General features: G+C 42.4%; 4 protein-coding genes across 7 annotated transcripts; 2 read left to right on the forward strand and 2 right to left on the reverse strand.

Annotated features, from left to right (window-relative positions):
* Nucleotides 1–25,739: 25,739 nt before the first annotated feature.
* Nucleotides 25,740–30,711, reverse strand: pcare1 (photoreceptor cilium actin regulator 1). The gene is made up of 2 exons (XM_062396673.1): nt 27,108–30,711; nt 25,740–26,470 (listed from the first exon to the last, which is right to left on the reverse strand). Exons 1-2 carry the CDS (start codon nt 30,452–30,454, stop codon nt 26,347–26,349), a joined length of 3,471 nt encoding a protein of 1,156 aa, XP_062252657.1. The 5' UTR covers nt 30,455–30,711; the 3' UTR covers nt 25,740–26,346.
* Nucleotides 30,712–32,851: 2,140 nt separating this feature from the next.
* Nucleotides 32,852–39,799, forward strand: spdya (speedy/RINGO cell cycle regulator family member A). 4 transcript variants are annotated; one of them, XM_062397937.1, is made up of 7 exons: nt 32,852–32,938; nt 34,698–34,995; nt 35,084–35,142; nt 35,235–35,320; nt 35,422–35,593; nt 35,804–36,161; nt 39,355–39,799. In XM_062397937.1, exons 2-7 carry the CDS (start codon nt 34,746–34,748, stop codon nt 39,414–39,416), a joined length of 987 nt encoding a protein of 328 aa, XP_062253921.1. In that variant the 5' UTR covers nt 32,852–32,938; nt 34,698–34,745; the 3' UTR covers nt 39,417–39,799. The 4 variants fall into 4 exon arrangements, with proteins under 4 accessions (XP_062253921.1, XP_062253922.1, XP_062253918.1 ...); XM_062397938.1 differs by having other exon boundaries at nt 32,895–32,963; nt 35,804–36,165; XM_062397934.1 differs by having other exon boundaries at nt 32,895–32,963.
* Nucleotides 39,800–39,837: 38 nt separating this feature from the next.
* On the reverse strand, nt 39,838–43,634 carry trmt61b (tRNA methyltransferase 61B). Its single transcript, XM_062397933.1, has 8 exons — nt 43,338–43,634; nt 42,428–43,260; nt 42,205–42,307; nt 41,331–41,521; nt 41,143–41,234; nt 40,238–40,446; nt 40,058–40,141; nt 39,838–39,964 (listed from the first exon to the last, which is right to left on the reverse strand). Exons 2-8 carry the CDS (start codon nt 43,190–43,192, stop codon nt 39,930–39,932), a joined length of 1,479 nt encoding a protein of 492 aa, XP_062253917.1. The 5' UTR covers nt 43,193–43,260; nt 43,338–43,634; the 3' UTR covers nt 39,838–39,929.
* Nucleotides 43,635–44,159: 525 nt separating this feature from the next.
* On the forward strand, nt 44,160–59,703 carry wdr43 (WD repeat domain 43). The gene is made up of 18 exons (XM_062397167.1): nt 44,160–44,403; nt 45,228–45,362; nt 47,459–47,580; nt 49,609–49,729; nt 49,973–50,091; nt 50,216–50,318; nt 50,582–50,646; nt 51,121–51,280; nt 52,123–52,209; nt 52,346–52,471; nt 52,760–52,906; nt 53,228–53,314; nt 53,443–53,474; nt 54,295–54,358; nt 55,392–55,505; nt 56,660–56,729; nt 58,463–58,521; nt 58,705–59,703. Exons 1-18 carry the CDS (start codon nt 44,197–44,199, stop codon nt 58,858–58,860), a joined length of 1,974 nt encoding a protein of 657 aa, XP_062253151.1. The 5' UTR covers nt 44,160–44,196; the 3' UTR covers nt 58,861–59,703.
* The last annotated feature ends 4,664 nt before the right edge of the window (nt 59,704–64,367 follow it).

Below are 64,367 nucleotides of genomic sequence, written 5' to 3' on the forward strand. Positions count from 1 at the left end.
CGTCCTTCTCATTAGTCTGCTGCCGGCCGCGAGCTGTGGCTATGTATATGCAGAAGGAACAGACACCGTCTTGACAACTGAGACTGCTCCGACAGCCGCGTGCAGAAAAAGTCGACTGTAGCTCGACTATCATATCTGCATCCTCATCATCTAGTGCAGTGCATACAATCTCACTGCTGCTGGTGGCAGTTAACTCCACTGCTCGAGTTTGTCAGTGAAGAGAAGCCACCGCTTGTCTCACTCCTCAGGGTATAGTATGTACCAGTGTGTGGGTCTGTGTGTGTATGTGTGGGAATAGATTTCGCTCTATACTGAGCTGCAGGAGAGATTACACTTTAGTAGGAGAGACGTTTACTGCAGATACTCACAACTGATGGACAGAAAAAAATACTTTTTATCTTTAGTGTTAATCTTAAACAAAGATGAGCTTTTGGAAATATTGACGACATTTACATGTACAGCAATAGTCCAACTATGAACATTATTCCAGTTATGATGTTTACAAGAGTTGCTAGTAAAATATACCATTCATATTCACATTCACATACAAGCAGTTGTCAATCTCAGAGCCCCTCGGCTATCAACTGACAGTGGATTAGCCTCTGGGGGCTAAAGCCAATACTTTAAGGCCTCCGGTGTAGACGGTGGATGTTTAGGCTCAGACTCCATCTTTCTTTTACTGTCCACCGTTTACACTCTAACGAGATCATTTTATCCCACAAGACGAATGTTTCTTCACATGAAAACAAACTGACACTTTGAAGGGTGTTTTAGTTTAGATGACATTTTGGCTAATCTCTTTTTAACAGATAGCCACGTATGAATTCAAATAAATTAATAAGCTGATGGCCGATGCATTTTGGATCAATGTGATTATACTCTTTTGCTATTCACGCTGACCTGCTCAAATGGGATTGGTCAAACTACAAACCCAAAACGTGTCCACTCTGCTGATATTCCCCCGCTTTGGTAACTGGTAAAAGGAATCATGTTTGTGTTCTCGTCAGCCTTAAAGAATCGGTCTTTTCAGACTTTTCCTCCAACCTCTACAGGAGATTTCACATGCAGAATATCAGATTAAAAAGTTAGTAACTGCCATGTATCAATGTCGCAAAAAGGCTGCAAAAACTCCAACAAGACGTTGTAGATTAAGATATGTTTAAATAATGCAACTACTATCAGAATACTACACTTGTCTAAAAAATTTTTTTGCTTATTCAGAGTAAGACTTTACTCTGGCTAATTACATGACAGTGTCTAATTTAGACTGTTGAAATATTGGTGTCCATGCAAACATAGTCATTAATGGGTAACGATCAAATACAGCGTTTGTATAAGAAGGTTGTAATATTGTATGTTTTCTATACATGGTCATGTATGAGGAAATCAGAAACATGATAAAGTCAGAAATGTTGTGATTACAAAGCCTGGTGTAAGAAACAAAGGGTTATGAAGTGTGTTAAACCAGTCAGCTCCAGGCTGGAAGGGAAACATTTAAAAATAAGTATAACGATGGATTTAATGTTTTTAGACTGATGGTTTGCTTATAAAAATGCAAAATGAATTTATTAAAAAATCTGAAAGGTGAACTGTGTGTCAAACCTTTATCCAAACTAACTGTCAAACCATACAGACCTTGACTTGAAAAGGTTGAAAAGAAATGTGTGTATAGTTTTCAAAAACATCCTAACAATATAAGAAAATATCCAGTTAACTTTCCTTCCTTTTCTTTTTTCCTTTAAAGAATGTTGTTGAAAAAAATTTGTTCGGACACAAAATGTCACAGCAATTGTTCTTGTATTGTGATTTTTAACAAACGATGGTCTGAGTGCTCATGGGAATAAAACGTACAAAGTGAATCACACAATGTCCTGTTTGAAGAAGGCTCTGTTCCAAGACTGCTCATTTAGATATGTAGTTTAAATGTCAGGAATGTGATGGAGTCTTCTTCGTTCTGGAACAGAACTTGAAAGTTTTGGTTTCAATTTCTCAGTTGAATACTCTTGAGTTCTCAGTTTAAGTGAAAAGATTGTTACTAATTTGAAGTCCAGCTTTAGTTTTTGATTGATTGTGTTGTGCTCATTACGTAACCCATGCTCAAACTGGCTTCAAATAACCATTATTCAGAAAAAGAAAAATAAATAAAAAGAAACCAGAAACGCAGCATCAACAACAAAAGGAGATAAATAAACATTCCCTTTGTTTTTTTCCAGGATTTAGAAACAACGGCAGCAATTTATCAGCATTCAAATTAAACCACAATTCTATTCTGTCATTCAGGATTTTAAACAGACATTTCATATAGATTAATCTTGACTCATTATAATAAATGATGAGGGTAATACAGATAAATATTACATAACCTGTCCTCTGGATGTTCTTAAATTGACCAACCTCGAGGTCCAGAGGATGATTCCTGTTCTCAGCTTTGCAACTTAAGATATTTGACTCATATTTGCTGTAAAATATGATTCAGGTGTTGATTTCTTTTAAACATATTTATTCAAATGTAGCAAGTAACTACATTCTGTCTATTTGACATGCTCACAGGGAAACTAAATGTGGTTCCTCTGTGCATCATAGAGCAGACATACAAGCGCCACACAAACTGTAAGAGTTGAGACCTCTGACATTAATTTCTCTCATTTTACAGCAAACTGTCTTTAAATGTTCATGATTTCAATCTTTTTGCATTAAAATTGCAGATTGTCTGTCATCACAAATGTTTGTGAGAAATATCAGTTATCTGTCTCGACCTGCTGAAAGCCCTTTTTTCGGCCCCCCTCTCATCTGAGTGAGGAGCCCACCTCTGCGTTTGGCAGCAGGCATCTGTCTGACGTGGTGCTGTCACATGGGGAGTCATTTTGGCAGCTCCTGCCCTCAGAGCTTGCCAGTCCTTTTTCGCAGCCACTGGCTCACAGTGCCAAAATGAAGCATGTTATCTGTAACTAATACAGTCCCATCTCTGCAGTGGGATTATCTGAGCTCTGAGTGGGCTCTCTGCTGCCCTGCGTCCAATGTGTGAAGTGTCGCTGGGCGACCTGGAAGGTCTGACGTGACCGGCATGAATCTGAAGCCAGAGAGCAGCTGTAAACCTGTTTGATACTTCAATCAACAGATTAAGGCACCGCGAGTCAGTCAGCTCCTCGGTGAAAAACCAGGAGATGTGTAACCACCTGGGCTCTCAGCTGAAGATCCAAGTGAAAATTCTGTTTTGCTTCAGAACTAACTAAATATTATCATAATCTATTTAGAAAAAGTTATAATATGTGGGCAATAAAGGCTCTCATTTCATAAATTAAAAAGAAAAATTGTGATTTATTGTGGAAAATATTATGAGAAAAAAAATTGTTGTAATTCAACAGTTCAAATTTAATTAGAAAAATCGTATTATTTCAAGGCAAAAATCTTTGAGTGTGAAGAGCCTGTGTGAGAGTTCCGATCTATGGATCCAAATTCTTGAACCAATGTCATTGTTTCTTGAGAAATTACAAAACTATATTGAAAATCATGCAGATGTTAAAAAGGTTATATACAGTCGACCACTGCCAAACATTTCCTCCTCAACAAAAGACACACCCGCCTCCAAGTAGGTGAAAGGATGATCTTCTGGTATTCCCCTTCTAATATAACTCATATCCTAAAATGATGTATATTTATTCTTGAGATCTCAAATCTTTTTCTTCAACATGGCTTCAATACTCCTCGTAAAAAGTGTGATCTGTGTCATATAGTCATCTAGACTAAAATATAGGCAGAATGAAGTGTTGGTCACATTTTTTCCTTGTTTAATCTTTGGTTTCATGCAGAATTCTGCACCGGCTCACTCGTGCATTTACTCAACTTTTCAAAGCAGAACGGAGACGTTCTTCTGTCCACGCAGCACCACTCTCCAAGTCGACTCCATCAACAGAAGTAATATCTCCGCAGACAGAAAACAAACTTCGAACACTGGTATCTTGCGAGCATGTGGTTGACAAAACTCCAGATCAGTGGGTGTCAATTTATTCACCAAACACATCTAAGTTAAAGCTCGGAGTCAAATGGAGGTTCAAAACTTATGGTTTGTTTTGGTGACTGTGTTTTACAGAGCGGTGCCCCGGGGAAGGCTACGCCATCCTCTGTTACTCGTGTTTGTGTGGCTGCTGTTTACCAGAGCTGAGGACACACAAGTGAAAATTCACATTTAGTCTTAAAACACACACATTTTCTCATTCTATTTTAACCACGTTTGTGTTAATTAAACACATGGGTAGGCCCAACTTTATATTAAATTGAAAGAAGAAGCCCTTTTGGCAAGTTTTTTCTCTTTTCGCTGTTTTGGTCAGAGGTCTGATATCAAGGAACTCATAGAGCCCCTACTCCAGATAGAGAGATTTCAAAGTTAGTGGCTGTTTCTCTAACAGTGAATTATCACTGTACGACCTATAATTGTCCAAATTTACTTAATCTAAATGAGTCCTTGCTGTACAATAAAACAAGTGTTCTGACTGAAGTACTGTGCTGCATGATACAAATTCTACTTTCAGAAGAATTTTAGTTTTATTGTGCTAATGCTGACTCAGGCTTTAATTACGTGATTCGTTCAATAATCCGCACTGATGTGCAAACATCCAAGTACAAACACCTTTGATCTCCATGCAATAAACTTTTCTGAGCATATTTAATATTCTTATCAGTTCCAGAATTGTGGTAGTTGCACTTTGTTCAAAATGTAATAGGAGACATTTCAAGAACATATTTATACTTTGTATTCATGTACATATGCATGTTAGTGTTGTCTTTGTTTCTTGTTCACCTGACTACAAGTTTTCTACCTGGAATTATAAACTGAATACATGGGCATGACAAATGAAGCTCGCGTAAATTCAGTCAGGTAGACTTAACCTGCAGACGATCAGCTGATCAGGGGCGTTCCTAAACATAGGAACGCCCAACGGAGGACTTAACCTGCCTAGTGATCAGCTGATTGGGGGTGTACCTAATCATCCAATCAGGTCGGGCGCGGTCTCGTCAGCCAGTCATTCAGCAGTTGTCAAACTTTAAAAGTCCCTTTCCTCTCTTCCTCAGCCTGCCATCATTCAGCGACTCGCGAAACCCCTCCTCCACCCCATTCTCCTCCCGGCTCGAAGGACATTCACCTCATCCGGATCCCGACCTCAACGGATCGCGGATTACGCCAATGGATCGAGGATCTTAGCAGCGCCTAATCAGCATTCATTGCACTTCTGTCCATCCTGGAAGAGGGATCCCTTGCATGCATCTCTTCCTGAGGTTTGCCACACTAGCAAGTTCAATAGGACTACGAGCATAAGATTTGTCTTCTAAACATACATTAGACGATAAACCGCCACCAGTGTCTAGACCCTGGGGTGTATTCCTGTTCGATGCTCTGCTACACCCCCTTCTAAATCCTGATGACATCTCACAGGGGTCTAAAAGGCCAAAGACTGTTTAACATTCTCATTTCTGTGCGTGTAAAAAGAAAATAAATAAAATCTGTTGAATTGGAAATCAAGTCTCTCCTGATTGAAATACATTCTTCATTGTGTAGTCTCAATACAATCCCTACAAAGGTGTGTTTGTATTTGAAAATGTGTAATTTCACCAAGCAAGTAAAACTTAGTCAAGACAACAGATTGTCCTTTAATATGAGGGAATATACTGCATGTGTGTGCATGACTCTGGACCCTGTCAATCTGTTGCTATCTCTGAGAGTCTTTTTTTCATATCTTTTGCCACTAATTTGTACGAGCAAAGAGAAAGAGAGAGAGAGAGAAATAGGATTTCAGTGTTCATAGTCATTATAAAAATACGTTGGCACATTTCCAGGTGATTGCTAATTAGGATGTGTCTTCGAAACTTAAAATGTTGAGTCAGAATAACTAGAAAATTGCTCAACACAGACAGAACATCTGTTCATTTACCATGTCATTAGCACAATTGTTGTTGTTTTTTTGTTTTTTTTAAACAGTTTAGCTAAAGTTTGGAAACTGGAAACTGAAGCCCTCATTCAATTCCAGTTTTTAACTACACATTAGGAAATGTTAACTAATAGGATCATCAGTTAAAGTGAGCGTGTTCCAGGAGTGTAGAGGTGAAGGAGAAGAGGGTGCACAGTTTTATTCTGTGCTCCTCTGAAAGGCTGAGGGCAAAAAAACAGCGCACAGAGAGGTATTAATGAGCATGAACAGTGGGAGACCTACTGTTGAAAGGGAGCTCCATAATGAGCTTGGCATTGAGAGTGGAGAATAGCCAGCATGTTGGTTTAGTGGAAAGAACTAATTTGTTGAAGGTATCTTGAGATACTATCTTGGGAGGCTGTCTCAAGCCGAGCAATTACAGATGGATCACAGGGCACAGGAAGTGCATGTAAAGTAAGGAGCCACAACTCTGAGTGTGTGAAATGTTACCGGACTACCACATTGCTGTTAAACCAGAAACCCCATGGAAACAGCCTAGTTCAATAAGGGCTACATACAGTAATACTATGGCAAGGATGGCAGCCATGCTAACTAACTGCTTGCCACTATACAAGCCCTCTGAGGCTACATTCATACTTCTACGTTTTAGTATGTAAAATGGTGTGGTTGTGTGTTTAGGTGTTGGGTAACAACTGAAGTCCAAATGAATGTCAAAGTTACTTTGTGTCTGCTAGACGTGTGAACAGGCCACTGTTTGTTAGCTGCATGTTTATAATCCAAACTGCTTCCCCACAAGTCCAGTAAATAAGTGATGATAAGAACAAACCGTTCTCTACAACGACCATGGCGCTGCAGCTTCCGCGACCGGCCAGCTCCGCGGAGCACGTTAAACTGCCGGAGTTTTGGCAGAACGACCCCGTGCCGTGGTTTCTGCACGTCGAGGCTCTTTTCCATCTGTGAGGAGTAACGGCAGACGACTCCAGGTATTTTTTGGTGGTCGCGGCTCAAGCAGCTTCTCCTCCGGCGCTACAGCTTGTCAGCCGCGGACAGAGCGGACAAGCTACTGTCGCTTCCCGGTTTGGGCGATGGTATGGCAGTGGACCTGATGGACGAGATGCTGTCGTTGCTGGGCTCCGAGGATGATGGTTTCCTGTTCCTGCACATCTTTCTGCGCCAGCTACCGCTGCAGCTGCGCGCAGCCCTCGCCAACTCTTCTTGTTTTTGGCGGCCGGCAACTTCCGTGGATTGGCTGAGCAGGCGGACCGGATCCTGCTGACTTCGAGGAACGTCTCCGTGCAGAGTGTGGCCGTGGAGTCCTTGCAGCCGACGTTGGAGGACGAGGTTCCGGCATTGACGGCTGCAGTTTCCACCCGCAGACAGCGCGGCCAGCTGTGTTTCTTCCATCAGCGCTTCGGCAGCAAGGCGCGCCACTGCGTTCCTCCGTGCGCGTTCGAGGCACCGGGAAATGGAAGAGCCGGCGCTCGGTAGCTGCCGTGGGCACTGGCGAGCAAGAGGAGCTGCTGTTCGTTCATGACTCCATATCAGGTAATCAGTTCCTGGTGGACTCCGGCTCGCAGAAGAGCCTTCTCCCTCCTGCAGCTACGGACCTCTCGGCCTGTGGCAGTGGTCCGCGTCTGACAGCGGCTAACGGTTCGGCTATAGAGACGTTTGGTACCAAGTCTGTGACTGTGTGTTTCAATGGACGCAAATGTCTGTGTGACTTTGTTGTAGCCTCCATTACGGTTCCTATTATGAGAGCAGATTTTCTGTGCACTAATGGGTTGTTGGGATGTAGCTAATCGCAGGCTCATTGATGCTGTGTCTTTTGCGTCTTTTCCGTGTCAGACAGGGAGACCCGGGCCGTTAACACACGCTTATTTCGCGGCGTCAAAGGATGTCTTCCAGCGCTTACCGGCGGAATTTCCTTCGCTGACAACGCCCGCATTTTCTGCCGCGGTTACTAAACACGGAGTGGAACATTTCATTCCCACTGCGGGTACGCCCGTTTTCGCACGTTCGCGTCGCCTCGACACCATGAAGTTAGCCACCGCCAAGGAGGAGTTTGCTACCATGGAGCGTTTGGGGATCGTTAGGCGGTCCAACAGCCTGTGGGCTTCGCCGCTCCACATGGTGCCCAAGGCGGACGGGTCTTGGCGGCCGTGCGGTGACTTCCGCCGTTTAAATAACATTACAGCCCATGACCGTTATCCCATTCCGCATGTTCAGGATTTTTCGATTCGTCTGGCGGGCATGACAATTTTTTCTAAAATCGATTTGGTGCGAGGTTATCATCAGGTGCCTGTGCGGGCAGAGGACGTGCCCAAGACTGCAGTCATTACACCGTTTGGGCTTTTCGAGTTCCTGCAAATGCCGTTCGGCCTTAAAGGCGCAGCGCAGACGTTTCAGCGCTTGATGGACTCGGTGTTATGTGACCTCGCGTTTGTTTTCGTCTATTTGGACGACATCTTGGTGGCCAGCCCGTCGGTTGATGAGCATTTGTTGCACCTTAGGCAGGTTTTCCAGCGCCTTGATGGACATGGTGTCATTGTCAACACAGCCAAGTGCCAGTTTGGGCTGTCTGTCATAGACTTTTTGGGCCATCGCGTTTCGTCGCAGGGTGCGGTTCCTTTGCCCTTGAAGGTGCATGCGGTTGCGGATTTTCCCCGTCCGGTCTCTGTCAGGTCGCTACAGGAGTTTTTGGGCATGGTAAACTTTTACAATCGTTTCTTGCCTCGTGCGGCCCAACTCCTGCAACCATTGTATGGTGCTTTGAAGCTTAAGAAAGCCAAGGACCAGGTTGACTTGACCCCTGTGAGGATCCAGGCTTTTGAGGGGGCTAAGCGCTTCTGGCGCACCCCGCGTCTCGGGCGCCCATCGCCCTCACGGCCGATGCTTCGGATGTGGCTGTCAGTGCAGTTGTTGAACAGCGTGTTGTGGCTGCGTGGCAGCCCCTTGCATTTTTTAGCTGCGGTTTGCGAGACACTGAGCGAAAATACAGCGTGTTTGACCGGGAACTGTTAGTGTTGTACCTGGCTACGCGTCATTTCCGTTTCCTGCTGGAAGGCCGCCCTTTCACAGCCTATGTTGACCACAAACCATTGACGTTTGCTATGGCGAAGGTGACAGAGCCATGGTCTGCTCGCCAGCAGCGCCATCTAGCGGCGATCTCCGAATTCACAACGGACATCCAACATGTGGCGGGTAAAGCGAACCCGATGGCAGACTGCCTGTCGCGGGTGCTGGTGTGCCCTGTGCATCTTGGGATTGATTTTTCAGCACTGGCTGCCGATCAACCTGGGGACCCGGGTATCGTTGCACTGAGAGCTGCGAGTACCGGTCTGGAGCTGGAGGAGGCAGTGGTGCAAAATGGTGGGCCTGCCCTCCTTTGCGACGTCTCCACGGGCCGCCCCCGCCCGGTGGTGCCGGTTGCTTGGCGCCGTCGGGTCTTTGATAAGGTGCACTCTCTTTCTCATCCGGGTGTCCGGGCGTCGGTGAAGTTGGTGTCTTCGAAGTTTGTGTGGCCTGGCCTTCGCAAAGAGGTCAAAGAGTGGGCGGCCACATGTGTGGCGTGTCAGCGCGCAAAAGTTCACCAGCACACTAGGGCGCCCCTCGAGCCATTTTTGATTCCGGCCAAGCATTTTGATCATGTGCATATCGACCTTGTGGGGCCTCTTCCCCCTTCCCAGGGTTTTACACATCTCCTTACCATGGTAGATCGGACCACTAGGTGGCCAGAGGCGGTTCCTCTGTCTTCCACGACATCTGCGGACGTGGCACGTGCTGCTCTTTCAGCTTGGGTCTCACGTTTTGGTGCACCGTCTGATATCACCTCTGACAGAGGCCCGCAGTTCATTTCGGATCTCTGGTCGGCGCTAGCAAAGTCTTTGGGCACACAGGTCCACCGTACCACTGCCTACCATCCCCAGGCTAACGGTTTGTGTGAACGTTTTCACCGGTCGCTTAAGGCGTCATTGCTCTCAGACGCGAACTGGTTGGATCGGTTGCCGTGGGTGATGCTCGGGTTGCGCTCGGCTCCTAAGGCTGACCTGGATGCCTCGCCTGCAGAGTTGGTGCTCGGTCAGCCGCTCCGCGTCCCAGGGGAGTTTCTGCCTCAGAGCTCGGCCCCCTTTCCGGTTCCTGTTGCGCGTCCTGCGTCACAGGCCGCTTGTGCACCGGTGCCCGTGCATCATTTTTCTCCTCGGTCTTTCGTGCCAACGGATCTCGCGACCACTCGGTTTGTTTTCGTGCGTCACGATGCTCACCGGTTTCCCCTCCAGCCCCCGTATGACGGCCCGTTTAGAGTGTTAGAGGCGGGTTCTAAAAGTTTCATTCTGGACATGGGCGGGCGCAGGGAGCGCGTTTCGTTAGACAGGCTTAAGCCAGCTCATCTGTTGGCCGGCGAAGAGGTGCTACCGGCCCGGGTTCCCCGTCGTGGTCGCCCCCCTTCTAAGGCCCCTGTGTTGTTTTCTCCAGTTGTACCTCCTGATCCTGTGCCTGTTGTAAATTATGTCCCTTCTGCCTGTTACACCCCTGCATTTGCGGACGGGGGTCGGCGTAGCCGTTATGGTCGCCTCGTTAAACCCCCTGAGAGGTACTGACTTTTGTCCCGTTTTTTTCCTTTGGGTGTTCGGGAGGGGGCTGTGTGGCATGCACTCAGGGGTGTGTCCTCTCACCCAGTGGGTTGATGGGTAATGTTAGAGGCTGTAGCTATATATACTTCCCGTATGGGGAACATGTGCTAGTTCTTCCTTGCTACTGAATAAACGACAGTAAACAGTACCTGCGTCTCTGCCTTTCCTTGTCTTGCCACAACATCAGTGTTTTACAGACTGTTCGTCTGTCTCAAAAGTCCAGCAGCGATCATAAGAATACAATGTCTAATATTTTGTATGTGCTGACATGAGTAAGGTGTTGTTAACAAATACAAAGAAACAATATCCACGTTTGACATGTATGTCAGGTGCTTTACAAATGAAGTTTATGATTATTATAAACAGGCTGACAACTACCATCAGGATTTGTAGGACAATGTCATACAACCTGAAAGCCATGTGTGCCTTGCAGTTATCCTCATTAATACCACACAGAGCGGACACATGACACTAAATTGCTCTATACTTCCCAACAGCTTTGCATTAATGAAATGCCCAGAGGGTAGAGGAGAGCCGTGCAGCTAAAGCTTGAACATATACATCAAAATCCAAGCTCCAAAGACTGCTGATTTCACACCAGCGAAGTTTTGTTTGTGCCAAATTGCCATTTTGTTTAGTTATTTCTCTTACTTACTGATCAGATGTTCAGTCGTGATTCAGACATGATTCAAATTCAGACTGATTGTGTGGAGAGATTGCACAGGGCAGAGTGAAGAGAGGTCACACATTCTGGAACATTGTTGTAATAGTGACACCAGAGGTGAGAGGAAACAGACGTAACACAAACGTGGACAGCTACTGCACGGTTGAAGAGATGAGCTGGTGGTGGAGGTGGCAGAGGAGGAGAAGGAGGAGGAGGAGGAGGAGGAGGAGGAGGAAGAGAGGGAGGACATGCTGGTGATCCAGCTCCACATGAGTCATGTGTGTTACTGGGTTCACTCAAGGACTTTGAAGGCCAGTGCCTGTGCTGTTAATCTTGTTTTGCAAGTATTAAGAATTTTAGAATTATGGCAAATTCGTCACACAAAGACTTTCCTCCGTTTCTGGCGGTTCCCCTGGAACTGCATACTGTCTTGGAATGAAAATTATTCCACCAGCGAATATTCAAACGTCTCTTTCAAACTCATCCTAATGAACTTCTAGTAGCAGCAGTACCTGTAAGACTTCCTGAAATGCTTTAAATAACTCAGCTTTAAATATAAACTTAGTGTCTGAATAAAATCTAATTTTATTTAAGCTTTTACAGAGTTTCCGCAAACTTTATCCAGTTTGACTTTTTAAGATCATACTTGCATGAAGGAAAATCCCATAAGTTGAAGAGGTAATTGAATTTACATGCATTGATCATGAACATGATGTAAGAATTGTAAAAACTACGATATCTAACAATGGTGTACTCTTCCATGTCTACACTTGTACTCGTCCATATTAGATGATTGTAACATCCGCATAAACTATTTTAGTTGCGGCAGAGGTGGATGCACAGGCAGGGCCAGGGGGCACTGACCCCAGCTGTAATCTTTTTGCCCCCCTTAAATTGTTAAAAACGCAGTGACAATTTTCTAAATATATCCAATAATGGGTGACTTTGCTCAAAGCTATAGAGCTAACAGTAACAAGGAATGACTTAAATGTGCACATTCCTAAATCAGGAATTGCACATAGATGTTGGACATATAATTGGTCCCTCCATGTAAATTGGGGCCCCTTTATGGCCCCTGATTTAAATAAATCTTTCATCCGACCCTGAGAAGAAGCCATTTCTTAAAAGAGAGATCCACATTAGCTCACACACCACTAGCTCACTGTGCTTGCATCTATTCGGACTGTACAGTTAATACTATATTGGTGGTTATTGGTTTCATGATGTTTAAAGGCAGTCTGAAGATTTTGCAACTTGACATTCGACTGTAACTCTGAAAGGAATTTTTTTGATTAGATAAGACTCCAGAAAAGATATAGAAACTCTGATTAAGAGTTTGTTTTTGTATCGCTGCGAAGATTGATATTAATGCGTTACTCTTTTGGTGAAAACAGCCAGGTAGATTTTTTTCTGTTTGCACTAGGGATGGCAATGTTGTTCTGGGTGTTGGCTGAAATGTCTTTTTGATGGATGCCATTAGATTGGTTTTAGAGAGCTCTCTCTTCTGGATAAACAACTAACAACTTTTGGAAAACCTTAATTTTCAACCAGCCACCAGCAACGGGTGAAACATGTCGCCCGTCCAGTTCATGCTTACAAAATTACATAATCATCACTGTCAGCTGCACTGTGTGTTTCATCATAATGTCCTTCGAAATTGTAATGAAACATCTACTGATCTACTGATGTTAAGCAAGGGATCCGCTCTCGTAATCCAGAGCCACCTGGAGGCCTTCTCTGCAGCCTCCGTGTTGTAATGGATGGCAAAAACTACTGAATAGATTTACATGAAACTTCTAGGGTGGGAAATGGGTCAGGAAAAAATATGACATCGATCTGGACAAAAAATACGATCCTGAAACTTTTCTTCCACTTTCTTTCATAGTTTTTTAGTCACACATTTTTTAGAGAATAATGCGTGGATCCGGATAATGAATTATATTTTTGGGTGACTTATATCTACAACTTGAATTTGAAGGGCACTGTTGGGCCTTTATGCACTCCACTGAATGGCTTTAAAAAATCACATTAATCAGTAAATGTACTTGATTCACATTAGCATATTATCATTGCACTGCTAACATGCAGATGTGAATGTCATTTCCTTTGAGGTGTGTGGATTTTGGTACCATAATGTACAGTATTGGCACTTTAATGTCTTTATTGATATCCCCTCAATGCCGATGGCCCCACCGACAGTTATGCATTTGGGAGGTTGCTTCTCTGCATTTCTCAACCACAGAAGTTGACAATGAATATTGTTTCAATGTAGTCTTTCTGTTAATCAGCCGTTACCATGGGACACAACCACTTAGGGGCCAAAAAATCCCCAAAAAGTTGTATCCTCTTTTATCCTGTGATTATTGTTTCTGCAATATTTTCTGACAGAAAAAGGGTTGAGAATTACAATTTTAGTAGAATCAAATAAAAAAAGTTGAACAAATTCATTGGCAAGTCAAAAAAACTGTAAACCTATGGGCCATAGTTGGTCCTCACCACTCTAGCACCTATTACCTCAGCCTGCACCTCCAGCAACCCTTGGACGGTCCTCCACCTGTAGTGGCGTTATCCCAGCAGATAAGGTCCCCCGTCAGTCACGTCGACCCCTGGGACATCATGACATTTGGTGAGTAGAGCGACGTCACAGCTGCTTACCTGACCTTCAAAGGCTCCGGCAACACTGTGATGGAGGAGCCGCGGAGTTGCTCTCAGCTGCGCCCGTGGACAAGGGGATCTCTTAACAGGAATTCGATTTGTTCTTTTGGACTCACGGGTGTAATGACGTTGTAAGTGCATGTTTCTTTCCATTGCCCCCTGCTGACTGTCTCTCACATTTTCACCAACACAAGAAATGTGCGACAGATGGATGGGTGACGATATTATATATAAAGATTGACTTTTTAATGGGAACATCTTATGTCACACCTGCACACACTTTCATCTTGGCTCTGGTTTCGTACGTCCTCTTAAAGGGCAGTGTGGTATATGCTGTAAAACATGAATAAGTAGAATAAACTGCTAATTAGACTTTCCTGGTTAATAATCATCAGCACTAAATTAAGGGCAGGGTACCAGGCCGAGAATCCTTTTGCTAACACTGCCACCCGGTGCACAGAAAACTGTTGCAACCATTTTCCAAGTGATACCAGTTTTCAGAATCACAATGCAAAAAAAACAAAAAAACAATGCAGCTCCTACATAATGATACACTTAAATGAGCTCTGTATGTGAGTATGCACAGATACTATATATATAAGTATACATTGTTTCTTTCACTGCATTTATCTGATCAGACCCACTCTTAGTTTGCCAGTATTTTCAGTCTTCACAGACCATGAATGCTAATGGCATTATTGAGATGCAGAGCATGCCGGCACTGTGTTGGGACCCCAGCCTTCATGCAGTGAGTTAGTGCAAAGTCCAGAGATGTATGCGCACGCTCTGAACTAATAGCTTAGCCTATACAATATAAACACACTATTTGTCTCCGCTGGCGCCGGGGCATCTTTAAGCTGGGAGATCTATTCTTCATATGCTGATTTCTTTCTCGCCGCCGCTCTGAATAGTAACGCTGACCTGCTCGCCCTTCCCTCCTCCCTTTCACTGCTCTTTCTTTTCATTATAGCCCATTATCATACAGGAAACTGATTGAACCGTTTCCTGTTAATCATCCCATCTTCAAATTCACAATTAAGCAGCCTACAAAAATCTCATTCTCAAAAGTCTCATGTCATGGCAGATTTTTCTGCTATCTAAATGCAAATGACCCATGAAATTCAACTGAGGCTCAGTATATGGTGAATTCTTGTTGGGAACATTGTGCCAACAAACCTGCACATAGTGAGCATCAACTAATAAAAACCAGGTCACATATCCAGTGTAAAGAACCTTTCCAGGGGTGATGTTGTTATTTATTCGCAGCATCCGCGCATAATTGTAATAACAAGTTTCAGTCCCAATCTTATCAGCATAGTGTTTGTGTACGTCTGTGTATGTCCAGCCTAGCTGCTGAATGTGCACTCTTGCCTTCTCTGTGAAAAACCCCTATGATTTGCAGGGTCATCCGAGTGCAGTAACACTACATTAACAGAGCACAGCAACAGAAAAATGTCCTTTCCTAACCTCTTTTCTCCACGACCTCGTCGGAGCACGTCACGTAAAGTCAGGAAAAAAAGGCTGTGAAGGAAAATTCATGAGGACTTGGGACTAGACAACAAGCGAATACGGCAGCACTCGGGCCGGGTGTTTCTTCTTCTCTCAACTTTATTTATTATGCATGGAAGATCAGTACGGTGACAAACTCATTGCTGTGGGGGCTACAGTTCAAGTAAGGGTTCCAATAATTACTCGGAGTAGCTGACAACATGACAGATATTGTTAAAAACACAAACAGGACTGAAATGTGGACTTAAGATGAATAACATGAAAGGAAAGTACAAGTGGGGAGAATTGAGTGGTTCATTTAATAATTAAATAAATATAAAAAATTCAGCAGGGGGCCAAAGTCAATTATATTCAACCATGAATATACAGTTTCCTGGTATAGGTGCTTTTGACTTTTTTTATTCATTTGTTTGGTAAAAATAAGGTTTGTCTTTAGTGCATTCTTCAGTGAGTGTTTGTGTTTGTCAATAACTAATATGTATTTTGTTATGATGATTGATATTGATCCATTGATATACTGCTAATCAAGATTTGAAAGGGTCAGTCTACATTGATGATTTGAATTCATGCCAGGATTTTATATGTTTCACATTAGGTCACAAGCACCAAATGAGTATCAGTTTATTTATCTGTGTTGGCATTCTGTTGAGTTCATGTCTGGAAATGGCAATAGATACGTGCGGGTCCTCTTAGTTAGGAAACTTATGATAACAAAAAAGAACATTGACATTAATGTCGCATGTAACTAATGCGATTGGAGAAAAACCTTCACTGTGCAGTTCTATCTGCTGCCAATACGTCATCTCAAAGCGTAGCTTTATTGAGCTTTTTCTTCCCCTGTACCTGTTCAGCCCAGGTAGAGGAAACAGCAGTGGATGGTCGATCGTGGAAACTCTAGCCTGCAACAGAGAAAGAGCTCTGCTGATGGAGGAGGCACAGAAAGCGATAGATGTAAAACGAGATCGAACCTTGAATGAGCATTCCCTGGATGGAGAGAGCTCTGAGGCTTGAGAGGGTTCAAAATCAACATTACCTTGGATTTTTTCTACGAGATCAATAAATAACAAAAGTTACTTATCGATGCAGCTGGGTGTTCTACTCTGCCTTTAGCCACAAAAAATGGAAATCGATCTTATCTTTGCGACAACGGTACCAATAGTAATGCCATTCGAAAACACTTTAGAAGAAAAGTTGGACAGATAAGAAAAGCCAGAGCGTCTTGATCGCCACCTGTCGGCTGGCTATAGCATAGGTCATACATTCTGCCTTGTCTACCTTAACGGATGCCTGTAGTCTGTTCTTGTCATTTTGGATACTGATGTATGTTTAAGTGTTGATTTTACCAGTAAGTTTGGCTTTATAAACAGTCAATGGAAGGTTGAATTTATAGATAAAAATAAGAGCATTCTCAGTCTCCCCGTGAGACTACTCTCCCTTCATTGAAAAAGATCAAAACTATTCACTATTTTGTTTCTGTTACATTCCCTCGACCCCTAACAATGTATCTACAGTCCCTAACATCACCATGCCTGTCTCCAAGAGCTGGCACTTGCAGGGAAATAAACAAATGTAAAGACATTTACATAAATATGAACACGTTCAGAATCCAGCTCGATCGCTCCGATGGAAGCAATGAGTAAAAAATTACCATCATGAGACGGGAGAGTGTGAGCCACAGTGTAAGGAGATGAAAAGAGTGTAAGCGCCTGAGGGTGCCCGGATAACAAAACAAGAAACAGCTGATCTGACTAGATGAAAGAGAGTGGTATATGCAAGCAGTACAGAGATGCTGCTGGTGAATACATTAGTGAAAGGTCCATTAGTATAAAATCGGAACACTAACATACTTTTACAGTGTGTTTCGGGATTTTCTTTCCTTTATTGTCCTCTTACTTTTAGAGGACATTATAGTAGCAATATTTTAACTGTGCCTCTTCTTTGTTCCGCTCCATTCAATGTGAATTGAAAAACCTCCCTGTTACCTCGGGCCAAATATTGCTGCCTCACTTGAGCTACTGTTTCTGCACCGATGAAATAAACACTGTCAATATTATTTATCCTGCATGATTAATACACATATTCATAACCAGTTACTCTTATGTCTCACGTCGCTGCACTCTTTATCAAACCACTTCTCTTTATAAGAACCGTTTTTGCTCATGTTTATTTATGAGGGTCTTCTAACTACCCTCATTTCTCAGAGTCAAACAGGTTCTGCAGGCTGGCTTCAGGTGCACGGTTCAACGGCGAGTTTCTCCTTTCACTCTGGATATAGGTGCCACATCTTTATGTAATAGCTTACAATAGAAAGTCAATGCTCTCTGTTGCCCCTGGTTAGTTTAAGAGATGCCATTAAGAGCATAAAAGAGGGCTCCTGTTCCTCATTGTGTTCTTCAGGACGGTAAATGGGAAAACATCCAGTGTGGGCAACTTTGCAGTGTGTGTGTTAGAGTCACATTCCTAAAACTTCTTTGCGATGACTGGATTCTTGTTTTTCATCTTTTAAACATATCGCAAGAAACTTAAAGCTGCTTGCAGTGAGGCACTGAGCTCTGCACTGTTCCTCCTGATTTCTCCAAAGGAGGAAAATATGTGAACGCATTTGTGTGAAGGAGATGCTCCACTGTTTGTGTGGACTTTCCCCTTCTGGCCACCTGGTACAATGTCCGGAGAAATCCAGGAGAAGTCGGAGTGTGAGCAAATGAACAATCTCTCCTTACACATTAGAATTAAGTTGCAATGGGCATGATCTTCCATTTTGTCCAGGATCGTTTCTGTGTGGCATTTCTGTTCTTACTCCGGCCTCCACCAACAGTCCAATGTACGGTGGCCCTGAGAGCTCAACGAACAGCAACTTAAGAAAACACATGCAAGTTGACAAAACACATGCAAGTTGACAAAACACAAGCAAAGTAAGAAAACATCTTCATCAATTTCACAATACAACACAACACATTACAGAAACGCGCTGCAAATAGACACACGCGCTGCAAATAGACGAACGCGCAGCAAATAGAGGCGACAACACAACGGAAGTGTTTCCAGAGGACATCTAAAAGGGATGGACACCGCTGCCACAGGAGACACTAAAACTTCCAATACACCATACAATTTGTGTGAAATTGATGAAGATGTTTTCTTACTTTGCTTGTGTTTTGTCAACTTGTATGTGTTTTGTCAACTTGCATGTGTTTTCTTAAGTTGCTGTTCGTTGAGCTCTCAGGGCCACCGTACCAATGACATGCAGATTGGGATAAGTTAAATCAGAAATTTTTCTGTGATACACTGGCAACCTGTCCAGGGTGCAAAGCATGAAGTCGTGATTTTTTTTCATTTGAGCATGGAAATAACCACTTAATAAAGTATATTTTGTAACGATGTAGTGATAACTAATTGTAATATGCTAATAAATAAACAACAGTCTGCTTTTACAATCTGCTTTTGGATACATGACAACCATCATGCCATTAATATTTTAACACTTCTCCCATGAGACAACAAATGTTTTATTCTCGGATTTGTCAGTAAATCAGACAGATGAGATGTTTCAGCTATGTCCCCTCGCCAGAAATTTCTGCATGCTCGTCACGTCCAACCCTCCCATTAGGCATCAGAGCTCACCTTCAGGCTAGGGCCATTTGACACAAACAGTTATCAGATAGTATTATCCAGGAGCTGCCATGTCCGGACCAACACTGAGCACACACAGGGCCTGATAAGAGGCATCCGTGGCAGCTGGTGGGTCATGTTTTTTCTCGGCCCCACTGGAACACAGAGTCCTGTATCTGCCAGCAACCCAGAGGAGTGGGTCTATGTACATGGGAGGAAAAAAGAGATAATGTGGACTTGTGCGTTTGCTTTGGCCTTACTCTGTGTGTAATGAATGGAGTCTGGGCCAGCTCAAGATGAGGAGAGTTTGGGATAAGGATAGTTCAGTTTACTCTCCTGGCAGAGATCTACTGCAACGACAGCTGGCGCCATCTTGGAGGAGACCCTGGACCATATGGTTGACAAATAGAAAGACAAATCAGAAACCAAGTATGTGGGTGAATGTTCAGGTAAATACTCTGGAAATTTCAATTTGTCTCTTCGATGTAGCAAAGCGCTTCACTAATATGATGTTAGAGAGAACATGAAACCACAGCGCTTGATCCTGTATCTTTTAAGGTGCTTTCACATCTAACTTGTTTGGTCCAAATCTTTGGATTTTTCACCTCTTATTTGGTTCAAGCCAAAATAAGCGGTGTTAAAGACGCCTGGGACCACAAAAGATAGGCCGACTAAAAGTCTGGTCTCCGTCTGGATCGAACAAACCATTCACAGGAAGTTGAGATAGCATTGTCTGTGTCTCGTAGGATCGCTTTAAGTCTTTGATTAATAGCTGCATATATTATTGTCAAAATCTGCTCCTTTGAGTGACTTTCTACTTGGGCTCAGGTTGTGTTTACTGTTTTATTTTGAAAACACGTCCTTTGCATTTGAGACCTTTCCTTGTGTTTGCTTGACCATTCATATTCACGGATCAACGTCCAGTGTAGTAGCTGGAGGACGTGTGATCCCCGTGGCAGCTTGTCTTCCCTACATCACCTCCAATTATAGAAAGATAAGAATCAATAATCCGCTATGAGTCACTTTTTATGTGAGTTATTAGGTGTCCAGTTACTGTCTGCGTGTCTACTGTGTTTGTTTGGGTGCAGTCGCATGTGAACTGATGCGACGCCGTCATATCCAGACAACAGAGTGCAACTGCTGGAGCCCTGACATCCATTTCAGAGCTTGGAGAGCAAAGCAAATGTTGATTTCACCTCCTGACAGGCTGCGCAAACACGCAATAACAATGTGGAGTCGACAATTATGAGGGGAACTCACTCAGTAAACATCACGTTAGCTCCATCTCATTAACAGGGAAACAAACCAAAAATAATGAACAACATTACTACATCATTTAACTCACCATTTACCTCTGATGAATAACGTGGCGCGTTCCACTTTTTGATTAAGAAGTGTTTAAATATGATTGGAGCGGCACTGGGCTGAACTTTGCATACACCAGCCCCAGCGGCCTGGTTGTTTCCCTCAACTGGGAGAAGCTGCCCACGCGTTTGTTTTTCACATCGATAAAAACCCAAGGTGCCTGTGAGTGTTTTTTACGTCAACCACCTGTCAACACCCACACAGAGCCACACATTTTTAAGTTGCTCATTTTAGCCTTTCAGTTGTGCTGAATATGGCTATATATTCTAAATACTCATTTAATAAAAACATAATATTGACTTGACTTTTTTCTAATTTGCCTACATTGCATGTGTCTTCGAGTTAACATATTCAGAACTATGACATTGAGAAGTCAAGCAAAGTTTTGTCTTTTGAATATTCCCTTCTTTTGTTAATGTTACTACTTCGGCATTTTCTACACACTGTGTTGGTCTGATTTCTCCTCTCCTCAAATTGTTATCATGCTCAACCCAGGATACAGTGATGCCAGGCTGAGGTCAGAGATGTCCACTGATTGCTGCGTTCAGGACGAGCACTGTTTCTGTTTAGCTGGAATGTGGAGGACATGAACAATATCACATTTCCCAGGAGGCGACAGAAGATGTTGTTTCCAAACTGTGTGGCTCTCACAGCATGTTTGGTCCCCTCTTCTGAGGCTGTTGACAAGCACTGTACCCTGAAAAATATCCATCACACTGTGCTGGTCTATTTCAAAGCAACAACACCTAACCCAAACCCCCCTGGGACATCCCAATGATAAATTATACGACTAACACAAACTACCCTCTGTCATTGATATATTGATGAAATCTGTCATTGGGACTTGACAAAGTTAAGGAATACTTTCAAGAACAGACTACTTGCAACAGCTCTTACTTGAAGGAATTGTTATGGTCAAGTCACACAGGCAACACGATAGACACGAAATTTGCACCATTCCACCCTCCCGAGTTGAAAAATGTGTGTGACACGATGATGTGAAAGCCAATCAGTCCATCAAACCGACCTCTGATCCACCACAGATGGAGCATGAAACAGCAGTCATCAGACGCAGCTCTTGGAGAAGACGGTGTGTGAACCTGCGAATGGTCTTGTGGACCCAAACACGATGGCGGATGAGAATGATGGGCAAAGATTATCCTGTGGCCAAACTTGCTTGAGTATGGTGAGGCAAAGTTTCCCTTTGCTTTTGGCGTGAACGCAGCATAAGAATGATCTTGACAGCAAGTTAATTTCCCTTGCCAATTTTAAGCTGGAACAACTTGACAAAATTTGGTAAATACAATTAAGTGAAGAGTACAACTTAATGAAGTAAACATACATTAAGACTAACATACTTACATGTTTCATGGCAATCCGTTTTCTAGATTTCATCAAGTAAGATTAATTCATCAAATTGTACCCGTTGCCACTTGTGGCCCCAGGGGCTGCTTTTTCAGCTCATATGGATTGGCCTTTCCAATATGTGTAATGAAATTAAGCCAAAACTTTAGGAATACTGTTCAACTGGTTTGAGCTCACATAGTTAGAAATCTTGTTAGTAATGTATTATCATCAAACTATGTCTTTTCCAAGACAAATCTCCAGAAACCAACCCTAGCTTGTTCAGCTTCTATTTCACTCCTTGAATTGTACACCTGCGATCCACCCCAACCTCTTCCAGCTGACATGAATAAATGTAGCACTTCATTTATTTGAAAACTACCTCAGCTCCAAGCTAAATCAAGCCAGAGATTCATTTTCCTACTAAATAGATTCGCTGTTTCAGTTTAGGCTGAAGCAGGATTTCTAGGGCACAGGGTTGTAAAATGGGACCTGATTAGGAACCTGATTGTAAGGCCCAAAGTCTAAAAGAAACAGAACACCAAATCCTGGACCAGGCAGAACTCCTTCATGGTTCAAATGAATACACTTCACATAGAAGCAGTGGCTCTAGAGATTGCAGCGTTGGCTGTCAGGTCTGTGGAGCTCAGTCGGTCAGTCACCTGTCAGACAGATGCCAGAGAGTCAGTGGACTTTGCTTTGCCTGTCATAGAAATGAGGTTTGGTTTAATTTCAGCTCAGTGGCTTTAATATGTCGTCATACACGTACCCATGGCAACACTGAAACCAGTGCCCCCACTCATAACGAATCCCAGTTTAATCCATGTTCACAACCCATTAATCTATTCATGGTATATGATGCAGAAAACAGGGGCAGACAAAATTCACATAATCACAAGTCAATAATGTAAAGAATTGTTCCAATTCATATCGAATGTTCATTTTAAGCTTTTGAAATGTTTTTCCTACATTTTTTCTCAGTTTCTGCTATTATCTCATATCATCTGACGTGTGAGAGCATTTACCGCAAATGGAATATCTTATTCTCATAATCTAACGATAACAAAGTGAGATCACATTTGCATTCCACCTGAGTCTGAGCATCCTAACCAGATTTTATTGTGGCTGCAGCGGGATGATAGAGGTGGATTATGGGGCGAGACACTCCTCTGGTGGAGAGGAGACTTCATTGCAACCCTGACTGCATGCAGCCTGCGCTTGTTACTAAATGAGTTAAACAGAGGATGGATAATTAATAATCCACAGCCAGATTATTGAAGCTCATTTATTGTGGTTGGCTTGATTTATTTCAGGGGAAGAAAATAATGTTCACACAAATGTCCATTTATTATTTAGAGGACAATATATAAAGTAGTGAAAGAAAGTATCTATTATTAATATTAATAGGGATTTTATTGTTATGTTCCCCCTGCTGTAGTGACCAATCTGTTCTGTTTTTCAAATCGTTTTATTGTGTATTAAATTATTATAATTTATATAAACAATACAATAATTATTATAGATATACTCATAGTTTAGTGATAGGGTTGTAGCCCTTAGATTAATAGGTCGGTTACAATTTTTAATAGATTAATTAGATCTTTATGGAAGAAAACAAGCCAATTATTCAGAAAGGTAAACATGACATTACCATGTAATCCAGTTAAATCATTACAAAAAAGAAAATTGAAGAATGTACATTATGGTCCAGTGCCCCAGGTATGTCTTGATAAATAGATGTTTACTTTTGGCATGCAACACAGTGTATTTGACTCATATACATACATCAACACAGAGGTGGTACGTATGTTAAATCATGGAGGGACATTAAAGAACATTCACTGTATTTTCCAATGAGTTAAAGTGGAGTACATCCTCTACTGTTAGGAGAACAGTTGTACTGAAAGTTGTGCTTGTCAGGCAAAAGGGAGAACACAGTGTGAGTTTTCATCGTTTGATAGCTTTAGTTCCCATGATGGAAACAGTAAATTATCTTTGACCTCAATTGTATACAAGGGTGACTCCAAAGATTCATAATCAATATTCTTTGTTTAAAATAAAAGTATTTGCGTTGGTTCAAAAATCTTGAACCCTGATATTTGAGCTATTATACGAATAGTGAAGAGAACAATATCCATTCGAGGGATCCACACACATTGAGTAGGGATTTCTTTTTTTTTTATTTGTTAGTATTATAAATCTAAAATTGGTAGTTGTGGCACTTTTGAATTGAATATATATAGAGCACAATAGGCCACAAGTACACACAAAACGTTACAGCAATATTCAGCAAGAAACCGTAGGCCCAGGCGGTAAGCAATTATTAGCTTATCATGAATTGTTTCAGTCTCTTTGATCCTCACATCAAAGAGTTGCCTAGTCATGTTTAGTTATTGGTGCCAACTTCTTTGTATTGATGCTTCATTTCATTACTGACTTAAATTGTTTGAAGGAGGCTGATGTTTTATTCAATAAAGTAAAAACACAATCTTTAGTGCAGCTTCATTTCAATGCAGGACAGAAAATAACAGGCAATACTTCCGCTGTCAGGTTCTTCCCAAGGCAAGGTGCACACATTATTGTAATCCACTTTCAATTATGTGGTAATAAGCAATGTGTAAAGTGATGTAAAATGAGTGTCTGCGTTGGGACTGCAGGTTTAAAAGTGTTGATGATATTGTTGACGTGGCAAATCTGTCTCTAGAGAACTCAAGAACTCTGATCTCGACTCCCCCTTGACATTTTATAACAACCTATTTTCAGCTCTACAGAGTCATTCATGCCCGAACCACACACTTGATATTTGAGATGATGATGTTGTCTGTGCAATAAAGGTCTGCACCACAATTACCACTGCCCACTGTAGACTTTTACATCACAGTTATTGCTTTTAGTGCATGCTATTAGATGACACACATACTCACCTCTCCTCCCCAACAGTGGTGGTAATTTCAATGGTTGCTTTTAAAATGGCACTGCCTTTTGTTTCTTCATGGATTTGTTCTGTTTTGCTCAAGGGCCTTGGCCACAATAAACTTTAACTGACCACGGTTGTTATTCGTTTAATTTGCAAATTGGACAGGACTAAATGTTAAGATAAGTTTGAACCCAAAGTTGGCATGTATTGGAACATGAGGAATCACTGAAAAGATAAAACATGACTACATTGTAAAAATAAGTTTGTTTGAATAGGAAAGGCTTGTTTCCTATGATATTAGGTTTTTATTTGCATGTGGCTTCATTTGTTTGTGCTCTTGGCAAAATTATCATTTTCACAGCACTTCTTAGCCTTTTGGAATCAAAGAAGTTTTGTTCACATTTTTATACAGATCTATAAAACCATCTGTTTCTTTTTGGCAAATAAATGTCAGTGTTATTGAACAGAGACATGAACATATTTCTGATTCTGGACATTTGTAGAATCCAGCAGCTCTGTGATTATTTTCAGTTTAATATAAATTGAGATATATTATTAATATAGGTTTTATTTCCTACAGATTGGCTTTAATTACTCCCTTATATTTATCTTTTGTGTTATATGTTGTCTGGTGATTCAATCTATAACACAGCATCATATTTTATAAGTCCTTCATGTGTATATTGTTGCTCTTAACTGTAATGAAGTAAAGTTTTAAAGCAGCATGAAATGAAAGTATTCAAGTACCTCAAATGTTTACTTAAGGGCTAGTGTAAGAAACATGTTTGGCTCTGTAGAGAGGACCCACTCCTGATGTAAATATTATTATATGAGTATTTAGATACAAAGGGCCCACTCAAGGGTAAAAAGAAACAAACGTTTTTACAATTTAGATGAAACACAATATTGAAAACATCACTAGGATTATTTTATATTTTGTTTCTGCTCATAGATCCTTTGACTTAAATCTTGCACACTGAACCTTTTAGTAATAAAGTAAATACACTTTTTACCATTTCACAACTGTGTAAAATAGTTGTTCCAAACACATAGAGATTGGCTTAATTATTAGTAATAAAACACTCAAATGGGTCATGTGAAATAATTGTTAGTGCCTTTTATTAAAAAACAAATAGCAAAAAGTTAACATGAAAGACAGAAAAATAAGAATTGGCAGACATATATTGTTTTAGATTGTGGCTAATGACAATAGAGAAAATGCCATCTCATTGAAAATAAAAATAAAAAAATAATAATCATAATCATACGATATTCCATTATTGACAATGACATTATTGCACTTCCAGAAAATCCCAGAGACAAATCTTGGAAATGATTTCTGCAAAGGCTGTGAATGTATGTGATGTACTTTACTGGTTTTCCTGAGGCTTGAACCTTTTGACCACTGAGCCACCAAGACTAACTAGTATCTGCATTTTGATGATGTAAACCTGTATCTGAATGAACTGAAAGCATGAGTGAATGTTTTTCTTAAATACATGCTCTGCAAAATAAAATCAAAAGTATATATATATGCACAGATACAGTGAGGTTTAAATAACATTGAAAAACAATTCAATTATAAGTGAAGTGGAGGTGTGCGACCACAACAAGTGGATAGAATTAGCTCTCGGTCTATTCTCAGTGTAGTAAACACCATCACCATCACTTTAAATCCTTTGTAAGGCCTGCTAATCCATAATCTCACTGGCCTTTCATTGGTCTCTTTTAGTCTCTGTGAAAGGCCTGACCAACAACACACAGATCCGGGTGTGATGCAGAGCGTGATGTAGCTCTGAGGTCTGATTGGCTGCCCCATAATTCAGCGTACCTGTTTGGTTCATCGTCCAGCCTATAAGAATGAATACAGAATGTTGTCAACAGAAATTAAGAAAGTACACCAGCTGGAGTGGTGCATTACTGTGATAGCAATGTGAATTCACTCAGTTACTTTGTAAAACGACCACATCACAACATTCAATGTTGTACTTTATACTGTGAAAAATACTTAATTTATGTTGCATTCAAAAATTAACACAGCCTTAAATAGAGCAGTGACAAGATAAAGTAGTGGAGTAGTGGCATTCACTAAAACTTGAAAACAGGTCATCTTAAATTCCAGCTTGGCCTATGGCAAAAAAAATCATTGATGTACTAAAGTACTGTAAAAAGCATTGTCAAATAAGTTAAACTCTTGCTTATTTCACAGACATAAATCAAAGTTCAATAGTTATTAAGTTATTTTATTGTGTTCGTATAGTATTTTCCTACAACTTCCTGAAAACCCCAAGATTAATAAGTGAGTACTTGAGAGCTGAACTAGAGAGATTCTGAATTTTCCCTCACATTAGTACAATATTGTGCATAATAAGGAAAAATCTTAGAATAGTTTCCACTCGATCTATAATAGTTCCGAAACTTTTTATAAAACTAAGGGACACAGACAAGGATAGTATATTGAAGGATTAACATGAAAACAAAACACTCACCCCTTTGTACATAATGATGGCTCACTCCCACAAGTCTCAGCCACAGAGACACCAGGTGATCTTGGTGGTAAACTTAGACTTGGCCGTTGGTCTGAATGACTACGTCTGATGAATGGTCGAGGTCCTTGAACACATACAGGAGACCGTCCACGATTTCCCGAAGGACGCGAGACAAAAGACACCCCGGTAGAGATCCATGCTTGAGGGGGTCGGGGAATGGAGGCTTCGAACAGGGATGGGGACACAGGGCAGAAGACTGAACGAGCATTACTGATCATCCGAGCACTAGATAAGTCTTCACTGCTGTTCTGTCTTGACCATCTTTGTAATTTTGGTGAGGGAGGTGGAGATGGTGCTTTGAAAGGGTACGAGGAGGTTGAGTTTAAGTTGTTCTTCCTTGTAACTGGTGGGCTGGGGAGCCTCCTCTGAACTGCTGGAGGTGTGGGGAGTTCCCTGTTTACTGGGGGGCTGGTTGAAGTTGCCGGAGAAGGTTGCCTTTTACAGTTATGGGGACTAGGAAACCTTTGATATAAGCTGTTTGGCGTAGAAGGTGTGGATGGTAACATTCGACTCCTAGACCTAGTTGGCGTGGCAGGTAGTTGGCTATTGACCACTGAAGAGGGAGGCAATGTGGAGACTGTAGTGTTGGGTCCAGGCACAGATAGGTTGCCAGCATCTTGAAGATCTACTAATCCTTCTTGACTGGAAGGTGGATTGTTTTCTACATAACACTCTCTCTGAGAGTTTGAAGAGTGTCTTAGGGGTATAATCTTTCTTGCTTGATGGTGAAACAAATCATTTTCCTCTCCTGGGTCTGCCTTCGGTTGGGCGACATGTTTGCTAAAGTTTGATGGAGTAGACGTGTCCTGTTGGTCTGCTCTAGCATGAGAAACAACCTTTGAAGCTTGTGGCAAGCCTCCTTTGCTTGGCAGCACTGTCACCGACTGAACTGAGGCCCTTAATTTTTGTGAAACAGTCCTTTTTAAGAGAGGCGACTTGCCAACTTTTGTTTCCCCATCATCTCCAGTACCAGTTGAAAGATTCTTGGCACCCTCAAAGGAATTGTCCATTAATACTTCCAGTGGAGGTGGGGGGAGATTATCCAGATCTAAATCATCCGTTTTCTCAGATGAGATGTATTCATTCCTACATCTAGCTAACCCAGCACTTAGCACGGCTTCCATATTTCCTAAACCAGGTAATACAGGAACACCACACTTTCGTACTCCGACGAGAGGCCCTAGAACTTTAGGACTATCAAGTTCTTCTATTCCTTGACTAAAGGTATCAATCAGTTTTTTGACTGAATTCCTGCCTCTGTGAAAACCTGATGATGGCCTTGGTGATGAAGGAGGGCTAGGGGGTGGGGTGGCTTTTATGGGTCCCTTGTGTGTTTTTTTGTTCTTTTGTATATTGTCTTCCACAACACTGGTTACTGACACTTTTTTGTTGTTGCTCCGTCTTAAGTCCACTTTGCATTTGGGTGGTTGGTTATTGCTCTTTTCTAAGGATTGAAGTTTGCGATTTATTGCCGGAGACTGTGCTGGTGAGCTTCCTTGATTTTGCTTAGCTGGAGCTGTCCTTGCGTCTACTCCTGTTCTGCTTTTACTCATCCTCTGCAACCTCTGGTTTAAATCCTTCTGAGTCCTTTCTAGTTCGAGCAGAGTAGGATCTTCACCTTTGCTCCGTAGGGACTCTGCTGACCGGGAACGTTGCTGTCTAGCCACTGTGGTCTTTTTCACTAACGCCTTCTGAACAGGTGCTGCTGATTGAGGCCTCCTTGGAGATCGTTCCTCCTCATCTGTCCAATGGCGTCTACTGGTTTTGGGACTGCCTCCTACCTTTGATTTGGCACCAGCATTCTGTGATGGGACAAACTGTATCCTACCACTTATAGCATTTTTCATTTTGAGAGTCATTTCTGCATTTTGAGGATTCTCTATGCGCTTTGGGAGTAGGCGACGGGGGGGCTGTTCTTGTTCTTCCGGTGAAGAATTTGATCGCGTTCTAAAACTAACATGAAGTACTCCCACGCCTTTCTCCACTTCCTCGTCATCATCATTTTCATCTTCCTCCCCATCATCTAAAGAGAATGATCCTAGTAATGAATCTCTTTGGTCATTAGCCATTATGGTGCATGTAGAATCGAGTGAGTTGAGTGAGGTGAGGGAAACACTTGGACTTATTTGACTTTGACAGTTTTGCCTTGACACTCCTTGTGTCATGTTAATGGAGGTGTGTCCGATAAAACTAACAGGTGTAGTTCTATTTGTTGCAGTGGACTCACAACTCTCTCGTCTGCGGCGTCTATCAGATCCAGCAAGCGATTCACTCTCAGCCCCAATGCCACTGTCCTCACTTAGCAGAGCAGAGTCCTCTGGCCCAGGCTTGCCAAGAGAGGCCAATTCAATACGAGATAATACTTGCATTAGCCTAGTCTCTACAGTACGTTTGACTTTCAGTTTCTCCTCTAAAAGCTCTGAAACTGAGGCAAAGTACTCCACTGCCTCCTCCAAAGCAGAATCCCCGATTCCTGCAACAGTCTGACTCACATTTCGCATTCTCTGTGTGGTGTACTGAAGCAGCTGCTGCAACAAATCCGGTGGGGGCTCAATATTAGCAGAGCCAGACTTCAGAAGTGGAGAAGATGAAAGATTTTTCATTTGACTGGTCCAAGCAAGATGTTGTCCATTTTCTTTTAGAACTCTTTCTCCCTCATCTGCTACCTCTTCCAGGCCCTGGATTATTTCCTCATAGCGTAGGGCCATAAAAGCAACCATAGGCTGAACGGAAACCTGAGTTTGGGTTGCTTGTTCCAAAAGTCCAAGCAGAACATCGTACTTGTTTATACTTGGATTTAAAAAGGCATAAGCAGCTTGGTGAGCTTTTACCAGAGGTTCTGGGAAGTCCACTTTATTCTCTGCAGATAGCTTGTCTTTGTCTTTCTTTTTAAGGACTTTCCCACCCCTGTTTTTCTTTGGTTTTCTGCTAGTCTTTTTCTCGATTACATCCTGCGTGTCATAACATTTCTCTTTTCTCTGGGACACAGTGTTGTTTTCCATTCCTTGACTCCCCAGTTTATCCATGTTTACCGTCTCTGGTGCAAAATCAGTAACAGTTCTCTTTTTTTGTGGCGTCATCTGTGCCTCCTTCTGAAATACCTTGGCCTGCTCAGCTGTTCTCCTCTCCTTTGTATCCACATCCGTAGATACAGCTGAATTTCGATGATTTACGTCTTCGAGGAGGGACTGTCTGGGACTCTCTTGAGGTGCAGCCGGCAGCATTCTGCTCCTATTCAGGGAACCCAGAGTCCCACAATTGTTACCTTTGGATGGTGAGCAGCCCATTTTAAATGTTTTTCAGAAGAAGCAGATTTGTATGTCCTCTTGGAGACTCCAGCACTGCACAGCCGACAATGTGGTAAATGATGGAAAGAGTAGTCACAGTCCTTAGCCACCTGCTGTATCCGTCAGTTTCAGGTGACTGAGGTTGTTGAATCGGACAAGAGCCCTTTCCAGGAGAAAGCTTACAAAACAAAATGTTGATAAATCCATTTTACATATCCCTTCCAGCAGTCATAGATAGGCAAAATATATTCCCATGTAAGTGGTTATGTTTATAAAAAAAATCCTTGACGCGTGCTCTGAACCATCCCTCTGAATCTTGCAAAGAACAAGCAGCTGAGAGGATTAGTGGGGCTTTCAGTGAAGTCCTCAGCGTGCACACATGTCATGTTAAAGCATATAAAACTCACCTACTTGTAAGTCCTTAAGCTCATTTGTGTAATGAGGGCTGGCCTGAGGTGGCTTTTTATAGCCGACAAAACAATATCCTCCCATGTAGAACTGGGGCTATTTCAACGAAAATTAAAAGAAAAGAAAATCATCTTCATAAAAATAAATGTGAAAGTATATCTATTTTGCTACAAAACATGCATTTAAATTTATGTTCCATCATCATCTTTATGATATGGAAACAACATTATGTAACAATAAATGAACGTACACTTGTGGTTACACTGGCCATATTACCCAAAATGCTTAAATTGCTGTCATTCAGTTCTATTTGGAGATTACGTATCTAGGATCAGATCATTGGACCATTGAGCTTTTAAAATAAAACAAACTACTGCCTCTGGAAAATCCTGGTCAAATGACCAGGATAAAATCTAACTGTGCTGGGATTGCACAAAATTCCCTATTATGTGTTATCTGAGGTATGACGTAGAATACAACCTTATTATTCATACCAGGTGTTTCATTTGTGTACTGGGGACCAGGTGTTATTCATATGAGACTTTCTACAACTTTGCATACACATTTTAGGCTTCCACCAAGAGTAGGGAGGTTTTGTGAATCTTTTGTAACAGGCAGTCAGGGCAAACTTCAAAGAGACTCATTAACCTCAGCATTAATACAATGGCATAGTCACAGCAACCAGAAGAGGTTTGTTCAGTCTCTAAATATCAAGGAAACCAATGCAAAACATCCTTCTTCGTTTGCTGATGCTGTGGAGCAACTGAAACTGAAACTAAACCCTGTTTTCAGACATTTTGTGGCTCAGCAGTTCACTCCCTCTCAGAGGTTTCAGGGTTTTAATGCACAGTGGGTACATTTAAACAGTTGTCATTCCAGGAGCAAACATCTGGTTGAGAGACAAGGTAGGAAGCCATCAGTGACCATAACCTTAGTTTAAGGGTAGCCTATAATTGTCATATATATATATATGTATATATATATATATATATATATATATATTATAATCATTATGCGCTTTCTTTTGTTAAACCTCCCAAGTCACTGAGTGCATGACTTTATTAAGTATCTTGGCAACTTATATGTTTAATCCTCTAAATTAGTGTGTCCTTCAGGGGGTTCAAATGCAGAGGGTTCCAGATAGAGAAAATGTCCTCAAGGGAAGGTCTGTAACGTCAAAATGTCTAATGATTCAGTGCAATATGAAATATTAGATGTATCACATCTGTGTAGTCAACAACTGAAAAGTATACTGCAATAATAGTTGAACTATATTTATTGTGGTTGTTAAAATGGAATAAGTATTCTAGTAAAAATGAAATGTCTAATGCCAAGTAAAAAATTAAATACATGACAGAGACTTTTAAAGAAATGTTCTTTAATGTGTAAAGTGTAAATTAAGCTTACCTTTTGGTTTTCACTTAACAATCTCAACAAACTATTAAACAATTTAGACACATCTTTTCGACTAAACAGCTCTAACAGTGGCTATTCTCTTCCTATGGAAATAAGATGATGAAAATTAAGTAATAATATGAAGAGACAAGCTGTTGAGGTGAATAAATTATAGTATTACCAGAAAATGTTAGCATTAAATATGAATTTTAATATAATGAAGTCCTGATATTATGAGAAAAGTCATAATTTTAAATTCATTTTAGAGGGTTTATACTAATATTCAGACTGTGCTCTTGTAAAATACGGCTTTATTCTCAATATGACATTTCCCCCCCATTAGGTGGCTCTGATACTTTGTCTATAATACTTTGTATAACAACTCTGTCTATAATACTTTATATAATACTCTGTATAAAATATTCGAATATGTAATACTCTGCATATAACACCATCCATGTAATACTACACATATACAAATGTTTATAATACTCTACACATAAGACTGTCTATAATACTCTATAGTAGATGTACCATTAAACTGTTGTGAATATTGAGAGAAACTAAATGAAGGAGAAGTAGAGGATACGACGCAATAAGCGTGCGCGTCCCCGCGTGCAGTTGTGCGAATGGCGCGGATCCAGGAGCGCGTTCTCGAGGCGGCGTCACCTGAGGTCCGAGGTGTGTGAGGTGTGAGTCCGTCGAGGTGATGGATGCTTTCTTTATTCTAGCTCGTCTACACATGTGAACGATGATGTTTCTGCTCGCTGTTGTCCCGGACATGTTTCCCTCTTCTAACGGTGTCAGCTGTTAGTTAACTCTCCAGTCGGTCAGGAAGGGTCGTTTTAGTTGCTGGTTTCTTTCTCTGCTTTAGCCACTGGAGTTTAAAACAAGCCCCGCGGAGGTGAGGACGTGTTTGAGGTCTGTCTTGAAGTAAACCTTCGCTTCTTCCGCAGTTAATGCCCTCACTTACTTTATATTACACTCAACTTCCTGGTTGAGTATTGAGTCCTAGCTTCGCACACGGTGTTCGCACTGCGATGGAGTAAAGTCAGAGTTAGCTTCTGCGAGGCTGGCAGTAGTTAGCTGTTTAGCCTGCTAGCTTAGTGTCTGCTCAGTGTCTGCTCGTCATGATGAGCTCAGGCTAAACAGACTGAAGTACAATGACAGATCCAACAGTCCCCTTGAATCCAAACAAGCCGCTCCCCCTTTCACACGATCAGAGATGCCAGTCCATTAAGTGTGCAGTGTTGCCAACTTCTCAATAAGGAAAGTAGCTATTGGCTGTCCTAAAAGTCGCTAAATGACGTCATCGCATAATTTGCATAACGGTACTGGTGGTAATGGAACTACAAATAAGCTCTCATCTAAAGAAGAGTATAACATTCACATCACACAAAAATAATTCAGTTTTTCTGAGATAATTATCTCGGAAATTCGGAGACAAATGCCCCAAAAAATAAAAAAAATATAAAGTGAATGCAATACGCTTCCGTATTCTTCTATTGATTATTATTTTTTTTAATCTTGCCTTTGAAATAGGCCATCACTTCTCAAAATAACGTCATGACTTTAATGCTGTATCTAGAGTCTAGATACAGCATTAAAGATTCTAGACCCACATACATAAATCAATTTTGTCCTGTATTGTTAAATGTTAAAATTTAAAATGTAATCAAAAGGCTGTTGTGTGGGGTGGAACTGCTAGCTCTACGTCCAACCCTCCTCCTTTATCCGGGCTTGGGACCGGCAACACGATCCAAAAGAGACAGAGAAAGGGTTCAGTTTCACCACGTTCCACACTTAGAGACTGAACTCAATGACTCATGTTTTCCAGTGACAGTGAAGATACATTCACACTTCCATCTCGCTATGTAAAACAGATCAGCGACGGCTTTGCACAAGCGCGATTCATTTGCAGTTTGGAGGACGCGGAGCGTGGGTCTCCTCTCTGCTCTGACTGCAACTGGGACTGCAGCGCAAGGCTACTGGGAGACTGACTGCCTGTGTTGGCTTTGTTGTTCTTTCAACATCTATGAAAACCTGTATGTTATTCCTGTCTTTATTCTAGTGCGTGGTCTTTCAGTTTCACGTCGAGATTGTGAAATGCTTTCACTCGAATATAACCTTTGTGTGCTCCAGGTTCAGTAATTTAATATGTCATCACCGTCACCTTCACATCACCCAAAATGTAATGGTTCCATTTCCTGACCCATACTGCATCCCTCCACCAAGTTTCCTGGAAATCAGTTGTTATTGTGTTATCTTGCTTCAAATCAAACAAGCACACAAACAGACGGCGATGAAAACATAACCGTGATGGCCGAAACCGTACTTTGTGTATGTTACCCAACTAATATGAAGGACCTGTGGGTTTTCAGCTAAGCCCTTCATGTTATTTGGTCATTTGTCAACCACCTCTCCTCTCATCCCCTCTCAGAACAGACCTCACTCCTCCTCTTCCTCCACTGATCTACACTGCCTTGCAATGAAGCACCCACACAGGAGGTGCAAGACCCCTCCCTCAGTAACCGTCCGGGTCAAACCCAACAGCGCTCACACACTCCAAATCAGGAGAGGTCTTCGATTGAAGAGAACCAACGGCCAAGAGGCCCAGGGCCCTGCCGGGAAGAGCACGCCGAGCCAGCTGCAGGTTGGGACGCTTAAGGCCAGAATCCCCTTGGCTCCAACTATTGTCATCCAGAGTCAGGAAATGGCGTCGTACTTCAGACTTTTTGGTGAATAGTGTTAAGATAAATCACATCTTTAAAGTTCAAGTGATTAATCCTACTTTAAAAGCCTGATTTAAAATGAATCTGTTTACAGATGATGACCTCATTCAAGACTTCCTGTGGACGGACTGCTGCCGCAAACTGACAGACAAGGTAGAAGCCGTTATTTGGCTTTAAATTATTTCTGAAGCTTCACGTTGGTCACTGTGTACTGACTCCCAATCTGTCTCTCTCCAATTCACCAGTACCTTCTAGCCATGACCTTTGTGTACTTCAAAAGGGCCCGCTTCACTATTGACGAGTACACCAGGAAGAATTTTTTCACCGCACTGTAAGTGTCAGAGGATAAGCAAACGCTTTGCGTGTTATTTTTTACCCCTCGTGGCTGATTCGCTGGCAGGAATGAAACCAGCTCGTGTGCTCCATCTCTAGGTATCTTGCCAACACCATGGAGGAGGAGGAGGAAGAGAGCAAGTACGAGATTTTTCCGTGGGCGCTGGGCAAGAGCTGGAGGAGGCAGTTTCCCCGCTTCCTCAAGCAGCGAGACAAGCTGTGGGTTCGCGTTGAGTACAGAGCGGCTGTCAGCAGGCGCTGCTGCGAAGAGGTGCACACAAGTTAAATTGCCCGAGGAGGCTGATAAACGGTGTTTCCCTGTGAATTATTTCTAAGGGTCTTGTTTTTGCTGGACAGGGCAATATTTATTTCTTTGGGTTAACGCCAGATATTTCATCTCTGTTTATTTTTTTGCAGGGGTGTTTTTTTTCTGAATTCATATATTCCTTTTTCTGCGTCTCTCTCTCTCTTTCCCTGGTAGGTGATGGCCATCGTGCCCGCTCACTTTGTGTGGCAGCGGGAGCGATCAGAGCACCACAGCGGAGCCCAGCGACAGTACAGTGACAAAGTCAACATCAGTATCCCCCGTGGACCCTTCGCCTCCCCAGTCACCTGTGTCCTCTGTCACCACAGCACCAGGTTAGACCAGGGCCTGGGCTCCTCCCATCCCAACAGAGGATCTCCTGCACCGAGCCCCAACGCCACCTATCCAGACCCGTTCACGGCCTTGCTGACTTTGGAGACCACCCCGCTCAGGGCTGCAGCCTCTGGCAGGAAGGCGGCAGAGACTAAAAGCCACGTCCAGTCTCCGTCCTGCTGCTGTGCTGAGGGGGTTCCTAGTAGGTATCACTAATCCAGATGTGCTTCTCCTCCAACCTCTAAAATCAGGACATAGTCGCACACTGACAAAGCCCTGATTGTGACCTCAGTACTATTTAGGTTATTCCATTATTCAGTCACATAGCAACCCTATATCCTGGAAAAGCTAGGAACAGCAGGCTACACGTTAATATTATGTAACTGATCGATCCCACCATGATGGGTCATGTTTGTCACAGTCCTGTGAAGGAGGCGTGACGAGGATTCCAACAAATAAGATGAGATCAACTTTACTGATGCCACACCTGGAAAATTAAAAGAAGAAAGTCCACATGGAAATATCAAGAAAACAAATGAAACTATACAGTATTTGTACATTATGTATGAAATAGGCATATACATAATACGATAAACAAATGACCAACACTAAACCTTATTATTCTTTTTCCCTTTTATTTGGCAGAGGCTGACCCATTCTGTTGAAACATTGCAATCAAATCATATAGATCAATAAAAGTTGGATCACAAAATTACCTTTAAAGATAGAGCCCTCTGCCGGTCATTGGGACAAAAATACCATTTAGATTCAAGAAGCTCTTTGAAAATACCTTAAAGTAGAAAGATGATTAAAAAGTATCCCCCCCCCCCCCTCCCTCAAACTGTAGACAGTTGAAAGGCTCCAGAACCTGCAGGAGCCAGAAACTACACATTTTTCTTATGTTTTAATGGAGCAGCTGAATGTTGTTTGCCACACACTTTCACAGAGCAGACAAGGTTGAATAACTTAAGCAAAATAATAAAATGACAAAATGACGCTCAGAGTCGATGATGCACATCTTCGTGAAATCGTCGCCACTGGCTTTGAGCTTTTAATATGAGTTTAAGGGAGCATCTGTCTCCAGCAGCATTATTATCAATCAGGCTTTACTGTCTGAAACGTACTTGCCCCCAGTAACATACAGCAAACTGAGAACTATTAAATGCACATTAAGCTTTGCTTTTTTCATACCAAGCAAATCCAACCATTACACATTACACTAGTAGCTGCTGCTAAAGAGACGTTTCTAGGGGAATCATTTTTTTGTTATTATTTGGAAGTGGAGCCCTCGACTAAATGAGTGGAACATTTCCACCTCTTATTACAGGGAGTCTGTGTGTGTCGATGTGATTCAGGTGGATTACACCTGTGACGAATTTCACAGAGGAGGATTAGGAATTCAAACTGAAAGATTGTGCTATATCCCGGAGAGACCGACTTCAATTCGCAGAGCATCAGCGTTGTGTTGGGGGATAGGATTTATTCCAGCATATTAATGACCCTCTATAATTCGGATTTAGAGCATTTTCCATGTTTCTCTTCAAAGTTATCTTGTTACCAGTGTCTGCTTAGGGAGACGCCTCACTGGAAAAATGTGTGTACCCAGTATAAACCCTGAGATTGAGTCTCTTTGCCAGGCTGCTGCTGCTGCTGCTCTTCTTCTGGTAATATTTGGACCTTTAACAATTTCTTTTGAGGATTTTTTAGACCGGCACCATACATTTACTGACGGACACCTGTACACCTGCTTTTTCATGCAATTTTCCAGTCACACAATCATATGGCAACACTGTAGTGCATGAAATCATCCAGGTACAGGTCTGGAGTTCAGTTAATGTCCACATTTAACATCAGAATGGGTCAGAATCTGACTTCAACAACATGAATGGACCCAAACTGACTCTTGTCAATAGTTCAAAGTGTACTGGTTGAGTAATTGTGTGCGATGTGGATTTAGCCCCTTAAATACCAATCTATCATGGTGTTAACGCCATGGTTCATCTGAGTGATGCTGCTGATCATGTGCGTCCCTTTATTGCCAGTTTACAATCTTCTAATGGCTAATTCCAGCACGGCAATCCATCATGTCTAAAGCTTGTTTCATGATCATGTCAATGGGCTCAACAGCACCAAGTACAAAGTGGCATCAGGCACCAAGCAGATTCAGCTAGTTCTTTGCTAGTTTTAGATGAACATAGTGTGGGTGGTTCTTAAACTGAGATGTGGTCAGGCACAGAGTTATCTTGAGGGAGTGCAAAGCGATTGCATCATTAGCCTGATCTGAAGTCAGTGGTGCAGTATTTCACTGTTATTTTAAGGGGCACATTATTGTGATGATAAAATGCACCTGCATAGACAGATTCACAATGCATTCACACACACACACTGATGTCACACACTCACTGATGATGGTCTGCTCGTGTGCTTTCAGAATCAGAATCAGGTTTATTGGCCAAGTAAGTTTTCACAAACAGGGAATTTGACTCGGTAAAGTGGCTCTCAGGTGCTTACACAGAATACACATCACAAAAACAATCATAACAAAACAAAACAATACAACAGTCCGAACAGTGCGACGGTCTAAGAAAAGAAGTGCAGGTGTGCATATTACAATTATCCAGTGAGAGTGAAATAAGTAAACATAATTAAATATAATTAAAATATATATTATATATAATATAATATAATTCCGGGAGTAACTGTACAGTGGTTATTATAAGGATCCAGAGTTATTGCACAGTGCCAGAGTGGGTTGACTGTTCAGTAGTGAGACGGCGAGGGGGAAGAAACTGTTTTTGTGTCTGGTGGTTTTGGTGACCAGCGATCTGTAGCGCCTTTCACTTTGCACATTAACAGATCTGTTCACTCTGCAGAGAAGCGTGTCTGTCTTACTGCTCTTACACCCTAAACACACCCACGGGTAATTAAGAAACTTAACTTACACCCTAAATGTATTTACACCATGCACTTAAGACCAAAGGCTTGACAGCATCAATACTTGACCCGAGCACGAGGGGTGCCAACCGGCTGAGCTGGGTTCGGAAAAAAACATCATTTGGATGCTCTGTTTGTTTACATGTCTCTAATCAGGATAACTAGCATTAACCAGTTAGCGACAATGTGTTAGAGGTGTAGGAATTAAATCAAATAGATCCCTCTAAGTTCAGTGAAATTGAATATTGTCACCAGATGTAAGTTCAGTGACTCAAACGCATTTAGGGTGTAATTTGAACTGGAGATTTGTAGCATGAATGTAAAGCCAACAACTGCAGCAGTGACGTGATAGTCATGTCAACACGGAGCAGAATCTCAAACAACTTGTTGAGTCCATGCCACAAGGAATTGAGGCTGCGTGTTGTTCCTAACTACATGTGTCTGTCTTCCCTCTCTGTCAGGGGAGGAGTCTTCCTGTGGCTCTACTCTCGACACCTCTATGAACTGGATCAGTGAAGAGTAGAGCGCCGCCACCGCCGCAGTTTTACTACAGCCGTCTTTATACCAACAAAGAAGTCGTCATATTCTGCATAACTTGCAGTCAGATTAATGTTATATGCCAAAGAGTATTACTGTAAAGGTTTGTTTAACCTGCACTGAGTTTCTGCTATATATTTAAATACATATATATTTTTACTTATTTATTTTTTATTTATCAAAGCACTTTTTGGGACAACCACTCATTAACAGATAGGGGGGAAAGTCCCTTTTGAATGAATTGAAGTTTCGCCACACAATGTCGCTCACTGTACTGGAGTTCTGTTGTGTGTGTGTTTGTAATGTTTGTGTTCCGCTTAAATTATACAACACTGTCTATTGAGTTTTCAATAAAAGGTTGAACTGGAATGAGTCTTTTTGAGATTTGTTAGTAAACACATACACTGATGGCTCAACATTTGTTTTATTTTACAGATTATTTACAGTAGGGATAGAATATTAAATCTTTTTCATCCAGGATTCCTAAAAGGGAGAGCAGCTACTGACCACACTTCCTCAGTTTCACCAGGAACGCTGAAAATAGACAAGTAGACTATGATCATTTATGTGCGTCATCATCATTTATAACTCTTTACATTAGGACTTGGAAGTGTTATATCATCTGACCTGTGTGGCTTAATTGTACAGGGTGAGGTCTGGCGATATAAGGAACACTCCCGAAGGCTGGATGTCCATCTGTGAACAACTCTTCTGTAATATCAGTAAAATGTCCAATTTAAGAAATGTTAAAAAACATCAGGGTCCACATCAAAAAACGACACATCTGCTGTATTCTCTTTAAGTCACCTTTGTCAGGTTCATCTGTCGCCTCCTCTTCCTCCTCCTCGCCGTGCTCTTCATCCAGGGGCGGAGGTTTCCTGGTGCAGAACTGGCCATTTTTCTGCATAGCCGGGGCCACCAGCCAGTGTCGCACTGGAACCTCCATGATGTGTTCACACAGCAATGGGAGCTGCATACAGCGGAGGCCTTCCAGCAGGTCAATAACCTGTGTTATGCTGGGTTATAGGGGCAGAGTCAGGAAACAGGTAAATGTCTTTCTGTTACTGCAGATGTGAGACAATTAGCAACTAAAATGAACAATTATAATGTGTTCATTTGGCTTTTATTTTTAAACAGGAATCAATTAAATGTATATTAATAAAATGTAACACAGTTATGCTGTTTAAATCTGGTTGAAACTACAACTATGTTAATACTGTAAGGACTGAATATGTATTAAGAATATATGGGAGTGGTTTGAAGACTAAGAGGACATTAAACTCATATTAAAAAGTGGGAGACTCCTTTGGTTATTTCTTTTAAAAAGAAATCAATGCGATCACTCTTATGAGCCTGGGCCTAGATTCCACATTCTTTAAAAGAGCAAAGCACAGAGGACATATCAAATTGGATCAATAGAAATCACATATGGTAATGTCCATGTACTTTACTTTCTTGTTCATATTTCTACTCTGACAGCTCGAGTTTAAATCTACCTATAAAATAAGGAGATCTGTGGTATCAATCTACTCTGCCAACTCACAGGAGGAAAGCTATTAAGTGTATCTCTTAAGATACTAAACTGTTTCTTAAAGGAACTTTCAAGAACTACCTCACGCAAGACGTGACTGCACTTTTTTTACAGCTCCGTGTCTTCCATCTTTTTTAAGCTCTATTCTTAGACCTGAAGTAAGACATGATGATATACACACTTGGCGAGGTAGATGGCACACACAACTCCAGGGTACAGATGTGGAATCACAGTGGGTAAAACCAGGTGAGGGTTCACCAGGTCCAGAGCAACCTGCAACCGACATCAGCTGAGTCAGGGTCATTTCACGTAAATCCCACAGTTCATGCAATGCTCTAAAGTTGATTACAAATCTGTAAACATTCTGACCGCGTGGAACGCCTGACCAGCGAGCAGCGAGGAGGCCGTGCAGAGGTCAGCGATGTGAAACTGGACATTGTCGGGCCACTCCTCCCCCCGACGCAGGCACCATGATGTCCGCCAGCGTTTGTAGTTTGTTACGGCTCTCTTATGGTGGTCCTCCCTGACCTCCACACTCAGCACGCTGCCCTTAGAACCAACTGGGGGAAACAAGAGCAAACTGTGATCCGATCCATCCTGTACACTCCACACAGACGTAGAATATGCTCCACATCCAGCAGCCTGACTGTGATCACCTTTTAGTGGATGTGACAGTTAGTCAGCAGGAAACCACAACTTCAGATATTGTGACCTTTCACCTCAACCACTTGTCTTCATCACATATACCTAGTGATGAATTGTAAAAAAGGTGCTTTTGGAACTATAGAACTGCTAAAGCACAGCTGTTTTGTCACAAATTTTGTTATCCTTTCATTTACGCATCCATTCAATTTTGTATTATATTACATTATTATTAAATTTAAACAACCTTTAGTGAAACAACTCCATTTATGGCTGTGATCCCAAATATTCTGAAACAAAGTATTTGTCATTCTCTGCCCATCGAGAATTTAAAACAAGATATTTTAATCAGGAACAAAAATTTGTCCTGACAGTTGAAAGAACAATATTTTGACATTTATCATGATATACCGATATAATATCAGTACACTCTTTCGGGCTGTATCTCCCTGACCTAACCTAACTATAAAATACGTTTCTCTTTCAGGGAACACAAAAACATCCTGGAAACATGAAACTTTCACTGTAATGCGTCAACCTCTTAAGGTGCTACCACTTTAATGGTGGACAGACACAAACAGATGGTTTAGCGAACACAGACCTGCTCTGGACAGAAACAGAGACATGGCCCCTGATCCAGAGCCTGACTCCAGCACCCTGTCTCCCTCTGTGACGTCCATCATCAGCTGCATGGCGGTTGCATCCTAGCGGAAACAAGGAAGTTCAAATATTCCAACAGTGTCTTTGAGAGGAGCATTTTATTCGTGCAAACCCTGAAAAGACACAGAAAATGGCGTGCATTTTGTTAAAGACGACAAAAATACCTTTGGGTAGGCGATGGCAGGCCCCCTCCTCATATACAGCACATAATCCTCCAGAGTGGCCCGCCGAATGAGGAAGGGAACGCCCAGGCTTGACTTCAGGAACCGACCTGCAGGCTGCCCGACTATGTCATCGTGCGGGACGAACCCCCAGCTGCTGTGCAGGCGACTCCCAGTCTGAAGATTGAACATCTTCCTGAACTCCACCCAACCTTTCTTGTAATACTCGGCGACGAGCAGCTCCCCGGACACAAGCATCTTCTCCCCCGGGAGAGAGGCTGGCGTGCACCTCTCTGAAGGGTTTGGTTCTGCGGCGGCGCCAGATGCATGATGGTCATCTGATCCATCCTCTCTAGGTTCCGTCTCAGGATGTCCACTCTGCTCTTGTGGGCAGTGTGTGAGTGACGCCGGTGTGTTGGAGGTGTCCTCAGCTCCCTTCTGGTTCTGCTCTCTCAGCTGCTGAACCTCCAGGCTCAGATCCTCCTGAGGCAGCAGACTGCTGATCCTCTCCAGAGGGGACAGGGCTCTCCTCCTGCCCAGCAGCGCTTGTCTGGGTGTCAGCCTGGTGCTGGGGCCTGAAGGGTCTGAGTCCTCGCTCTCCTTCTCGTTATGTTTCACAGAACCAGTTAAAAAAGTTCTGATCCCACTTCTACTTTTAGTGAGTTTAACCAGTGAGTCCCTGTGTCTGACATGTCTCTGACTGCCTGTGCAAACTCTCACCAGTCTGTGCACCAACAGAAATCCAGCACTGGGCATTTGTAGAGTCATAACTCCGGATTATGACAGAATGTATAAAGTAAAGAAAATGTCCTGAGATCCCGTTCAGAGAAATAAACCTAAAAAGCAGCTTCCGTTATTATAATCGAGATGTATTCCGCATTAACAAACAGCTCAACTAAACACAGGAGCTTACCATGGAGAAAGTTCACCTGCTGCTCTTACAGTGTGGTCATGTTCCTCTCATGGGTCTGCAGCTCGGACAGACCATAGACTGTATGATGCAGACAGAAGGTCACCATGCTGGAAAACACACGCGAACCGCGTCATCACTGAGCGACATATGTAGTGCATTGAGTCTTCCAGCAGAGGGAGATATTACAACTATGTTATACACACTGCATTAAACAGATGTACCGCCTGTATAAAAATCAATATATATGTGTTTGCATGCAGAATATATCAATATAATTGTATGTATTGTATGTAACAAATTAATTCCCCTACTGATTAACGCATTCACTCACTCAACCACCCACTCACTAACAAACAAACTAATTCACCCACCTACTAACACTTCCCGTCACTCACTCACCCACTTAATAACTAACAAACGAATTAACTAACTCACTCACTCACTAACCAACAAACTAACTCACTAACTCAACCCATATAAACAGGTTTGAAGTTGTTGTCTTTGCTGCGTTCACGTGCTATCAAAAGCTGTGCGTACATTCAATGCGCACCTTTCCAATCCATTGAGAAGTGATTTAGATGTAAATACATCGCCTATTCAAATAATTAATTCATGATTGAGTTCTGTCTGTAGTTATTGTCTAATACCTCGTATTACTTTTGTACATATCGTTTTCACCCGTCCTTAAATGTAATATTTACAGCTAGATCCGGTTGTTACGAGGGACCATGAAGCTGCTCGTTGTGCTGCAGCAGCCAATGGGAGCGAGCCTGCGCTGGCGCGCTAGTGCGCATGTGCACACGGAGCCGCACGTGGTTCGGTGTAAACGCGACACGCAGACGCACGCAGCGCTTCACAAATGGCGGCCGACGCTGGCATGTCTCCGCTGCAGCTACCTTGTGCGTTCTCGCCCAAATCGCGGCAATACTTAGCGTTGTGTGCCCAAGATGGCAGACTGCGCATCTGGAGCACGGACAGTAAAACGCTCCACCAAGAGTACGTGCCTTCAGCCCACCTGAGTGCCACTTGTACCTGCATAGCCTGGGGACCATGCCGGACAGCCAAGGTATGTGAGGCGGAGGGCTGCCCCGCTGTTAGCATCAGGAGCTAGTGAGGCCTGTGGGGCGGCGTGAGCGGTTTCTGTTTAAAACAAAGAGGCCACAAAGATGTCGCTGTTTTTTAAGAGAACGTGCACTCGAGGTCTGAACCTCTATGCTGTGTGTCGGTACGGGCGCAGCCATGTGTCAGACACTCTCGGAGATAGCGGCGTTGCCACGTTAGCCGCTAGCTAGCTCAAACCAGCTGCGCAGGACGCACATGTTGCTCCCACATGGTAAACCGAGAAATCACGGACAACGTCCCACCTTTAGTTTTCTGGTGGAACAACCTGTACTGACAGTTTAGTGCAAACACATACATTGGAAAATGTGTTTACTTATCTTTCAAAGCCGTAATTGCTAAGAATAAAGAAGTTCTTTAAGTTAGCATTAGCTCGCTAGAGCTTCAGCAGCGTGTGCCTCCATGACACCCGAGGAAGGAAAGGCTCAGAAAGTTTCACCTCGGTTTATCTCCTGTCAGATTGTTCAGATGTAAACATCAGTTAGGGGGTTCGGCTTATAAGTGAAATTAAACCTATAACCTTGCGTGTATTTCTGTTAACGATCTGTAAATCTTTTACATTAATAGTCCGTATGATTATCACATTCTCATATGACTATGATTCAGACAAAGTTTTTTCCTTTAACTGCTGCCAATGTGTTGGATTAGACTTCAAACCAGTTCCTCTCAATATCATCAGAATTACAATTAAGTCTCCAATTGTTCAAACCTGTTATTACAGATGTCATGGTTATTCATTTTAAGAGTGTCATTTCAATGTGTCTGTTTCAGGAGGGGCCAACGAGGAAGAAGAGGAAATCGGAGGCTGTGCAGGTGGAGGAGAAGGCTGACCTGTTGGCAATGGGCACAGCAGCCGGTACAGTGCTTATCTACAGTGCAACCAAGGGAGCACTGCACTGTACCCTGGTGAGTTGCACTGATTTGTATGATATCTTGTACCATGTCCAACAGAGGTGAAATAAAAAAGATCCTACACGATCAAGTTATCTTTTCTGAATGTGATGTGTTCATAGTCATCAGAGAACCTGTAAATTATAGATGTATTTCTTTGTTGGACAAAGAATCCTGAAGCTGAAATTCATCCACACTATTTTCACTGAGCTGATGATTCTGTGAAACTGCCATACATGATCATTTTTTAGGCTGTAGTTACTGTTCGGGCTGTGACTAACATTAATTGGGGTTTCCAGTAGAGTGAGGATTCAATATTAGGGACTGGCAAGATGTTAACCGCAGTTTCCTGGTGATCCTCCAAACCTTTCTAGTTTTCTCAACTTTTAGAAGCCGAGCACAGATAAGAACGTTTTTCAAACGTGTTACTTTTTGACATGTTTTGAATTATGTCAGTGTCCGTGTCAATTATGGTAATATTAGGAGAGAGCTGGCTCGTTTGAACTTATAGACCAGTATGTATTTTTTATTAAACTATATTTAATATATATTACTGAATCATCCTCAGTGGGCTCCTCCTTTTCAAAACAAATGGACCAGGAAATGGAAAGTGATAAAAAAATAAACTGAATAAAGCAGTTTCACTTTATAAATCATTGTTTCTCTAATGCTGTTTGATGGACACGGGGCATCAAGAGGAGCTGCTGGCGGATAATGAAGCTGCTCAGCTTTCTTCTCGCTGCTTTGCCTGATTTTTGGTTCTGGTTCCCTTAGTTTTCTTCACTCAGGAGATTTTCATTTTGATCCAAATTATCCACAGAGGTCTCCCCTGCTTCAAAACAAACAGACCAAGTAATTATAAGTTTAAAAATTATGATTAAAGGACTTTCAGGTTATGGAAAATCAGGAAGGGCTGTTGGTTCAGTTAGTTTCTCTACGATCCAGGCGTACGTTGACTAAAATCCTTTATCCCAGTAAAAGTTATCAAAAACTGACAATGACGTGACTTGAAACTTTTGCAATGTAGTCTAATGGAGACGTTTGAATGTTCAGCCAACAGCACAGGTATATAAAAAAACATATATGGTAGGGCCGAGCGATAATATGATAAGATAATTATCCCAATATAACTTCTCCTCGATAGAAATATAAGACTTGGTCAAAACAACGTCGATAGAATTCATCCATCCATGAGAATATTGCTGCTCCGAACCAATCATGTGGCTGGATTAAAGAGAGCCACATCATGTTAGGTTGACACACACAGCACAGAGTGTAGGACTAGCAGACACGCAGGGCTTAATGTTTGAGCTCCTTCGTAGAGGTGAACGACATTGCAGCGATGCAGAGACAGAATGTAATCAATGCATGTCTTCCTCTACGTTCATTCAGGACTGGCGCACATTAAAGATCCACTCGTCCTGTGTCAGAATCTCTGTTGGAGTCTGCTTCCTCCTCACTGCACCGCCGACCTGTGCTCACTTTACACTACAAAACAAAAATAAACACTGTACAGTACTGAGGCCCGTAATCAGGATTATGATTTGACCACCAATAATAACTAAATACGTGTATCAGTTTGTGTGAAGCGGGACAGAGACGTGCGCACACTTCTGCAGACATTAGACATTCCTCCCGCAGATTATGCCGCAACGCTGTGTTTTACGTTCATTGTTGCAGAAGAAACGACGCCCTAACATAAATATGACTTCTGATTAGAAAACATCAGAGGAGCAGGGTCACTTGTTGACCTGCGCAGAGTAATGCGCCACTGATTTGATTGATATCTCATGTGTTGATATCGACTATGAAAAAAATGATAGGGATATATTTTTCTCCATATTACCCAGCCCTATCTGAAAGTATTAAAAGTAGGTAAACACTGTAATATCATAACATCAAAAGTCAGCCACAAACTACAGCCTCTAAAATATCCATAAACTGCCGTCAACACCTCAGACAAGCAGTAACTTACATTAACAAATTTTCTGGGCCAAACCGTGGACTGTTCTGCAATAACTAGGTGATACATTACCAGTACTTGAAGCCTTTACTGTTGAATGATGGGACAATTTGTTTTGCCACTGCTAACTCTGATCTGTCTCTGCCAGGATGGAGGCCATAGTGGAGGAGTGAATTGTGTCCATTGGCACCCTGAAGACAGTTTATTATACAGCGGCTCAGATGATTCAAACATTATCGAGTGGGATCTGCAGACGGGCAAGATGCGAAGGTCAGTATCAACTTAAGTGTTTTTTGTTTTTTATCGGCATTGACGAGAATAGAGGTGACTCCTGATTACATCTGGATTACTTTTAATAACTGACCAAATAACACATTGATCTTGAGTCACATTGTTTTGCTTAAAATCTAAATGGGGAATGTTCTTTCATTTGTTTTTAAAGAGGAACATTATATGGTCTCTATAGAGCTTTAGAAGGCTATAGAGTATACTGAGAATGGGGAGTAATAAAAATTTCAATATAAATACATAAACTGTCATAAGCGTTTAGTAACAGCAGCATCTTAGGAATAGATTTACCATCAGTTGGTTATTTTCTTTTTTTTACCACTCTAGAAATCCTTTTGTAAGTTGAGCTCAGTGGACTGTTTGGTGGCTGCAAGGAATGTTTGCTCTCCCACCTGATTTTGACTGAGCTGTTTGCTTTAGGTTTCCACTCAATTTCAGCTTGCAAATGTACAATGTGTTAGAAACTGCCGGCTGCTTTGTGTGAGTTTATGCTGCCCTGCAGTTCACTCATTCATAACACTCCTATACATGAATATCAGACATTCTGAAGGGATTAATCTGTCTCGTGAAAAGTGAGCTCATGTCCTTTCTAACGTACCTTAAAAAAAAGTAAAATACTCTTGTTCAGTATGGTTGGGTATCGTTAGGCATTTTATTGATTCTGATCGATTCCGGTTCTTATCGATTGCCCATTCCGAAATTGTAACAAAAAAATTAAGTCACACTTAACAATTTATTGCAGCTTATTTTAGCCACATTAGCCATGCATGCTAGGTCGCGTCTAAACAAATGGTAGGTGGTGACTTGACTTACTGCATAAGGAAGCTCCTGCTGATTAGTTGACATGCATTTCTTAGTAGAGGTAGAGTAAAATGTCTGTGTGGACTTAAGGAGAAACTCCGGACCCAGTTCTCTGGAGTTGCTCAGGAGGAAATGTCTGGAAACGGCTTTGGTCAGTTTCAGGGTTTGCACAGCTCTGAGAACGGCACGTCCCAAGAATAAAGTCCCACAAGTCATTGACTGAGTTCACTTATTCTTTCACTGTTAAATATGTAGTTTAATCTGAAAAAAAGCAATACCTCTACTAGAGGGCAGGGCATAGTTGCTTTTCTGATAACGACAAACATGGTAACAGTGGAGTTTTGATAATGAACCTTTTAAAAAGTAGTGTCTATTTGCCCCTTTGCCCTGGAAAATGTAGATACAAAATCTCTACTTAAAGTTCCGCCAGTGTTGAAATGCAGATTACAAACTGAAGAATCAGGCTGTTTCTGCCTTTATCACAAGTAAGAGTAGCTTCCAGTTGATAACATTTTGCATCTTTTATTTAGCGCCTTTCAATGGGCCCAAGAATGCATTATATAAGTCGGTGAGGATAATTGGTCAATATAGTTTTTTTCTCATTGCTGCAATTTTCTGCTGCTTTCAGGTGTTCTATGTGTTGGAAGAATGGTCCCCATTATCCAAAGTAGTTAGTAGAAGTCTCAGCTTTTTCTATAATGGTCTTATGTAAGTAGACAGCTCTAACACTGGTGTTAGCACTTCACACAATGTGCAAGGTGTGAACAGCACCAAAAAGCCATCGTAAAAAGCTGTACCATTGTGCGTTTATCGCTGTATTTCACTGGTGGCTGATACAGTAGCTGCACAGCCAGTTGGTACAGTCATGACCTCTCATGCCCACCATAAATCCTCAATTGATGCCCTGTAAAGCCCATTCCTTGTCCACAAAATGCTTTTGGGGAGCGCTGAGTGCCCAGTACATCTCCTGCTTCTGTCAGGTGGAGTGTAACAGTAAACTGCTGAATAGAGCTGTAAAATCGTAGGTAAAAATACAGGGATGGGGAAACACAATAGAGGAAGTACGTTGGGAGGTTGGCTGTAATAAAGCAGGCTCCTGGTCCTGTAGAATGTGAAAAACATAGGTTTATAGTCTCTTTTATTTTTCATATATATAAAATGGATAAACCTCTGTACCAACTTCTGGCTGTCTCTTCATCGTTGACACAGCAAGTGGAAGGCAGACCGTGCAGCAGTGACCAGTCTGTGTGTGAGTCACGATGGGAAGCTGCTGCTTTCAGCTGGACAGACGATCAAGATGTGGGACCTGGACACCAAGGAGCTTTACAGGGTAAGTCAAGTTGCTTTGACATTTATATTTGTTCCTTCCGATCAATTTCAGCTTCTGTTGTCATAAAAATAGGAACGATGGAAGCTGCAATCTTGACATAAGTGCTACTAAATTACAGTTTCAACAGCACCTTTGTGTAACTGCAGAGCGATGATGGGCAATATAAACTACGTGTTGCTCCGAACCCTCTTAAAGCAGGAGTGACTCAACTGTCCATCTGTCTTTATTCTTGTTTCTGTGCAGACATTCACAGGCCACTCCACAGCTGTGACGACCCTGCGCTTTGCCACCACACGACCCCCCGACAGCAACGGCCTCTATTTTCTGTCTGGTGCTGCCCACGATCGGCTGCTCAGTGTATGGTGAGTACTCATCTGGAGTTGCTGATGACGCATTGTCTCGTCAAGGGTTGCGTTGCTGTTTGGCCACATTAAGTTGACGACACTTAGATTGTTGTTGAAATAAAACATTGTTCTCGCACTGCAGGCAAGTACGAGAGGACGGAAAGGACAAGAACTCGGTGGTGTCGTTCACGATGACGGACGAGCCACAGCACATAGATCTTGTCCCTTCTAACAGCAAGGAAGAGGTCAGAGAGGAGACATGTGTAACTGGTTATTAGAAGTGTAACTTTGCCTGTAGTTGTACTGAAATGTTAAGCTAAGAATCGACTTAGTGCAGTCTGATTTGACATATGAAAATGTTTTTGAACCCTGTGTGTGTGTCTAGTGTGACTTTGTAGAAAATGAAAGACATGTTTAGCTTTAAAATAAAAGTCTCATAGGGACATCTGTTTGAATCACCTTTGGACTATGTGCAGATGTTAATGTGTGTGGTTTTTCGTTTGGACAGGCGGTGAGGCTGGCGGTGGTGTGCAAGGATGGACAGTTGCATCTCTTTGAGCACTTTTTAAATGGGTAAGTCCTTCAAATACTGAATGCTTCCAGTGGAGAGTAACAAGACCAAAGCAATTGCACACTGTCCTGTTGAAGAGTGTCTGTTTCCTCCTTACGTTTAGGTTTGTGTTCTAGTGTGTGTCTGTACCTAACACCTCTGCATGCCTTCAGTTATACCTCATCTACTGACCTGCACAGTTTAAACTGCTGTTTAGATATACAGGTCCTCCATCGAGTCTTAGAGTAATTTTCATATTTGTTCACACTCAACGTTGGTGTGTTTGCTCCGTAATGGCTGCTAGGGGACACTGCACCACCAGCAAATGACGCTCAATCTGATGAGAAATATTCCCTTCACCAACAAACCAGTGATTCTAAATTGTGTTGTGCGTTATGTGAAATTCTCTTGTTGCATATTAATTTACAACACAGAAATTTGAATCAGCATTGTACACTTCCTGTGGTCATGGCTCATATCAACATCTGTCCCCATAGACCCTGCAAGAAGCCCTTGTCGCCCTTATGTACGGTGCAGATGTCAGACACAAAGGACTCACCGGTGCCCATCCCCCTGCTGGCAGCAGCACTCGGAGCTGATAGCCGGTCTGTGCTGCTGGCCTATGGCAACCACCTTCAGCCTGTGATGGAGAGAGCAGTGAGTACACAGAAGGCTGTGAAAGTAAACCTGTGCCGTGTGTTTATGCACGCTAACCACCTGTGTATACATAAAAGGATATACTATACTCATAGGAGGATGCAAGTGTAAAACTAAAGTGACAAATATATACTGTAGGACTCTGTATGTTTAATAATTTTTCCTGAGATGAGTAAGCAAAATGGGCAAGTAGTAGATGTGTAGAGGAAATGAATTGAATAGGGAGCTTAGACGCTTGTTTAAGTCTTGTGATGTGTGCAGTCCTGCTCCTGTCTGAAACACAGTAGGTCTGGTTTATGGTTGTGGTCGGTAATGATCTTGACAATGGTAGTATCTTAAAATCTTTGACTCATTATCATGTAAAAACTGCAATGTAAATGTATTTGTTTGTTGAGAACCTAATTACTTTTACAAGGCAACAGCCTATCTCGTCTGATCACCATTAGGTGATACGGACAGTATTTTCAATCTCTTGGTGTAGACAGCAGAGATCTGGTTCTTTTATCGCATTAGCAACGTCTCTCCACATAAAACACCAACAGTGATACTTTTTGTAGGTGTTTTTGGTTCAGTTGACATTTATGTTGATTTCTGTAAACAGGTCAATGTGTTTCACCTCTTTTGATCTTCACATGGATGGTTAACCTGCGGGCTACCAAAGCCGGCTCAAACTAGAACCAGCATTTTAGGTGTTGGATTATGTTTTGTCATTCTTAAGTACCTACCCACTTGCTGATTATCCCCCCCCCCCCTTTAGTAACTTCATAGGACTCTTGTTCTTGTCAGCCTTGAAGCATCTGTGTTGATCAGACTCTGGATTCACGTCTTTCCACCTTTTACAGGAGATTAACACATCAGAGAGACATGTGTGTTTGACCCGGGATGTTCAGACCCACCTCGCCCTTTCCATGGAAACCATCGTTTCTAAGGTAACACCTGGTTTTCTTATATACCGTAGAAGTCGAGACTAACATCGTCTCAGCTGGTTATTTAAACATTATATGGTGATCCATGATCACTGCTGAAATATTCAAATTGTACCTTAAATAAAAATGTCCCTTTCAGGTTAAAACCCCGATTGTCAATGCCAAGAGCAAAGTGTTGGTCCCAGGGCTTCCTGGTCACCAAGCCCCAGTAAAGGGAACCACACAGGGATCAGAGAAGAGGAAAAAGAACTCTGACACCAAAGAGGTAAGATCAGGGTCAGTGGTGAAAGCACCACTCTGTAGCTAATGTCATCTTTCTCTCTTTCATTCTTTGACCCAAAACACTTTTTTGGGAATCTCCTGCTGCATTGTTCATATTTGGAAGTCCGACTCTAGATAAAGTCTTTCTCTGGAGTTCTTGTCTTAACACAGCCGATGTTGTCACTACACATTCCATTAAAAACTTTAAAATATTGAACCGTAGAACCTGAGTAATATAGATAAATCTAGCACTTGAATTGAGCTAATTCCTTTTGACTTTTCTTTCTTTTAGATGTCAATAGCAGAGCGACTTGGTGAAATCGATCTGTCAGTCTCCTCTGAGAAGGGAGCTCCTAAAGGGACGGCCTCTTTACTGACTGACAACTTTGCAGTGCTGCTGGTGCAGGGCCTGGAGAGCAACGACGCCAACATCCTAAATGTGAGTTCTCCTCTCACAGCCCAGCATCTGAAATTAAACATTCAGTCTAGTTTGGTTTTTCATCCGAGTTTGTTTTGCCAGCGGACTCAGCTCATTTTCTATTCAAAGACTTAAAAGCTAAATGTTTTATTTTTGTCATTAGAATGTTATCTCAAACCCAACTCATTTATCAAAGGAAGTCTAAATGTTAAGGGGCAAACGTTTCTACAGTCAAACAAGTTGGTATGAAACGTCCTGAATATTGATGTGTACTCGGTGTAAACCTCTGCAATAACTTTGTCGCATCTTTATAACCTTTTTTCTTTTTTTGGTCCTGTGCAGAAAGTATTCCAAACTCGCAAAGACATGGTAATAAAGAAGACGGTTGCTCGGTTACCGCTCCCAGCTGTTTTACCATTGGTGGAAGAGGTGAGTGTTGGTCTCTGAGACAGCAGTCTGCTCTGGTCTTTTGTCACACTATCAGGATTTCGAAGTTAAGTTGTGTTGCCTCTTGTTGTTGTAGTTTAATTCATCCTTTTTTATTTCCTCCGCTGTAGATCACAAAGAGGCTCCAGGGGCATCCATTTATGTAAGTGAAAACTTAACAATCACCTTATAATTGGTCTACGCTCAGCGTTTCTTCACATTAAAGACTGTAGACGATACAGATAATGATGTTTGTTCTGCTCTTACTTTTCACCTGATTTTCACCTAGGTTCAGTCTATAGCTAAAATAGTTAAGTTGAGTTCTAGTCTCAATTCCACCATTGAATCTGTAATTTAAATTTTACATTTGAAGTCATATTTGTGTACAATGCATGTGTGATCACAAATGTCTGAGTGAGAGGCGCCACAGTTTTTGCGGAATTACTGCTGAACTAACGGCCCTCCAAGTATAAAGTCACTAGAAAATCAGGAGACTTCGTTGTGAACCCAGCAACGTGTGCGGTGGTTAACAACATTTCCAACTCGCGACAGATGCAGAAATAAAAAATATATACCAGTTTTAGAAATGGTGTCGTACACATTGGGGCTGCACAACTGTTTAAACTGTGACAAAAAGTATGTGACATGCATTCACACTCTGCAATGTGATATCAGTTAGAGCCCTTCTGCCCTAGGTAATAAATGAAAGATATCTCCTGATGTATGCGGAGGATCTGCTGCTGCTGTGAGCGCCTCTGTGTAGATCCCCTCCCGCTGTGTTGTCCATGTGTGAAAAGTAAACTCCGTAGCCAATTCTCCAGATTTTACCCACAGGTCATGTCTAAAAAGGCTTAAGTGATTTACCGGTTTTCCATGACTGAATAATTACCATTGTTGCTGTATATAAACAGTGCCTCGTGGGTAAATGCAATCAAGAAGCTGGTTTCTCTCTTGACAGCATATGCATTATTTCCCTCCAACAGGGCAGCTCTCATGGTACGGTGGCTCAAGGCTGTAATCATGCACCACACATCATACTTGGCATCGGTAAGTCTGTTTCTTTGCCTCTACTATTCATGAAGCCAAAGGCTCCAGTTTGTTGATGTTTGATTTGTGATCGCCTGAAGCCTTCTTCTCTTTTATGGTGCAAATTCAAAATGGAAGTGATTGAGATGAGAACAGACATTGCATTGTACAGTAATACACATGACCTTAATCAAATGGTTCATCTGAAATGAAGTCAAACTGTGTTTCTAATGCTGCCATCTTGTGCATTTGGAGTCAGGGTAACTCCATCGATAGACCCTTGATGAATCACAAGTCGGTTTCAGTTGTCAATCATGGCGTCTTTTTATTCATCAAACAACATTCAGTGTGGTAACCACTATCTGAAATTACCTTTTTGAGATATTAATTTGAACCTTTTTGCCCGGTCCACGTCACATCCACTAACATAGAGGTAGAATTGATAAACAATAATTGAGCAGCAATGGAGATGCTTTGGCTTCCCTTTTGGCAGTTATGGTGTCCATCTTTATGTACAGTCTGTGATCCAATCTTTATGTTGTGATTTGCCCAAAGCATAACACAAAGCTGTTTGAATAAAACACTGCATCTTATTTACACCAACAGTCGTTGCCTCCACCTTACAGCATAGATAAAAGGACTTTGACAGTCTGTACGATGGTGTGACTGCAAGAAAGATATCTCCATAGCCAGTATTTACTAAAAACGTTAATGATATTCATTTTTATAATTTTTTGAAGATAACCCTTTGACCTGTAGCATAGCACGATCAGCCAGCTAACATTTTGATGTTTCAAATGACTTATCCCCTGACCTGTGAAGAGGTACACGCAAACAGAACATTTACAGTTATCGATCTTAACAAGACAATCTCTTTTAGTGACCGCTGCGTTTCCCCTTGTACCTCGCTTCAAGTGGGGACTTGAATGTGTTTGCTATGAAAGCAGTGGTGAGCTGTAGAGATGAGTCCTTGACCATGGTCTCCTCAATCGATTGCTTTCTTTTTTGTGTATTTCCTGCTTCTGAAATGTTTCTACTTGTCTGGAATCCACAGCTGCCAGACCTGGTCACTCAGCTGGGAGTGCTCTATCACATGATCGAGAGCAGAGTGAAGATGTTCCACAAGCTCACAAAGCTGCACGGGAAACTGTATCTCGTCATGACACAGGTGAGTGTCGCCATGTACAGAAAACATGTCCTGTATCTTGAAGAGTTAAAAAACAGATGGACTCTGCGGTGTTGAGGCAGGGGTTGGATGTTACGAATCAAACTCTGCTCCGGATATGCCTGGTGTCCATGCTACTCTAGATCACTGTTGTATAATTGTAAAATTCAGAATTTAACTGCACAACTGCTTACATGTGTAGAAGCCATTATCCACTTGCAGACTTGTGTTTGACTCTTAATGCAACCAGCAGCCAACCCTTTTCTTCATACACTGGCATGTGCATAACCAGTGTAAGAGAATGGTCATGTTAGGTGCGTTAGTATGGGCATGGAGTAAATCTGATGCTAAACCTAATCATTTTAGTTTTAAAACGCTGTGGTATGGATGTTGCCTTAGATGCCCTACTGATGAGGGTTTAGAGTCAGTCACCTGTTGCTGGTTCATCTCATTGTGACTGTGATAGAACAGAGAATCAATACGTTTCTTTGTCAGCTTGGATTTATTTCCAAAGTTGCAGTTAAACTCTCTCCTCTAGACCACATCCTCATTCGCACATTCCTCCCACATGGACAATTATCAGTTCGAGAAATTGCCACGTTGACATTTGTGACCTTGTAGAGAAAGCGCTGGAGCGATCTGCTCATGAAAGTGAACAGCGCTTCTTTCTCCCACGTTTCTGCTACGATCCTCACATCAGCATCACAATAAATTCCGATGACGATGCATTTTACAAGGACAAGACGGATTGAGTCTCAGAAATGGAAAGTTTAGCTCCTGACCTTGATGAGGGGGTAGTGAGTGGGCACTCTGCTTGTGAACACACTGCTTTACTTGAAGGCCCTAACAAACCTAATCCAATAACTGTGTAAACATGCAGCCACTAAGTGGATCAGGTGTGAAGTGAGGACACTGAGGGGGGGCTGAACCTCTGGGTCTTGACAGGGCAGCTGAAACATGAACTACATGGAAGTCACTTCTCCTTTTTGCCTACTGTTCCAATAGTACAACTTTCAGTGTCTGTTAGGAAAATGTAAGGTAATATGCTCTTGTCAAACTAATCATGGCTTCATATGTCTTAATATGTGGGAAGAATAATAATGTGCTCAAATCCAAATCATTGGATCACTAATGCTTGTCTCCCTTTTGACCACTAGGTGGCGACAAATGACAGCAGTAAGACAGTTACAGATGTTGACCGCACAGCGAAGCTGGTGTATGAAGAGGGTAAGTGCTGCTCTTATAGAGTCTACTTTTGTGTTCTGTGCCACTGAATAAAATTCAACTGTAAGTAAACATGGTGCGGTGTATAAGTCAGTGTTCGCTTCCTGACTTCCTTGTTCCTTAAATCCTTCCTATTTGGTGACGTCTCAGTTCCCAAAGCACTTCAAATCGCTTGTGTAGTATATTAACCTGGATGCGTCTCTGATGAGTCAGTGTGGTGAGCGGCAGCGGACGGGAGTAGAGAGATTATCTGGTTTTAACCCGGTAACCGCTCAGTTGCACGTTTCAGAAGCATGGCGGCCTGCCGTGATGCCCTCGACATGCTGTCGTGCAACAGGTCACGATGTCGCTCTGCTGGAACGCATCGTTTCTCTTTTCTTTCTAACTCACTTAGTTTCATGTCGGTTCATCATCACTCGTGCAGGACTTTCGATGATAACCATGTTGAATCAGCAGTGTTTTAGTTTTTTGATGAATGCAATGTTGCCCATCACTCAGCCATTCTTGGCAATGCACCGCACGCAAACATGATTCCTGTTGCCTGGCAACCTGTCGGGCAGTGTTCAGATCCTCCCCCTTTTTGAGCAGGAACAACAAGGCCCCACTCTGTTTATTCTCATTTCTCATTACCTCACTGTAGAAACCGCTTTATTGAGCCACATAGAAAATTGGCTTTCATGAAATAATTAAGCGGCGCCTTGAGTTGCAGCACCTCTGTCAGTGGTCCAGGATGTGAACGCAAAACAAAACACAGTTAAGGGGGAGCTGATGAGCAGGAGGTTGTTGCAGCCCTGTGCGGATGCTGCTGCGCTCTGAGCTTATTACGGCTCCAACACCGGAATCGGACACAGGGCATCAGACCTGTCGCACTAGTTAGTGAGTCCTAGTTTGTCCAGGTTGTGTTGACAGGATGCTAACAATTATTTTACAATCATTAACAATTCTGTAGCATGAGCTGGTGTAATCACAATGCATGGATCTTTCAGAATGTTGGATTAGATTGGGGACTGTGTAAATGTACAGATGTCTCCCAGGGTAGATGTAGATAATAGAGCTGCAAGTTCGTGAATTTTAAATGTGGATAGATACCTTTTGCATAATAATTCAAGTTGACTTGTCTCATCTTCCACTTGTAACTAGGAATGTTTGAAAGCATTTACATTAACAATTTTATTGTTGGTAAAATGGTCTTTTAACATCCATAAACCTGCATCATGCATTTACTTATTTTGGCTGGAGAAAAAGAGTCTGCTCCAAGCAACAGTTCAGACTCTTAAAGATGTGTGGCTCACGTTCCCCTTTATGATATAATACTTACTTTTCATATCCGTGATACTAAGCTCTGCCTCATTTCCCTGTTCAGCAGCATCTGAACTTATTTACAGTGAAGATATTTACTCTGGCTCTGTATCAGTGTCTACTGGTCAGCGTGTCTGCAGCAGATGGCGACCGGCTGACCTAATGGTGCAAATATTCTTAGCAAATCATATTGACATTTCTCCTGCTGCAACACACTAAGTATTGTTGTCATAACCAAATGACCCGGCTCTGGCATTGAGATGCAAATACCTGCAATCCCTCCGCAGGAAATTTATGAACAAGTAAAGGCACCGCTTTCTCTGTTGCTTCATTTTCTCTATCTCTTAGTGTTGGGATTGTTTCCAGGTATTAATGTAATCCAAACAGTTTTGCAGCTTCAGCTGATGGATTTGTTTTTCTTTGTTTGCCCGTCACAGAATCATCAGATGAAGATGAGGCCTCTGGTGATGAAGGTCTTCCTGATGAAGACTCTGATGTAAGTATGATACAGTCAGAAAAAGGTTGTGTATCGTTTGGGTTTTTGTCCCTCATACCTTGGGAGGGGGGGGATCTCCATGTTGGGTCAACGTGGTGATGGCTTAGTCATTGTTGATGGAAGTATTGTGACTACTGAGTAATGTTTTCACTGAGGTGCTCATTTTTCGCTTTCTTGTGTCAGAACTGGGAGGAGGAGGAGGAGGAAGCAAAGGAGGAGAAGATGGAAGAAGACCAGGAAGAACAAGCAGCAGATGAGGAAGATGAGAATCCGGACAGCAGAACTGAATCCAAAGCTAACGGAGAGGAAGACATGGAGAACGAGAGCGAAGAAGAATGAACACCAATCACAAAAATATGGACCTGAAAGAGTTATATAAACTTTCATTTTATTTTCCTGCTTTTGATTTTATTATCAGAAAAGAGTCTGGTTTTACAAAATCATGGGGCCCCTTGTTGAAACGCGGGCAGGTCAGTGACGTCCTGCTCCCGGTCTGTCCTTCTCCCCATCTGATGAACAGATGCTACATTTCAGGGAGGAGAGCCAAACTGATGCATGTTCTCCTCCTGCTCTGTCAGATCAAGTCTGTGTACCAACTCTGCAACCTGAGTTCTTTTGGTGGTGTTCCAGTTTGCCTTTCACTGCAGACTGCATTCCAAATGCAATGTTATATATTGAATAGTATTAGAACATTGTATATCCCTGCATAATGGTAGACGAGACAGCGCTCTGTCTCTAATTGGTTTATTCTAACCCGTCTCTGTGAGTGATCTGGAACGCTTGAGCTCAGGTGTGGAGTCGGTATGCAGGACCACCGGATCTTTGTTGGACAGAAACCTGCTTGAACCGGAGGTGGGTTCACCACCCCAAGACCATATAACATGTCCCCACATAATGTAAATCTTATGTACAGTGAAGTGTTTGTATGAGCTCTTCCCTCTACAGTTATCCCCCAGAAATCCTTGGGATTAAATGGACTCATGTAAAGTCTCCTGGATGCTGTATTTTTCTTTTCTTTTGAAATTGTTTCCAGATATTGCTTGTTTTAATTGTTCCTTTTGTGCGTTTAGTTTCGGTGCATGTCCTCATGTCCACCACCTTTGACCCATAGTCGCAAGGGCGACTGAGAAGAAAATGTGAACTTTTCCAAAAAATAGGTGAATAAATGGGTTTACAAAATGGCTTAATGTGTGTGGTCAGGGATGAGACGTGCTGCCTTTTTAAAAACAAGCCTCATTTAGGCACAGAAATAATCTTTAAATTAAATTATTTGTAGTTTACATGGATGTTTTTAATTGTTCCCATGCAGCCGAAGAAAAACTAAAGGGATGAGGGGTTCAGATCAGGTAGACCAAGTGGATGAAATGTTAGTTCCTATCGCGATGTATATAAACTTGTATATAGTGACATTTATTGATGACTAAATAACATTAGAACATTCAATTAAATAAAAAAAATTAACCCCAAAAAGGTTGGGTTCAAAATCGCACTGAAAATCAAAAGGGAAATATTGAAATCACAGGCTGATCCAACTTGTGTGAATTTCTTGACTCAATGGGGTTCAGCAGTGTGTGGCCGCCACAGGTTTTTATGTTTGGGCATCACAGCTCCTGGGAGGCTACTTTTGATGACCGCTGCATAATGTTCCAGACACTCAGACTGACCACATCATGCTGGACACTGACCTGCACCAGGAGGGGTCCAGTTCTACTAGGGACGAGGAAACTGCAAATCTTGCTGCTGGCTGAGGGCCATCCTCATGCTACCAGTAGTGAGAATGATCAGTCAGGAAAGACTAAGACCACCAACTAATGTCTTTTTGGGCATCGTCTTGCTTGTGCCTCTACTGCCAATTGATTCACAATCGTTTACATTTCCTAAAACTCCTGCAGTCAGTGTATTGAAATGTAGCACATCTTCCAAAAAATCTATTGAGAAACAGTTCTAATGACCGGAGAGCAGCCAAATGTCTGCTAAAGTGCAGTTACATTCAAATGTCTAAATAGCTGTGACTGGAAGGCAAGCAGGTCATCTAATCAGGTTGGCGGTTCAATACCCGGCTCATCCAGTCTGCATGTTGGAGTGTCCTTGAGCAAGACACTGAACCTAGTTGAACACATTGTGTGAATAGGACATGATGCAGAAAGCCCTGTACGAGTGTGTGAATGTATTGTAAAGCACAGTGATTGGTCGTTAGGACTTGGAAGAGTGCCAAATAAATACAGTCCATTTACCAAGGAGAAAGCAGTTCTGCTCAGGGGCTTTGCGTCATCGCCCGCTCTGGGTGAACATAACAGAATAAATGGTCTGGCAAAATTCCTGACTGTTGACGGGCTTCATATTGTCTCAGAACTTATTGTCATCACTCGGCCCTCTGAGCTCATCTACGTTCACAAAGTCTCAATACTAAATACAGAAATGTAAATACTGAAAACAGTAGATTTGTGCGGGTCCATGAATATCATTCACTCTCTTTGATATAGTGTTTTTCAGAGTAATTCATGGTTTGTGTGTCTGTGTGTGTGTGTGAGAGAGAGAGAGTGCAATTTGGTGCAGCTTGATTGGATTTAAGGAGACTGAGTGATTTTCTTTCATAAAATGTGTGTTTTCCATGTTTTGTTGCTTGAGGTCAACTCGGATGATGAGCAGGGTGCGTGCTTCATGAAGACTTGTTCTACTCTTTGGTAATTTGTTGCTTTTCTAATTGCGGCAATATTAAGCCTGAGTCTGGCACCGGGAGGTACCGGACCTTTATCATCATCACGCTGTCATCACAAAGTAGAACACCAATAAACTGAAAATACAAACATAAAACAATATTTATTCATAGACTTAATGATAGAAACAGCAGTCACACAGTATTTATACAACTTCTGGATTGTATGAAGGGTGTCTGTGGGAGGCTTCTAGAGCCGGGACAGGACATGGTGACGTGTCCAGATCACTCATTCACGAACCCCTTCTTTACTATATAGTGACGTCTATACAGAGGACTATATAATGAGCTCATCGGCAGAAGAAGAAAATGCTTTCGGACATTGCTCTCACATTTTCTCTGCGCTGCCAACTTCTTAAAAGCTAGTTGAACGACCATGTTTAGATTTAGAAATAAACGAAGACTTTTACATTAATACGACAGGTTGTGATGTTCCTGCTATGTCCTCTCATCTCTCCCTTTCGTGATGCATTGTGGGAAACAATGAGTCCGCTATACAGGGTATAAATATTTCACTTAACATTCGGACACTACTACTTAATCACAGCAAAGCAGCTCAGCATTCACGTCGCATCTTCAGCAGGAAATGCATGTTCCAGTTAACCTTGGTGTGTGTGTGTGTGAGTGTGAGATGGGTTCTTTCATTTGAGGGCATTGGGCTCAGAGAGTCATGGATTCGATCTTTCAGAACCTTTTTGCTTTCACTTTTATAACCTCCTCTGGGGGCCATACTAAATGATGAACATAAAGTATATATCACACTAACCTCTAATGTGATGGCTCGACCTGCTGCTGCTGCTTGGTGAGGCGTCTGCTGTCAGATGATGAGGATGATCATCCTTCCACCTGGTCTCAGCCAAAACCACTTGTTCCAACAAATTCCTCACCTTTTGGTAGTTTCATGAGCGGCTTGTGAAGACAGTTATTCCTCTCTCATCTCAAACTCAGCGGGGATCCCATGGACAGAAATATCTGTTTCCTCATCGCAGCCCCGGGATATGAACTTGACACCACAATTCTGAAGCCCAGTGACAGAAGGATGGACTAAGGCCTTTCAAAATACTCAGAGTATAAGTAGAAACTTTGAAAAATTAAAATACAGCAATAATCCTAGTGTAATGTATGACCAGACAGTGTAATAGAGAGCAATTTTCAATGTTCAGAATGTGCAAACTGTGAGTTGTGCAAATGAGCTGATCGTGGCAGAATCCAGTGGAGTGTGAAAGTAGCAGCTTTGATTGTTCATCACTCGCTGGTCATTGCCCTGATAGCTTGTGGCAGAAGCAGAAAAGATGTCTCTCGAACTGGTGGTGCGGGCGGAGCCGCAGTGTTTACCCGAGGCCAGGGGAGAGAAGAGGGCTGGGGAGTTTCATGACCCCATCAGGCAAAGTGTAGAGGAAATGTGAGGGGAGCTCTGCACTAATGATCTATGAGGTGTCACAGAGAGTCATTTGCTCCAGATTGCAGTCAGTGGCAATCCAGTCGCACTGATGCTCTCAGTAATAAAGCGCTCTCTATTGTGCAGCGGTAGAAGCTGACCAGACTTAGTTCCCAGTCCAAAGCCCTTGTTCCTCCCCAGAGAGAGAGGTCTTTGCTGAGCCTTTTGGAGGATGCAGTCGGAGTTGAGGGATAAGCGGAGTTTTTGGTTGGTTATCAAACTCTGTACTTTTAAGGGTGCAGAACAAATTACGTCTACGCAAGTGGCCTAAGCATTTATACTCGTGAACTTCTGCTTAGCAAGCGATGCTACATTTTCTCCGAAGGTGTCCATCAGCCTATGGCGTCGAGCTGAAAAAACGCGGAGCTCAAGTGTGGTCGCACTTTCAAAAAGTTGACAACGACGACACTGGCTGCAGCATTTGTATTTCAAAAATGCAAAGCTGGCTGTGACAACACATCTGACCTGATCAGACACACAGTCAAACCTAAAAGCTGAGCAGCATACCATTGCTGCGTCAGCTACACGCCTGCAGCCAGTATGTTGAACGACAGACGACAAAACTTAACGTGAAGCAGAAACGGCTTAATAAAATCAACAGCTCATTCACTGACCAGTTGGAGAAGTTGGACAAAAAGCTCTTGTTCACTGTTGGTTCACATTTCCCTCTCTCGGTTTACTGGCGGATCCTTAACAATTTTTAGATGCGTTCCACCACCGGCTGTTTGTTCAGCTCGTGTTTCCCTCCTGGTGGTGAAATTACATTTTCCAGTATTACAGAGTCTTAAGTACTGACAAAAAGTACCTGGTCATCCGTAATCAATTCTTGGTACCAGAACTGGTACCAAATTTCAGGATCAGAAGCTAGCCCCACGGGAGAAGGTGTTAGGGAGTTGGATAGCCAGGAGCCTGGTGGTGTCCGGTCAAGTGAGCTGGAATGTGCAGCAGGAGGTGAGAGCCTTTGTTCTCTAGGACGTTGACGGTGATGCTCTTTGTCTTATCGATGCTGAGAGAAAGGTTGTCGGCCTGGCCCCATGTGGCGAGGTCAGCCACCGCTCTCCTGTATGATGTCACATCACCGTACCTGATGAGAATGGGATCGCGGTTGTGTTGCCCCCGTACGGCACCGCACGCGATCATATATAGGTATTCAGTCCGCGTGCAGCAGGGGGAGTGAGGCGGCAGCTCTGCGGGGAGGAGGCGCTGATGAGGTCAGTGAGGAGGATGTTCAGCTGCTGCTCCTCGATGTCTGGGGGCCTGTCGGAGAGAAAGTCAAACACCAAGCCACGGATGTAGCTGCAAGGGGCGGATGACACAGTGCCGGAAGTTGAGCTGTGTCCTGGCAAAGGTGTCCCAGGACCATGTGGAGGTCAGGGTTAGGGCATCATCAAGAGAGGCAGGCCTGAGCGGGGAGGGAGAAACTGATGTGGTTCCAATGTTAGTTTCTCTTGGCCGTTCATTACAACTGATGTTCAGGGTATATATAGGACTGTAGTCACTCAGGCAGCTGGCAGTGTTTTTGGCACAGTGGACGCTGGGTGGGTTCACACTAATGTGCACTATTACAGAGGGTAATCAAATATTAGATTTTCCGTTAAAAACCCGCTGAGAATTGAACCTAATTATTTTCCTAGAACTCGTTTTTTTTTAATGGACTAATTTTATGTTCAGATGGGATGAGGACACTCGGCT

The sequence above is a fragment of the Platichthys flesus genome, chromosome 10 (genome assembly GCF_949316205.1).
Source record: "Platichthys flesus chromosome 10, fPlaFle2.1, whole genome shotgun sequence".
Taxonomy (NCBI): Eukaryota; Metazoa; Chordata; class Actinopteri; order Pleuronectiformes; family Pleuronectidae; genus Platichthys; species Platichthys flesus.

Excerpts from the sequence above, each read along its gene's own strand:
- pcare1 (XM_062396673.1), bottom strand. The coding sequence starts at position 30,454 with ATGGGCTGCTCACCATCCAAAGGTAACAATTGTGGGACTCTGGGTTCC. Across the intron at positions 26,471-27,107 it reads CCATCATTATGTACAAAGGG|GCTGGACGATGAACCAAACA; the intron begins GTGAGTGTTTTG and ends TCATTCTTATAG.
- trmt61b (XM_062397933.1), bottom strand. The coding sequence starts at position 43,192 with ATGACTCTACAAATGCCCAGTGCTGGATTTCTGTTGGTGCACAGACTG. Across the intron at positions 42,308-42,427 it reads CTGCCATCGCCTACCCAAAG|GATGCAACCGCCATGCAGCT; the intron begins GTATTTTTGTCG and ends TGTTTCCGCTAG. Across the intron at positions 39,965-40,057 it reads TGTACAATTAAGCCACACAG|CGTTCCTGGTGAAACTGAGG; the intron begins GTCAGATGATAT and ends GTCTATTTTCAG.
- spdya (XM_062397937.1), top strand. The coding sequence starts at position 34,746 with ATGAAGCACCCACACAGGAGGTGCAAGACCCCTCCCTCAGTAACCGTC. Across the intron at positions 35,143-35,234 it reads GCCGCAAACTGACAGACAAG|TACCTTCTAGCCATGACCTT; the intron begins GTAGAAGCCGTT and ends CCAATTCACCAG. Across the intron at positions 35,321-35,421 it reads AAGAATTTTTTCACCGCACT|GTATCTTGCCAACACCATGG; the intron begins GTAAGTGTCAGA and ends CTCCATCTCTAG.
- wdr43 (XM_062397167.1), top strand. The coding sequence starts at position 44,197 with ATGGCGGCCGACGCTGGCATGTCTCCGCTGCAGCTACCTTGTGCGTTC. Across the intron at positions 45,363-47,458 it reads GAGCACTGCACTGTACCCTG|GATGGAGGCCATAGTGGAGG; the intron begins GTGAGTTGCACT and ends TGTCTCTGCCAG. Across the intron at positions 54,359-55,391 it reads ACACATCATACTTGGCATCG|CTGCCAGACCTGGTCACTCA; the intron begins GTAAGTCTGTTT and ends TGGAATCCACAG.